Source organism: Prunus dulcis, chromosome 3 (genome assembly GCF_902201215.1).
Source record: "Prunus dulcis chromosome 3, ALMONDv2, whole genome shotgun sequence".
Classification (NCBI taxonomy): domain Eukaryota; kingdom Viridiplantae; phylum Streptophyta; class Magnoliopsida; order Rosales; family Rosaceae; genus Prunus; species Prunus dulcis.
Genome location: NC_047652.1, coordinates 10,021,475 through 10,092,472, shown reverse-complemented (window position 1 = coordinate 10,092,472; position 70,998 = coordinate 10,021,475). Strand labels below are relative to the sequence as shown.

The 70,998-nt window shown below is 37.9% G+C and overlaps 5 protein-coding genes across 10 annotated transcripts; 3 read left to right on the top strand and 2 right to left on the bottom strand.

Annotated features, from left to right (window-relative positions):
* Positions 1 to 2,036: 2,036 nt before the first annotated feature.
* On the top strand, positions 2,037 to 3,406 carry LOC117621717 (protein trichome birefringence-like 1). The gene is made up of 4 exons (XM_034352267.1): positions 2,037 to 2,266; positions 2,368 to 2,542; positions 2,637 to 2,821; positions 2,911 to 3,406. The coding sequence occupies exons 1-4, from the start codon at positions 2,037 to 2,039 to the stop codon at positions 3,404 to 3,406; spliced, it is 1,086 nt and encodes a 361-aa protein (XP_034208158.1).
* Positions 3,407 to 4,054: 648 nt separating this feature from the next.
* LOC117622514 lies at positions 4,055 to 8,942 on the bottom strand. 3 transcript variants are annotated; one of them, XM_034353207.1, is made up of 7 exons: positions 8,727 to 8,886; positions 8,296 to 8,560; positions 6,449 to 6,625; positions 5,340 to 6,072; positions 5,147 to 5,257; positions 4,614 to 4,786; positions 4,055 to 4,542 (listed from the first exon to the last, which is right to left on the bottom strand). In XM_034353207.1, exons 3-7 carry the CDS (start codon positions 6,542 to 6,544, stop codon positions 4,345 to 4,347), a joined length of 1,311 nt encoding a protein of 436 aa, XP_034209098.1. In that variant the 5' UTR covers positions 6,545 to 6,625; positions 8,296 to 8,560; positions 8,727 to 8,886; the 3' UTR covers positions 4,055 to 4,344. The 3 variants fall into 3 exon arrangements, with proteins under 3 accessions (XP_034209098.1, XP_034209099.1, XP_034209100.1); XM_034353208.1 differs by lacking the exon at positions 8,296 to 8,560 and having other exon boundaries at positions 8,727 to 8,942; XM_034353209.1 differs by lacking the exons at positions 5,147 to 5,257; positions 8,296 to 8,560 and having other exon boundaries at positions 8,727 to 8,888.
* Positions 8,943 to 22,794: 13,852 nt separating this feature from the next.
* On the bottom strand, positions 22,795 to 25,322 carry LOC117621716 (zinc finger MYM-type protein 1-like). The gene is made up of 3 exons (XM_034352266.1): positions 24,257 to 25,322; positions 23,036 to 24,169; positions 22,795 to 22,907 (listed from the first exon to the last, which is right to left on the bottom strand). Exons 1-3 carry the CDS (start codon positions 25,320 to 25,322, stop codon positions 22,795 to 22,797), a joined length of 2,313 nt encoding a protein of 770 aa, XP_034208157.1.
* Positions 25,323 to 49,999: 24,677 nt separating this feature from the next.
* LOC117622778 (senescence-specific cysteine protease SAG39-like) lies at positions 50,000 to 51,126 on the top strand. The gene is made up of 2 exons (XM_034353552.1): positions 50,000 to 50,444; positions 50,534 to 51,126. The coding sequence occupies exons 1-2, from the start codon at positions 50,000 to 50,002 to the stop codon at positions 51,124 to 51,126; spliced, it is 1,038 nt and encodes a 345-aa protein (XP_034209443.1).
* A 1,638-nt stretch (positions 51,127 to 52,764) lies between these two features.
* Positions 52,765 to 57,993, top strand: LOC117623587 (anaphase-promoting complex subunit 13). 4 transcript variants are annotated; one of them, XM_034354631.1, is made up of 4 exons: positions 52,765 to 52,894; positions 56,159 to 56,299; positions 56,414 to 56,467; positions 57,666 to 57,961. In XM_034354631.1, exons 2-4 carry the CDS (start codon positions 56,224 to 56,226, stop codon positions 57,725 to 57,727), a joined length of 192 nt encoding a protein of 63 aa, XP_034210522.1. In that variant the 5' UTR covers positions 52,765 to 52,894; positions 56,159 to 56,223; the 3' UTR covers positions 57,728 to 57,961. The 4 variants fall into 4 exon arrangements, with proteins under 4 accessions (XP_034210522.1, XP_034210524.1, XP_034210525.1 ...); XM_034354633.1 differs by lacking the exon at positions 52,765 to 52,894 and adding an exon at positions 52,907 to 53,019 and having other exon boundaries at positions 57,666 to 57,892; XM_034354634.1 differs by lacking the exon at positions 52,765 to 52,894 and adding an exon at positions 53,586 to 53,804 and having other exon boundaries at positions 57,666 to 57,993.
* The last annotated feature ends 13,005 nt before the right edge of the window (positions 57,994 to 70,998 follow it).

Sequence of the window (70,998 nt, the reverse complement as noted above, 5' to 3'; positions counted from 1 at the left end):
TCAGTTGCGAGACGGCTAAAATATGATCGAGATACGGTGGCTGATGGCGGTGAAGACGGTTGTGAGACGGCTAGCTGGAACCAGGTGTTAGTGCAGACGGTTGCTTCCTCTTTCTTTTATTTTTTATTTAATGTGACCAATGAAAGGGATAGGCTAGATAAGGTTTGAGTTTGGGTATTTTTGACGGATGAGGCTTGTTCTATATTTTTTATTTATTTTATAAATAGATAAGATTTTCAAATCTTGTTCAATTTTTGAATTTTTTGGTTGAAATGTTCCAACAAAAAAAAAAAATATATATAGAATATAGAACTCCGAATGTAGAGTCCTCCTGTTATGAGAGTGATGCCTTTAGAGCTCCAAAGATTCCATAAGAGCTCTAAAATGAGGCTCTATCAACCTCTTTTAGAGCCTCAACCATTGGGGACGGCCTAACATGTTTAGTCTTAGATATATTAGTTATTAAATAAAACATTACTTTTAAAAGATTAATTGAGATTTTAAAAGATTTTAAAGAAGTTTAAAAGTCCAGATGTATTCAGTCACGTTTTATAGAAGCCTATAAAAAACTCTATAAAAATTTGGTTGTATTTAAAAACTCATTGATTTTAAAGTAAATAAAGAGTTGTGGATTTCAATTGATTCTAGATTAATTTTAGGCCTTGTAAATCTTTGCTTTCCTAAAAAATATTTTGATAGATATATTATTTTATTCAATTAAAATTTTAATGGATTTTAAAGTAGTTAGTACGGTGGTGGTGGGGATGGTAGAGACATTAATGGTGGTGGGGAGAGTGGTGGTAATGACCATGTCACGTGGCGGCCGCGGCGGTGTTGGTGGTATAGTGGGTTTGGGTGGGGGAAGGTGGCGGCAGTGGGTGTGGTAGTGGTGGTGGGAGTGATGATCGTTGTGGTGGGGGTGGCGACAGTGGGGGTAGTGGTGGTAGGGGTGTGATAGTGGTGGCCGCGGCAACGGTGGTGATAGCCGTGACAATATAATGGCACTAGATGTGGTGAAGTTATATCTTGAAAATTAATCAGTTTGGGTTTTCATGGGTTTTCATTGATTTAGAGATACTAAGTGATTTTTATTGTAGAAATGTTAGTGTTAATTGTTTCGTTCACTTGACACATTGGGTCAACCCCAACTCTATACAACTGTAAATGATTATAAGCAGATAACATCTATTAATTCAATACGAATACAACCCATTAACATGAATAGCCAACTCTAATGTAAATGATAGCTTATGTTTGTTGTTGACAAAAGTGATATTGGGAAAAGGAGATTCAAACACATGACCTAAGGTACAGAGTAACTGCTATTGACCATGGAGCTATAAGCCCATTTCTTATGCTAATATTCTATTATTTCAAACTTATTGCCGAGCTCATGTAAAAAGTTGATTCCATTAGTAGGTGTACCAAACACAGAAAAGAAATCCCGTATCAATTATTCACATGAGCGTCAAAAACAGAAACAAAATACTCCCTTAAATTGATCAAATGGAGAGAATGCATTCATGATCTAGCCTCAAGGGCCTCCATTGACAAATGGCCAATACAAATTCATGAGGAGACATCAACATCATCTAGAAAATATGGTTTTAGAAAATTGGTTTGTTATATCTACTTCACCCCCAACCAAATGTGGAAACGTCATAAAACTAAAGCTTCCACCTAAACCATTAAGTACCTGCTACTGCTTCTGAACGTGCTTTGGTAACCACTCAGTTCCACTGATTAGAACTTACAAAATTTTATCAATTTTGGTGATTATTAGTTTTAACCCAATTGCTTATAAGTTATATTCAAACAACTTCATAAACCATAAACCTCTCTTCAGCTTAATTACTGCTGCAATGGACACCATATCCTGCATTGGTGAAGGATGGAGACTCTGCACAGCTGCAAGCTTTATAAGCTGCATCATTCTGATATTCTTTCTCAACCACAGCCATGACAGGGTAAGCCTATCAACTCTTGGGAACATAGCCATAAAATCAACACTACCGGCCAATGAATCAGACGCGAACATGAAGCTCTTGCAAGTAGCAGACTTGAAGGAACACATGAAACAGATAAATAAAGAAGACAAATGCAATGTATTTGATGGAAAATGGGTTTATGATCCGAAGCAAAGCCCTTTCTACCAAGGAGCCCAGTGTCCATTTCTTAGTGACCAAGTCAGCTGCCAAAGTAATGGAAGGGCAGATTTCATGTATGAGAAATGGAGTTGGGAGGCCAAGGGGTGTAAGATTCCAAGGTGAGCTAATTGATTAATTAACCCAAGTATGTCTTAATAATATTGTTACATTTTGCTTTGTTGCATCAAAATATATGTAAACAAGGTTGTTATGGTTGAAGGTTTAATGGAACAGACATGTTAGAGAGACTTAGAGGAAAGAGAGTGATAGTAGTTGGGGACTCTCTCAACAGAAACCAGTGGGAATCTCTAGCTTGTCTACTTTACTCAGCTCTCCCTCCCTCTCAAGCCCAAGTTGATGTGGAAAGTGGCATCTACAAGATCTTCACAGCAAAGGTTGGTTTCAAAGTGCTTCTATTGTAGAATCTTTCTCCTGGTGAACCCTTTTTAACTGTGAGATTCTTGGTTGGTTGGTTCTATATTACTGCAGGAGTATAACTGTTCTGTTGAGTTCTATTGGAGCCCATTTCTAATGCAGCTAGAAATTAACCAAAAGAACGGTGCTAGAATTCTTAGGCTTGACAGAGTTGCTGACTCAGCCAAGAAGTGGGTCGGGGCAGACGTTATGGTATTCAACACCGGTCACTGGTGGGTGCACAATGGAAAGATCAAAGCGTAAGTCTTCTTTATTAATTTTTTTCTCCACTAAAGAAAATCAATGAATATTTATCATAGAGTTTGTCTAATGGATGTCAGATTTTCAGGTGGGACTTGTTTCAAAATGGGGGAAAAACGGTGGAGAATATGGAGATTGAATCAGCATTTGAGAAGGCTATGAATACCTGGGCACGTTGGATTGATCAAAATGTGGATGTGACCAAAACCAGAGTCTTCTTCCGGAGCATTTCACCAGAGCACAAGGGAAAGCTTTGGTGCTACAACAAAACCCAACCCATCACGGACGATTCCTATGAAACAACATTTCCCAGAAAAATTATAGAAGCCATTGAGAGAACAATGCAGCGCATGAAGACCCCGGTGACATACCTGAACATTACGAAGCTGTCTCAGTATCGAAGAGATGCACACCCAATGATTTACAAGACAAAGCAATGGAAGCAGTTAGCCATGCAACAAAGACGACCAGAGTCCTCTGCTGATTGCAGCCACTGGTGTCTGCCTGGCCTGCCAGATACCTGGAATAGGCTATTGTATGCTTCATTGCTCTTGGACACTTCCGAAGTCATTCTTAGCTCATAAGACCTGCTTGTTTGATCTGTCATGAGTGTTAGTAGACTCTGTATACTTCGTTCCTTCAACAGAGTTATAAGAGAAGGGACTTATAAGACAGGATGAAATGTACAGAAAAGGTACCTACATTAAGTTTAACTGTTAACTTAAGCAGCTGGCAAGCCCTGTAGGTGCCATAAATCAGCATGACCTAGTAGCCTGTCTAAATTAAACTGGCAGGCAAACTAAAATCTCAGACCACGTTTTTACAAAAATCAAGTACACTAAATCATATAAATAATTCGGCTTCCGTATGGATGCAAAAGCTCTGTATGTTCTTTAGAAAAGGCAGAGAAAAAATAAAAGAAAAGAAAAATCACTATCTTCAGCGTTAAGACCTTATCCCTATGATGTGTTTGAATTCAATTAAGTCCTAGGACATTAACGAACAAGCATATCAATAAGTTGCTTGCCATCAGCACAAAAACCAGGAAGAAGATGTTAGCACCACACAGTAACCATAATAACTCTAACTTGAATAAATTGTTCTCCCCTCTAGGCACTTGGTTGAACCATTTACGCAAGTTCAACAGATTCCATTCACAAATTCAACATAGAAAACAAAAAAATAAAATACAACACCAGAAAACCACAAAAGAGACAGCATAGCAGCGCAAACAATAGTTTAACCATGCATAATAGTAGATAATATATTAACAATGCTGACTACAAAGGTACGTCTCAATTGGCTTGGTCCCATTTAAAATATAAATAACATTTCCAAGCACTTTATCTTAGGGAGACTACATAATTGTTAATATACTCCCCGGTAGAGCAGTTGATTGTTGGGAATTTTACCCACTTCGGTACAAATTTTATCCTAAGCTAGGAATTTTGGACAGCACCATAATCAGCAAGGGGAGGCTGCGGTGAGGCGGTTTATTTACATAAGCTTTTTACGAGGGTATCTACAGAATCTCCCATTCAGATTCACAAAAATCACGAGATGGTGATTTCTTCATCTCCTCCATAGTAATAGAATGAAGTACACCGTCTTCACTTTCCAAATTTGATTTTGCATCATCCCCATACCATAATGCAAGCTGCTCATATTCTTGCTTCCTTGCAGACCTCATTCTTGAGGAAAAGGCTTTCTGAAGTTTTTTCTAGAAAAGAAGTCTCAATTAAAGCCAGCGAAAGTAGGGAGAAGAAGGGGTGGGAGGGATGGAGAGTGTACCTTGTAAGGCCTACGCTTGCCTTCCATGTGACGAACAAAATGAACATCCTCACCAGTCACCATCACACAAGTCTCCTCAAGTTTCGCCTTGGCAGATTGTTGAATGGTTTCCATTTCTTGTACAACAACAATATTACTCTCAATTGCATCCAAATTGGAGTCATGTGATCCCCCTGAAAAATTTGCAGTCATCAGTTACTACTTACTACATGTACAAAAGAACATTCAAATGATCATGAACCAGTACACAATCTAGAAAACCCATATAAGTGAAGTATGCAAATTCACATGTACAAAAGAGATTTCAGATTATCATGGACCCACATAAAATCTGGATCCCACATGAACATAAATATATAATGGTCCAGAGTTGAGAAAAATATCTCCATCATTATGTCAGAGTTATTATCTTCACAATAACTTTTCATCAATCAATTGTCAATCTAAAACCGACATCAACCAAATCTTGCCTCAACTCAATAACAAGAACAAGAAGGTTAATGTGCATCAGAATGAGATGTACTCAGTGGTACCAGGATGAGATGCTGAGACCTCCTTTTCAGCATATCTCTCACACTGTACTTGTCCACTTGGAGAGGATCCTACCAGAGAAACCACCCCATTGATGAAACAAATGTCTGAAGCTGCCAAACCCGAAATAAAGAGTGAACAAGCATCAAGGTTGGTGAAAAACAATACACTTTTACAGGGTCCAAAAGTAGTTACCATTTGGTTCTAATGATAAGCCACCAAAGGATGAATCTAATATTTCATTCCATTCTTTTGCATCCGACTTATCCAAAACAATCATATCAGATGAGTGGCAGCCAATTGAAACATCAGCAGTACATTGGCTTGCATTTGCAATCACACGACCTTCCCTAGTGGAGTCACATGCCATACCTTCATCTAAAGAAGGGGTTATAAATGTATCTATATGCTCGCATGAACCTTTATGGGTTTCATGGCAGGATGATGATTGTCCGCCCAAATCCTTTTCAGCAGGAGGAATCGCCTGTGGACATCTGTGCTTCGTTGGATTCTCTTTGACAGCCAAGTTTGTATTGTTAAACATATTCCCATCATGGTCTTGTCTTGAGTACAAGTCCAAGCATGCTTCCTCCGCACAACTCTCTGCAGATTGCGTGCGATAGTCATACATGTGTTGTTCACGGAAGGATGGTTTATGGTCCACACCCTTATTCTTAACAGAAGATATCACCTCTGAATCCCTATTTAAGTGTTCAACATTAGGCTTTATAGGTTCTTCTTTCTTGGTAATCCTTGAACTTTTAGAATTATCAACATCAAAAATATTTTCAACAGGGAAACCACAGGCTGACATCTTCTCTGGATCCATCAAAGAGTCAGGGAGCAAATCTTGCATTACATCTGCATAGAACTTTTTAACACTTGCACCAACAGTCTGTACCTGATTCTCAACAAATTTGACTGTATCCTGTCCCAAGTAAAAGAATGAGCAAGAATATCAGTTAATGGGAAAGGAAACCACTCGAGCAACTCAAGAATAAAATTAAAAAGGCTACTGTCTCAGATGAACACAAAATCACATAAAGCCGTATTTGGCATAGGGCACTGAGACAGATGATCATAGACATAGTTGTAAAATAAATAACCAGTATAAAGAACAATACAAGCAAGAAAAAGATGTCAATAAGTGCTGAAAGGAGGATGAAGACGAAGAAATAACTGTAAACTTATGAATTAACACCTCCAGATCAGCAGTCTATGGCAAACATTCCATTTATATAGATGAGGACCTTATCTTAGGAATCCTGTGTACAGAAAAAGACTAATAACTTCAAAGGGCTTACCTGGTACATATTTTCTTCCACCTCCAAGCACATAGATTCGAATTTCTCATATACACCCCCAACCCAGGTTATACCATTTACATCCATAGTGATCATGAATTAAACTTTATAGAATACGTGTATCTTCTGCTATTTTGTAGTTCCGGTAATCAATTCTTATATCAAAATGGCATTCATCTGCAAGAAATCATATGAAATTTAGAAGAAGCTCACAAGAATACATAAAAATGACTCTTATCTGAAGAGGAAGCAAAGGACCCATAAAATGTTTTTTGAGTAAATTATAAGCTTCTAGCTACGGGAAAATGTATATAGCATTCAAACAGAAATATTATACCAAAATGGCGCTTGATTTTTCTGGTGCTATTGAATTTGTTCTTTCTGCTGTTAAGCACGTGCCATTGACTTAAATATATTTAAAAATTATTGAAAAAAGCCATTTTGAATGTCTTTAACAAAAGTACAAATTTTTGTAACAGATGATACCCAAAGATTCCAACAGTGAGATCTATTATCAATTAACAAAAAGCTATTATTTAATATCCCAAAAGGGGCACCTAACAAAGGCAAACGCCATAACATGGTCTAATTCGTAAAAATAAAAAGAATCACAATACAGATGCACTGCAACACACTTCTTGTTCAACTGTTGAAAATCATGATCTTCCAACATAGAAACAAATTTAATAAATATCTCCTATACCAAGTTCAGGTAATGCTTGCCCTTTACGAAACTCTGTAATGCAAAAAATGATTCCACTTCAAAAGGCAAACTAATTCTGTTGTGCTTTCATATTGCATGGAGGTGCAATCATCAAATAAATGCTAAATTAAGAATTTCATATATCCTCCCTCCCCTTCTCTCCTCTCCCAAAATGCAGCCATTAGTCACTCTGGACACCAGCCGAAGGGAAAGATAAAATTTGCATACTCAAGCATTTGTGTGAATGCATACAGAGAGTTATGGCCTTTGGATATAAATATTTTAATGAATAAATTATTACCAGAGCTGCAAGAAATATCTCTGAAACACTAAATCGCCTATTATGGAACAAATGAGACATTCTGGCTCTGTATGATACCTACGAAAAGACACAAACTTTACCAGGAAAGACCTAACAGGCAAAAAAGCAATACACCAGCATTCTAGCTTATGCTATATGTCTATGGTAGCTTTAAAGATTTCAAGTCTAGTCGATTCCCGGATGCTTTCCATCTCTCAAAATGACACTAAGTTGTTTATAAAAAATCAATTGTAGTAGAGTTACACCCGGTCTCAGCCAAAATCATTAACAGTGTGCTACATGGAAACCAAGTCATAGTTTCTGTTGGTGAACTGAACAAATCAGACAAACAAACCAACTGATTAGAACAGTAACTTTCTCCAATTACCATCTGTACATCACCTCAAACAAGGACTAACATTAGGCATCATATCATAAGGCTTGACGGGTATGGCCTTGATGAAATAGAAGTTAAAAATTTTTGACTGGACAACAGCCCAAAACACAACCGACACGGAAGACTTGCATATACATGGATAGAGTATCGGACAATTAATTTGTCTCCATGGAAAATCCTATCATTATATGACTGGAAGTCTTAGCATCCTATAATTACTTTAGAAGCAAAACCAAAGGCCTAGTATTTGAGAGACATAACAAATAATCAAATAAAATAGAAAACCAAAACCTATTTCAGGAAGCAACAGCATTAACGATCCTTAACTTGAAATGCAAAGCAATCTATCTACAATTAATTGAACCCACCTAGAGTAAAATGTTCAATTAATTTACCAATCCGTTAACAATTAATTGAACCCAGATGGAGTCCTTCAATTAATTTACCTTTCGTCTCTCATAATGCAGAAATTCACCCCAGAGAGAGAGAGAGACAGAGAATCAGAGGATACAGAGCCAGGAAACTAATAAAAGTAGCTCATTTATATGATTTTCCAGCTATCTTCGTACAGGGACCAAAAACAAAAGCGCCACCCTTGAATTTGATTATCAAGATTGGCACCGTGAGAACTATACAGTAGTTTCAGCTATCCCACAACAATCACATCACAGGCCCAGCACCATACGGTGATACAAAAGCTTTTCACAAAACCTAAGTCACAACAAACTAATCATATACATGAAACAAGGAAAACCAAATATGCCATTGAAAAAACAGCTCGCATGATCAGGGCACAGAAACGCTTTTGTAATCATGATCAAGTATACATCAAAATAAATTTGATGGTCAGTATGAAAATTGAAGTTTGAGAACTTACTTCTTGTGAATTGGGAGAGATGAATCAGATGATGTATATACGCAGAGGCCCAAAAGCTTGAGAAGTCATGGATTACGCATAAACCCCAATTCAGTTTTGGCTTTGGCTTATAAAGGTACTAGAAGAAATAATAAACTACGGACCAAGACACGGAACACAAAAGAAATATGAAGGAGAGAGGTCCAAGAAACGTAAGACAGTTAGTTCATTGGCCTTTCTTTCCATTCCAGCCACGTGTTTAAATTTTATTACACAAAGCGAAAATACTTTTTAGGTTTTTTTTTTCCAGGGAAAATACTTTTTGGTTAACCACGTGTTTTTCCACTATCCACATTGAGGGTTATTATCAAAAGACTTATTTATCGTGAAAGTATGGTCAAATTTTACTTTGTTTCTTGGAAGTTAAAGTGATTCATTTTATCCTATCGATCAAAGTTTTTTTTTTGTTTTTTTATTTATCAAACGTTATTGAATATTGACCAAAGTTTGGTGTTTCATATTGCCTCTGCTGTTATATTCATCCAAACTCCATTAATTTTGATGATGTGGTAAAGGTGTTTTAGTCACTTCACAAACATGGCTTTCTACCTACAAATCATAACTATTGATGTGGCAAAGTGGAGCCCACCTTTAGCCCAAACTTGTTGAGTAACGACTTTTTTATTTAAAAATTGTGGAAATAAACTTACAAAATGGGAAATTAAAGTTACAAAGTTAGGAAATAAAGGGGGTTGGCGGGGGGTGGGGGGTGGTGTATTCAATTAGAATTCTAGAGCATTTTAAAAGAATTTTTTTAAGTGCCAAATTTCATGGAACTCTATGGAACTTTTAGATTTCGCATAAACTTAGAAGAGTTTGTATAATTTTATTATAATATTGTATGGCTTTTATTCAAGACTTCCATAATTTCTTTAACATATTTCTTTAGACGATTGCTAACTTTGGCATTCTTACTCAGACAATCAAAAAGCCAAGAAGCATGTTTGTTTTCCGCCGAGCAGTAAGTAGTGATCTCTTTCTTTAGGACATTTGTTTCTAATTGCTCTCTCATTTGGCACTCTGTATAAAAAGTATGGTGCAATAGCTATATGATTTCGGAAGACTTCAAATACATAAATTGATCTTTTTCTGTTTTTTTTCTTCTTATGGTTACTGAAGACTTCAAATACATATACAGTCTTCCCTATTGATTTCTGACCAGATAGTTTCGTCAAACATAGTAATGATGAATGAAATTCTTTTAACAAAAAGCAAAATTCATTATAAAAAAAATTAAATTCACAAGAAATATAGTGACAAATGTATAACAAATTTGAAAGCAAAGTTTAAGGAAAATATTCAACATTCATTCACTATCCTTGATTCTCATTGTTGTCATTATGCCTGACATCTCTCCACATATTCAAAGCTATACCAACTCTCCATTCATTAGCATTTTGTCATTGTTGTTCTTGTGTTTTGAAACATAGTTCAGGATCCCCTTCATTAACCGGTAACAATTAAGATGAAGAAGATTCATTCTCCAATTCAATAGGAAATTTGTCAGATCTACACTATCTTTGAAGAAAGTTGTGTAGTCTTACAGAAGCTAACACTAGCTCTGTTTGTGTCGTATATGGGAATGGAGGAGCGGATTTGAAAATTGTGAATCGTGATTTAAATATCCCAAATATCCTCTCAATGACATTCCTCAAGGACGCATGATGAAGATTGAACAACTCAACTTCATTTGCAGGTTCACGATCTTGACCACCAAACTCTTGGAGATGATATCAAACACCTCGAAATAGAGCCAAAAATTGGTGTCGATTTGGAAATCCACAATCAACTAAGAAAAATTTACCTAATAATAGATTACACATATTTTAGTATCCAATGTACGACCTAATGTAAACTATAAATGAAACAAATTAAAAATTAAAAAAATACCTTGTGGCACTTTAAGTCTATTCCTCCTTGTTAAAGCATCATGTAGTACTTTTGAATCATGAGCTCAGCCCTCCCACCCACTAAGGACATATATGATTTCCAAATCAAAGTTACCAGATGTAATACATTGACATGCTTGAAGAAGAACGAGAAAATGCCATTGTGTCAAGTAGTTGATGTCATACTACAATAAGAGAGCCAAAGTTAGACAATTCTAACCTGGGGACCTTGTGCTTAAAAAAAGCCTTCATTTCAACATAAAGGCAAGGATCGAAGAAGATGAAACCCAGTTGGCAAGGCCTTTACATGATCAACTAATTTGGTGGTAGAGGAAGTTATACGCTTGACACCTTGGAGGGAAAAGAACTTATGAGACAATGGAATACCCATCACCTCTGAAGGTACTACCCGTGAAGCCTCTACTTACCAGTTTGGTCGTCAGCAAGCGACCGAGCCATCTCCACTGCAGTTGAAGAAAAAGCTACTTCCATTTTTTTTTTTGGACATGTTCATCCATTTATTTCCATTCAATAAAGTGATGTAATTACAACAAACATCAATACAAGTTTGAATTTTCATTCAACGAAGTATTTGAGAGAATAGCCAAAAGTGTCCTAAGGGAGACGCAGACTATTGTCCAAGAGGCGTTCTAAGGGAGACACAGGACAACTGCCAAAAGCATCCTAAGAGAAACGTAGGACAATTACCAAAAGCGTCCTAAGAGAGATGCATGCCATCGTTCAAAAGTGTCCTTAGGGAGACGCAAACCATCGTCCAAGAAGCGTTTTAAAGGAGACGCAAGTCAACTGCCAAAAGTGTCCCAAGGGAGACATATGCCACCGTCCAAGAAGCGTCCTAAGGGAAACGCAGGACAATTACCAAAAGTGTCCTAAGGAAATGCATGCCATTGTCCAAAAAGCATCCTAAGGGAGATGCATAAGCCAAAAAGTATCCTAAGGGATACGCAAGTCAACTTCCAAAACCGTCCAAAGGGAGACACGGAATAACATCCAAAAGCATCATAAGGGAAATGCAGGTAAACATTTAAGCATCCTAAGGGAGATGCCCATTCAAGACGCCAGCATGTCACTCAAGTAGTTCACAAGACTCAATGCAAATTGAAGTTAAGGAAATAACTGAAGTTTTTCATAGCAAAAGTGACCAATTGGCTGGAGTTCAACAGAAAAAAGATGGAAAACCAAGACCAATTATTGCAAAAGAAAAGGAAAAAACCATGAAAAAATAAAACAAGCATTCATCTACTACGAGACTCTGGTAGGCGACTCAGAGCTAGCAATCTCATTGATTTCAGTCTGATTAGTTGCGGTCACCTGTTAATTAACTGCTGCCGTATGCTCAACAGCCTCAATTACCTGCTCTATGGCCCTAACTGCCACTTCATCAGCTATGCCCTCCTTGCATCATCCTCTTGCAAACTCATGAGTCGTAGTCTCATCAGCTACGTGTTCTTCGACTATCCTTATGTCCATAATATTTATCTACACATGTTGAGTAGGGGACATCTCGGGGCAGAACAACTCGACATCTTCATCTTCAACGGAATAACAAGGAACGGCTCCACTCTTGAAATCCAAGTACCCTAGCTTGTATGCATCAATGATGGCCTCAAACCTGGATTTTTCAGCAGCTTAACTGTAGCGTTGAACTTGGCAAGCAGCTTGTCATAACTGTAGGTCATGTCAGCATGCTTATGCTCGAGACAGAAGTAGGCCTTTTTTCGCTCATCCAGGGTAGCGCAGAAGAGTTAAGTTCACTATCTTTTTGAGTAAGGGAACTCTTCAGCACGAACATGCTCTTCTTCAAGTCACACATCTCTTGACGGGCATGCTCGGTGGAGAGCATGCCGGTCATATCAACATTCTTCTTCTCCAACTCCTTGAGTTGAGTAGAAAAGGGGGCAACAACAGACAAGTTCTTAATAGCCTCAATAGCAAAAACTACTCATTTTTTAAGCAAAGCGATAATCGCTTCCTTATGCTTCTAAAGAAAGTCTTGAGAACATGCCAAGATGGCTACCTTGATGTATATGATCAATTAGCTCATGGCTCGACAGATGACGCGGGCTCGCCAAGTAAAGGAGCAGCCCTTCCAGTTTGATCCTCATCCCTCGACTGATGTAGATGACTCAAACTCCTCTAAGGAATGTCAGTAGCCCTTTGCTTCTCGACAGATAAACCAGACTTGGGGCAGACATCCTTGCAGGGCAGATCACAGGTTTTGGGCTTTTTAGTTGAAGACTTGAGAAGAATGTACTTAATGTTCTGCATGCCACCAATCTTCTTGATGTCCGCGCTTACGAGGTGCTTGAACTTGGCAGACAACAAAGGTGTAGCTATCACTTGAGTCTTCTAAGCAAACAAGACCTCATTCGAAGAAGACTTGATCACAGTAGAAGGGAGTCTCGACTTCTCTCTTAACGGAGACACATATCTTGCTTATGAGGTTATAGTATCATTTTTGGAAGGCTTGGGAGCAGCTTTCCTTTTTTCAGGGAGTTTGGTCCAGGACACGTCTTGTTAGTCAAGCAGATCCTCCGAATCAAGACAATGCAGCTTCCACATCTCAATGTCTCTAACTAGGGGTAGACCACCTGTTTTTATTCGATATTCACTCAACAACTGAAATGAAATAGAAACAGATCTATAGATCGTGACATACCATGGCAGTAGGTGATGGGAACCTGTGGATCATCGTCTGCCTCACCTTCCTACTTTTTGCGAACCTCCAACATGTTAGTGCTCCACACATGATCAATGGCTCTAAGGCTGTCGAACAGCATCTCATCTCGAAGGAGTAGAGAAACTCCCGCAAGGTTAAGGCCACCGTGAAGAAGCGATTCAGGTTGTCAAAACAGATGACCACCCGGTAGATATTCAGAGTACACTAACTAGGAGCACACCCTGTGATATGGAACACCTTCTTAAAGAACCCAGACACTGGGAATCGAAAGACCAAAAAGAAGTAGAATGGGCGGAACGTGATGATCCTCTCATGAGGATCTTTCAGGTCTGTGCGAGCCACACCATCCACTAAAGGCTTTGCCAACCTGATATGCATGTTATCCGGTATGGTAGAGGCAAAGATGGCGTGTTGCTTCTGGAACTGAGCCTCAGTTGTGATACAATGCAAGTTCACCATGAATAATCTCGTATACACTTTGGAGCCACCTCATAAATACATGGGCACTTGCAAACCAGAAGATTGGCTTCCCTTTTCAAATGACATGATGGCTGAGCAACTGCAAAAAGGGAAAAAATCACAAGTAAAATTCCAAGTCAAAACATAACTCACAAGTAGGAAAACTCTCACTTGTAGCGCAAGACAAAAATGACCAAAAGGAGAGGGCCATGCAACCCAAGTAGCCAACGCATCCCCTTGGCCTGAGCCAAGCTGCTACATGTCCAGCAAGTCACGATGTAGCTAGCTCTAGGAAAAATAAATAAATAAATAAACAACAGTGGTCGCTGTTAACAATAGCTGGCAACCATCATGGCAACAGCCACCTCGCGGCTTTAGCACAACTTGCCCCAGCTAGTCTCGCAGTCAGCAGATACACATACAGGCCAGTTGGCCAGCGTCGAGAAGGGAAAAAAGAAGAAGGAACCACTACGGTAGCCACTGCCGCTTGTGTGATCGCCTCTGTTCACACCCCTGCTATAGCAAGACCCCAACGACAACCAACCAATCCGGCTATCTGGTCTTCTCTGGGAAGAGTATTAAAATAAATAAAAAATTACTCGGCAATTGCCAACGTCCACGGTTGGTCACGTAACGTAGCCCCTTTGCTCGGTCATAATGACAACCAACCCTCATCACGAAGAGAAAAAAAAACAAGCGTGGCCTACCTTGGTGTGCATGGCAACTCCTACCCTCAACAAGCAACACACTCCTCCAAGATCTCTCTCACAAGCTAGAAAGTAAAGGAAGACAAGTTCGCAATTTGAAGAGGAGTGAAGAGAAGCCTTATATTTATAATGATTGGGTATCCCAAGTCCAAGAATAAGTCAAAACCCTACTTCAATTTGGGGCACAACCTAAAAAGGAAGCCCAAAAGCAGTTAGAAAGCTCGATGAATATTTCACATCTCCTCCCTGCCACATACACGCCATGCAAAAGCTGAGGGGCATTTGTGGAAACATATATTTCGGCAGCCAATAAGAATATCTCCCTAAATCAAGGATCTGATTTTCAACAAATCTGTTTGATTAATGCCTATCATTTTTTTTGGGTAAGAATAATCGTAATTAAATAAGGATTATTTTTCAAACCCCAGCCTACAAGGAGTCTATAAATAGATCGCTACATAACACATTTGAGGTAATTCTAAAACCTAGAGAAATCACTCTATCTCTCTCTCTCTCTCTCTCTCTCTCTCTCTCTCTCTCTCTCGCCGCCCCTCTCATCTCTCTTTCCTCACATGGCCACGCGCCACCACACATGGCTAAGGCCGCCCGACTCTCCCCATGAGAGAAAACTCTGACTTTCTCTGTTATTTCGTATATTCCTTAAGATCATCTAACTGGCTTAGGCATTGGAGGGCCTTTGGCCAACACCCCCCGAGTGTGGTCTATTTACTCCAACCTTTTTCATAAAATCAAGGAAGAAGAGAGAAGGAAGCTTGAAGGATGAGGAATCTCTTTTGAATATTCTCCAATGAGAATTTTGCTCAAACAATTGTCATATTGAAATGTGAGCATTTTTGCTTGCCACATCAACCAAAATTTTTTTTAATTGTTGGAAGAGATGCTTAGCTTCACTAATATACCCAAAATAGGGGCTGAAATTATATAAAAACTCACATGGAATGCACTTTATAAACACACATAAAACCTATTTACTACATAAGAAATTAGTGTTGAAGTTCCTATAAATTACGTGACTAGTGTTGAAGTTCCTATAAATTACGTGACTATCACTGATCCACTTAAAAGAAGCCCAACACAAAAAACTTAAAAAGCACCTACAACAAGCCCAGCCCAATTTTATTAAAAAGCCTAAACAATTCATTACAAACAAAATGTCTCGAAAATTGTAGCTTCATTAACACGCCATGTTGATTAATGGGTGTAATATTCCAGTCTAGGGTAATAACACTGTTAGTTTACTATCATGTTGATTAATGATTATAATGTTCCAGTCTATGATAATAACACTGCTAGTTTCCTATGACATCCTATTTCTAATTCACGTCTACCCCTGTAATGTTCCAGTTAACACTGTTAGTTTTCTATGACATCCTATTTCTTATGCATGTCTACCCTTGTAATGTTCCAGTCTAGAGCAATAACACTGCTAGTTTACAGTCATGTTGATTAATGCATCATGTTGCTATTTCTAATGCATGTCTACCAAAGAAAGGATGAACGAAAAACAAACTAGACTAACTCAAAACAAGCTGAGCCCATATTTTAAAAATAAAAACTGAAACAAATTATTTTAAAAAAATTCGTGAAAACCAAGTAGGGGCTCTTCATAGAAGCACATTGTTAATACTATGTCATAGAAGTATATTGTTAATATTATGTCATAGAACTATCTTGCTAATACTACTATGTCATAAAAGTACATTGTTAATACTCTGTCATAAAACTATCTTCTTAATACTCTGTCATAGAAGTACATTGTTAAACAAAAATGAGATCCATAACTGAAATAGTAACAAAAGATAAATTGATCATCAAAGCTTAAAATACATTACAAAAATCAACTAAAATCCAAAGAGAAACATATAATTGAAGCAAAAGATTAAAAATCTCAAGTCTAAATCAAATAATGACGACGACGACGACGACATGGTGAAAGAGGAGTAGAGCTCAAAGATGAGGAGTAGAGCTTGGAGCATCTTATAGAGGTTCATTCAAGGTTTCGAATAATCCAAAAAAAATATATGAATAGAAGCGCGATTTTAGAAAAAGAAATCGAAGGTGAAATATTGAAACTTGTAGATCAAGGATGAAGAATATAGTTGGACCTGAGACTGAGCTTCATTGGAAGCTCTTCTTGCTCCAACACCGAGAAAGCACCAGCGAGAAAGGAGAAAATGAATCTGATTTAGTTTTTTGAAACACATTGCATATTCTTAGTTTCGAGAAAGGAGTGAAGGGTTTCAAGTTGTGGGATATCAACAACAGGAAAAAGTTTGTCAGCCGAGATGTTGTCTTTGATGAGACAACCATGCCTATGAATAAAGTCGAGTGCAGTAGGGAGAGGAAAGACGATGCTGAAATTGAAGCAACAAAGATCCCGTAAATCAGTTCAGACAAAGAAGAAGCTCAGGTGGAGCAAATTGAGCAAGATGTCGAATTTGATGGTTTTGAGGAAGAAGAAGAGCATCAACATCGTTCACCAGTTAGGAATCAGGTGGAGCAAGAAACAGGGCAATTTGAAGGCACTCTAATCTACCAGACATCCCAAAGGGTTCGAACTCCAACCAACAATCCACTTGCATTCCAGAGATGCATAGCACTGGATAAACCTAATCGAAACAAGAAGAAACCTGACAGGTTTGGGGTTGACCAAGACGAAGTTAATTATGCTCTCAACATTAGTCAAGGAGATCCAATTACTTATCGAGAAGCTATAGCAAGTGATGAGCGAGATAGTTGGATAAGTGCTATGACAGAAGAAATAGAGTCTTTTTACAAGAACTCTGTTTGGGAGTTGGTTCCTAAGCCCAAAGACAGAAAGCTAGTTGGATGCAAGTGGGTATTTAGGAAAAAAGAAGGACTATATGAACAAGATGCCGTGAGATTCAAAGCAAGGCTCATGGCTAAAGGGTACTCACAAAAGGAAGGGGTGGATTATGATGAGATCTTTTCACCCGTAGTCAAGCATACTTCTATCAGATTGCTTTTAGCAATGGCAACTCAGCATGACATGGAGATTGAGCAGATGGATGTGAAGACAGTATTTCTTCATGGGGATCTAGAGGAGACAATTTTCATGGCTCAACCAGAAGGGTTTGTTGAATATGGGAAAGAAAACCTAGTATGTCAGCTAAGGAAGTCCCTGTATGGTTTGAAACAGTCTCCAAGATAGTGGTATAAGAGGTTCGATTACTTTATGGTGAAAATCAATTTTAGAAGATGTTTATATGACTGATGCGTATACTATCATGTGTTCCAAGATGGGATGATCATATTGCTATTGCTATATGTGGATGACATGCTAATCGCTTGTCAAGACAAGTCTAGAATTCAAGACTTGAAGAAGATGTTGAGTGAGGAGTTCGACATGAAGGATCTAGGTGCAGCACAGAAGATCCTTAGCATGGAAATTCAGAGAGATAAGACCGCTGGAAGGATCTGGATATCACAAGCCAAGTATATTCAAAAGGTTCTTGAGAAGTTCAACATGCAAGAAGCAAAGGTACTTTCGACTCCTTTGGCATCTCACTTCAAGTTAAGTGGGCAACAGTGTCCTAAGTCCGAGGAAGAGCAGCAAGTAATAGAGAAGGTGCCTTATGCTAATGTCTTTGGCTGCCTTATGTATGCAATGGTATGCACACGTCTCGACATAGCTCAAGCAATTAGTGTCGTTTCCAGATACATGGCAAATCCAAGAAAGCAATATTGGGATGCAGTCAAGTGGATTTTACATTATTTGAAGACTTCTTGGCGACAAAGGATTATGTTTGAGAAGCAAAAAGAAAATGCAGGGGTGTTGGGATATGTGGATGCCAATTATACAGGGGACTTGGACAAGAGAAGGTCAACTTTTGGTTATGTAAACATGCACAAGAGGACCGATCAGTTGGAGGGCACTACTGCAACCAATTACAGCTTTGTCGACCACAAAGGCAGAGTATATTGCATTGGCCGAAGCTGGAAAGAAAGCAATTTGGCTTAGTGGCTTGGTAAGTCAAATGGGAATCACCCAAGATTGTGTGAAGCTGAAGTGTGATAGTTAAAGTGCCATTCACTTGGCAAAGAATCAAGTTTTTTTTCTAGAAGATCAAAGCACAGTGAAGCAAGATATCACAGAATCAGAAATTGGGTAGAGTCTAAGGAGATTTGGATTGAAAAGATTCATACAGATGACAATGCCGCAGATTTCCTTACAAAGATAGTGTCGGCCAACAAGTTCTAGCATTGCTTGAACTTGATCAATCTCGTTGATTGATTAAAGTGGAGCACCTCCTCACTTGAGCTGCAATGAGGCAAGAAGAAGATTGCCAAGGTGAAGACTCTTGAAGATTTCCAAAGCTGCTTCAAGGAGGTTCAAAGATACTCTGGGGTGCAACGATCAAGACTTGGTTTGACTCACCAAGGTGGAGATTGTTAGGATTTTGGCTCGTCAAATATGTCCTAGTTGGTTTAGGATTGTTTAAGGAAAATTAGAGGTATATCGATCCTTATCCTAAAGTGAGTAGAATTTCAGTTTTCCTTATTCAATTTAGTTTTGAATTTCTAGAAATCTATTTGGATTTGGATAAGTGTAATTTCCTAATCCACTTAGAAATAGGAATTCAATCAGCCTTGGGACATGTAAGCCAACTATATATATATATATATATATATATTTATAAATAGGGTGCAGCAAGGCTTACTTTAGAGGGGGAAAAACAGCCAGAGACAGCCGAGAGTTTTGAGATTAGTTCTAGGGTTGCAAAAGTTCTGTAATCTATATTATTAATTAAAGGAGCAGTGATTTCTCTACCTAGAGAAATCACAATTGGACGTAGGCAAAAGTTCTGCCGAACCAGTATAATTCTTGTGTGTTTATAAGTTTTCTAATATTTGCTAGTTTAGTCTATTGTCGTCGGTTACATTAAAGAACAAGATCTAGTGTACAGATTATTTAACACTGCATACACACCACAGCAAAACGGCGTGGCAGAAAGAAAGAATCAGACGATTATGAACATGGTGTGAAGCATGTTGGTAAAAAAAGGCATTCCGAAGACTTTTTGGCAAGAAGCAGTCAATTGAAGTATTCATGTACTCAACCGAAGCCCTACACTTGCTGTAAAAAACATAACACCACAAGAAGCTTGGAGTGAAGTCAGGCCATCAATTGATCACTTCAGAATTTTCAGGTGTATAGCGTATGCGCATGTTCCATATGAAAAGAGAACAAAGCTTGATGATAAAAGTGTGAAGTGTGTCTTTATTGGGGTTAGTGAAGAATCCAAAGCATACAGGTTATATAATCCCATTACCAAGAAAATAATAATCAGTCAAGATGTTCTGTTTGATGAAGAAAACACATGGGATTGGAGCAGCATCGAACAACAAAAAATTTTAATTGATCTTGATGAAGCTAGAGGCGGGGAAATTACACCGCCACTGCAACCTCCTCTTGAAAGTCAGGGGTCTGAATCACAATTGCAACTTCCTGGTCAGTCCCTCGGAGAAGCTTTACCAAGTTCTTCAACAAGAGTTTCAATTCCAAATGAAGTTCAAGCACCTAGCTCAGAACCACATCGACAAAGAAAAAGACCATATTGGATGATAGATTATATGAGTGGAGATGAATTATCTGATGAGGATACAACTGATTATTTCGCTTTATTTGCAGGCTCCGATCCTATATTGTTTGTAGAAGCAGTGAAAGAAGAAAAGTGGAAAAAAGCCATGGATGCAGAGATTCAAGCTATAGAGAAAAATGAGACTTGGGAGCTAACCAATCTTCCTGAAGGGCAAAAAACCATTGGTGTAAAGTGGGTTTATAAGACGAAGCTGAATGAAAAGGGAGAAATTGACAAGTTCAAAGCAAGGCTGGTTGTGAAGGGCTACAATCAAGAACATGGAGTTGATTATCAAGAGGTTTTTGCTCCTGTCGCAAGACAGGATACAATTTAGTTGGTAGTCTCATTAGCGGCACAAACTCATGGCCCATCTTCCAGCTTGATGTGAAATTGGCCTTCCTTAAGGGTGAACTACTTGAGCAAGTCTACATTGAGCAGCCGCCTGGTTATGTGATAAAAGGTAATGAACATAAGGTTTACAGATTAAAGAAGGCTTTATATGGCCTGAAACAGGCACCTCGAGCCTGGTACAGTTGTATAGAAGCATACTTTGAAACGCAGGTTTTAACAAATGTACATATGAGCACACCCTATTCATCAAGTATGGAGCAGAAGGTAAAATCCTGATAGTTTGCTTATATGTTGATGATCTTATTTTTACGAGCAATGATGAGGCTGTGTTTGTTGATTTTAAGAATTCTATGATGGCTGATTTTGACATGACTGATTTGGGAAAAATGAAATATTATCTTGGTATAGAAGTAGTACAAACAGCTACTGGATATTTTATTGGGCAAAAGAAATATGCTCAAGAGGTGTTGGAGACGTTTCACATGGAGAATTGTAATCAAGTTGGGACTCCAACTGAACCAGGATTGAAGCTCTCAAGGGATCTTGATGGAGAGAGAGTTGATAGTACTTACTTCAAACAAATTGTTGGAAGTTTAATGTACTTGACGGCCACTCGAGGTGATATTATTCATGTAGTGTGTCTAATTAGCAGGTATATGGAACGAAGCTGCATCTCAAAGCTGCTAAAAGAGTGTTTCGTTACTTGAAAGGAACAACAGATTTTGGTATTTTCTACAAGAAAAATGGAGGACCTATTTTGACTGGTTTCATTGACAGTGATTATGCTGGGGATTTGGATGATAGGCGGAGTACAACAGGCCATGTGTTTTTGATGAGTTCAGGTGCCATATCATGGGCATCAAAGAAGTAACAGGTTGTAACTTTGTCCACAACTGAAGTAGAGTTCGTATCTGCAGCAACCTCTACATATCAAGCAATTTGGTTGAGAAGGATTCTTGAAGAGCTACAGTTTTATCAACATGGGCCTACTGTGATTCATTGTGATAATAGTTCAACTATTAAACTCTCCAGGAACCCAGTTTTACATGGAAGAAGCAAGCATATAGATGTGAGGTATCATTTTCTTTGTGATCTTGTAGCTGAAGAAACCATTGATGTGGTTTATTGTCGAAGTGAAGACCAAGTTACAGATATCCTGACCAAACCTCTAAAGCTGGAAGCATTTGAGAAGTTGCGTGGATTACATGGAGTTTGTTCAAGTTCCTTTTTAAACTGACTGCATAGATGGCATTCAGTTTAAGGGAGGGTGTTAAGATATTTAGTCGTTTGTTTTTCAATAAATTCCTATTTGTTAGTAAGTCTGTTGCTTTTACCTATTCCTTAGGAATCCCATAATATTAGGAGTTGTTAGTCGTGGGATTAGAGGTTGCTTTATTTTCTAGCTTTCTATTATTTGCTTTTGTATTTAATTAGACTTCAAATCAATGAATTTTTATCGCATTCCTTTTACTCATTCTGTAGCACTCAGCTTTTAGTTTTACAACAGCTCTTCCCCCTAAATAGCAGTTCTCATTCTCAGATTTCTTAACTCTTTTTTATTGTGCATTTTGATGGGTAATGATTGATTGGGCTTAGTTTCATTTTCGTTCCCCAATCTCAATTGCTTGAAAATTTACTAGCCATTGAAATTAGATAACATTTTATCAACTTTGTGATTTGGAAGAGAGACTAATTAACACTGAGATTGAGAGGTGGAAAGATTGACGAAAGGTTAAGACCAGAAAAAGAAAAAAAGAAAAAAAGAGGGTTGTAGCAGCACTTGTAGGCGAGAGAGAAAATATAGAAGGAAAGAGATAAGTGAGAGGAGAGGAAAAAGAGAAGTCAAAATAATGGACAGCTCCTTACTGTTAAATTCAGAGAGACGGGCCAGGGCTCACTACTAACAATACCGATATTGTCCCTAACTTAACCACCTACAAAATTCAGTAGGTGTGTGGTTTTATTACAAAAGGCCTCGGTATTATTAGTAGTGGAACCATTCATTTTATATTGTATTTTATTTAGTCAAGTTTTCAATGTGAGACTTATATTCTTCAACACCTACTTGAAACTGTCAAGGCTTGCATGGGAAAAAAAACATGCAACAGAGAGGGAGGATGTCAGAAAGGAGGCCATAACAAAACACCTCTAATAGTAAAATTACAAATAAAGGTGCATAACAAACCCTATCCCACTTACATAATTGAGAGGGACCAAATAGATGACATTCGACAAACACAAGCAACAGAAATATTGTGAAGAACATGGCATGCGAAATTAAAACTTTTAGATCTTATGCTACCCAAATAAGGACTTAGGAGAGACCAGAAATAAAGAATTGGTGAGTCCCTTATGAAACTGTGAAACAAGAGCACGAAGTTCTGAAATTTTTCTACAAAGAAAATGAAGTGCTAAAAAGCAATAGAAAGATAGTACTTCCATTCATAATTCATAACAAAACCAATAATACAAGTTACAATTGTCCACGACGAAGTTTTCATATTCTGAAAACGTTGCATTATAATTTCGTTATCAATACAAGCAAAAACATCTCTCTCAATGTAAACAATCAAGCTATCATTCAACCATTGATCTCCCATTCTATTGCGAAGTGGATTTTTAATAATATTCATGGCGGAAAATGCCCTCTCCACTGATGCAGTTGCAACCGGTAAAACCAAAGCCAATGTAAGAAGCAAATACACAAAAGGAAATATTTCATGCATTCCTTTCTCCACCATTTTTTCTGCAAGACTACTAATCCCTTCCAATTGAGAAAAATCACTACTCGAACGCATATGATGAACATAAACACCAAGTTGATCTTCAAGCATCAATAAGTCTCTATCCGAAAAATCATAAGGATAAAATTGAGCAAGACGAACTAGCTTTCGTTTGTCAAAAGCCACAAAGTTATTTTTTGGACTCAAGCATGCCAAACAAGTAAGTAACTCAGTACTTACCTCGTTGAAGCGATCATTTAACTCCGCAAGTTGCCCATCAATTACATGAATAAAGATCTCCACACGATAACGATGATAATTTGTCTTCATTGGAGCATTATGCCGTGATCTCCCTGGAATTACATATTCCTCATCCATGGTAGGAACTATAATATCATGTTTGTAACAAAACGAGGATGCTTGCTCAACCAATTCTTCAAACTCATTATCCCTCATCAACTGCAGGTTTTCCTTGCATGTTTTCACTAAATTCATTGCACTCACAATGTCTTGATCTTTCTTTTGCAATGCTAGAGACAAAGTGTTTGTTATTCCCAATATAGCTTTCATTACAAATAAGTGAAACACAAACTCAAAAGATTGTATTTCTCTCCATAACTTATAGGCTTCACCCGAACTATCATTAGGATTATCATCAACAATCATTTGAAGCACATTCACCACAGATGGGAACATAGAAATGATACTAATCAACGTACCATAATGTGAGTTCCATCGTGTATCGCCGGCACGTTTGAGAGTCCTTTCTTGATTTAAGCCCCGCCCCGTTATAAGACAATCATCTTCAAAAGCTCTCACAAGCTCTTCTTGGTATTGTGCTCTAAGTGCATCGCGACGCTTACAAGATGCTCCAACAACATTAACCAAACTATTAGCCGTTGTGAAAAAAGAGTTGACATCAATATTTTTCTTTGCTACCGCAACAAGAGCTAGTTGAAGTTGATGAGCAAAGCAATGAACATAAAATGCACAAGGTTGTTCTCTCAAAATCTTTGTCTTAAGGCCATTGAACTCACCTCTCATATTACTAGCTCCATCATAACCTTGTCCTCGTAGCTTGGAAAAGCTCAAATTCGCGGAAGAAAAGAATTCATCAATGGCTTCCTTTAGTGCACTTGAAGTAGTGTCGGTTACATGTTGAACCCCCACAAACCTTTCAATTATTTGTCCTTTGTCATTCACATAACGCAACACCATCGCCATTTGCTCCTTTATTGAAACATCACGTGCTTCATCCACCATTATTGAAAAATATCTATCTTTTACATCACTCAAGATAAGATCAATGGTTTCTTTAGCACAAGAATTGACAAGATCTTTTTGAATTGAAGGAGCTATTAACTTTAAATTTCCCGGAGCATTTTCCAACACAACGGCCTTAACTTTTTCATCATGATCCGCAAGAAATTGCAAGAGCTCTAAATAATTCCCTTTATTACTTGATTGTGCACTTTCATCATGACCACGAAAAGAAAGCCCTTGCCGCAACAAATACCTAGTGCACTTAAGTGATGCATTCAAGCAAGTGCGATAAGCCGTGCGAGCTTGGCTTGTTTGCTTGATCACAATTGTTTCAATGTGTGTAGTTTGATGCATCAAATTGTAAGCAACTTCTCTAGCTTGGTTGTGAACACTACCAACCGGTCCAACATGAAGGTTAAATCTTTCTTTCGCCTTCTTCCAATTATTGAAGCCTACCCCAGTGAATGCATCACCACCCACTTGATCAAAATTAGATTTGAAGAGATAACAATGAAGACAAAACGCAGCATCTTTAGCAATACTATATTCCAACCAATCATGATCATCAAACCAATGAGCAATGAAGCGTCTATTAATTCCTGATTGATTAGTTTGTGGGAATTTATAACTTCTAGGTTGACAAGGTCCCTTTTGTAGATATGCTCTTCGGATCTCATCCCGAATATTAGGACTATAATCCGCCATTCGAGTTCTTAGTCCAGGGTCTGCTTGAAGATTAGCTAAGATCTCATCTACTTCAATTGGTCTTGCATTTGAACTACCCGGATTAGACAGAGAAGAACTATCCGTAGATAATTTTCTTTTAAAGAATCGTTCCATAAATCTACAAATCAATTAATTCAATCAATCATTAATTTTTATCCAAATTATCATATGAATATGAAAATTTCAATAACCCACTCTCAATATTCAATATACTCCCTAAACCCATATCAATCAATATTCAATATACCAAATTATCATATCAAATAGCAATCAATATTCAATATACTCAATCAATTCATATTATCAATCAAGCATAAACTCAATCAATCTACATTAATATGATTATCACTATGATTCATATCCATAAATTTAATTACATAAAAAAAAAAATATCAATATGATTCATATCCATAAATTTCAAGCATAAACTCAATCAAGCATAAACTCAATCAATCAATATGATTCATATCCATAAATTTCATTACATAAAAAAAAAAAATCAATATCAACAATATATATTATCACTATAATTATTAATATAAAATTTTCCATGCTTACTTGTAGTTGAAAAAATGGGCGGCGGACGGCGGTAGAAGGTGGTGGTGATCGGCACTGGGCCACCGGCGAAGAGTTGATGGAGGTTGTCGAAGGTTGGGAGGTTAGGAGAGGTTAGGGTTTGAGAGGATGGGAAGAGGAGCTGTGGAATTGGGAATGAAAGGTTTGGAGGCAAAGTTGAATGAATCTGTGCTGTGCTGTTATCTTTTTTTCTTTTTTTTTCCTTAAAAAAACCTGGCCCAAAACGACGTCGTTTTGAGGCCAGGTCAATAAAAACAAATTTGACTGAGCCTTGGACCAAACGACGTCATTTGGCAAGGCTCGTTTTAAAATTAAAGGACGCGCAGCGCAGCTGCGCAACAGACATCACAAATCGTTTGGGACTTTCGTCGAGCACTTTGTGTGCATACAAGGGGGCTTCCAGCAGCTATCCAAGGGGGCTTTCATGGAGTCCCTTGCCAAATTTTCAGCCTTCCAAGGGGTTGTCCGACCCCTCTTGTCCCAACGTGCATCCGCCTCTGAACACAACCACTGGCGCGTGTGCACTAGCGGTACTAGCAACAAGGTTACCATGGACTATAAACCAGGTAGCCTTTAAAAAAAGGGAAATAGCTCAAAATGTCACCCATTTTATAATTTTTTGTGAAAATACCACCCTTCCCCCAAAATTGTAAAACTATCACCTATAAATACATTGGGTAAATTGCACTAATGGTCCTCAAACTTGTATGTGTGGTACATTTTGGTCCCTAAATTAAATTATTAGTCCAAATGATACCTAAACTTTCAACTCGATCAAATGGGTATTGCTTTTGTGGGATGAAGATTAAACGGCGGACTTCATGGACAGATCTGAACCCGGGAAGAAGGTTTGAGGCATGCGACCAAAATCGGGTAAGATAGAGTAAGGGTTTTGTTTTGTTTAAGTGAAGAATTGAATGGTGTGCTGGGCTCTGATTGATTGTGTGTAACAAATGATGTGAAGAATAGCCAAACAAGACATCATTTCTTTGAATGGCTGGATAATGAAACATGTCCAAGAGGAAAGGAAGTGCTTCCTGGATTGCTTAGAAGACTCAGAGCTATGGAGGAAGAAATTAGAGCAAGAGATGAGCAACTGAGATTAGTGGAAGTAGAGAAGAAAAAATTGGAAGAGAAAGTGTGTGTTGTTATTGAAGGAAAAAATGAATTGGAATGGAGTAGACAGAGACAATTGAAATTGGGGTTTGCTTTGATCCTTTCATGGTGTTTGTTTGTAATTTTTGTGATGAGTAGAAAGATTTAGCTATGAATGTTAGGTCTGTAATGGCCTTTTAGGTTTGTAATGGGATTATAGGTATGAATGTAATGTGGTGTTTGTTAGCTATGAATGTAATGTGGTGTTTGTTCGCTATGAAATAGTTTGTGGAGTATTTTAGGTAAAACAATTCCATAACCAAAACCACACCAATTCCAGAAATGAATACCAATTACAGAACCAAAACCACACCAATTCCAGAAATGAATACCAAAACCACACCAATTCCAGAAATGAATACCAATTACAGAACCAAAGCCACACCAATTCCAGAAATTAATACCAATTCTATAACCAAAAACCAATCCCATAGCGAAAACCAATTTCATAACCAAATTGCACAGCATAAACCAATTCCATTACCAATATGTAGAGTCAATTCTAATCCACAAGCTGTGATTCCATAAAAGCACATCTGAAATTACAGAACCTAAACCAAAAGGAAGAGTGTAAATCCACAAAATAACATCCCAAAAGCTGTGATCCTATTGTTTGTACTGTAAGCAAAAATGCAGGGCCTTTACATAACCACAATGCATATCTTGAACAAAATCCACATCCCAAATTACACAAAATATATATGATTCCCCCTGCCTTGTGAATGATTATGGTTGTGATAGAACTTCTGTAGGCCTTTTGAATGTTTCTCTTCTAATAGAAGCCCTTTTGAATGTTCCTCCTCTTGCCAAACCTCTTGCCAAACCTCTGACCATAGTTCTTGGCAAACCTCTTCCCACACCTCTTGCCAACTAAAGAAAGAGGACCAATATAAGTTCTGAACTATATTGCAAAAAAATAAGTGAGCATATTTGAAAAATAAACCTCAAACAACATACACTTTGTTGTGAAGAAGTAGCAACTTCAGTTGCAACAGCTGGAGCCTCGTTAAATCTTCCTGTTCCTCTATCCAACCTTTTTCCCATATCTCTTAGCATACTTCTTGGCCAACCTCTTATACCTCTTGCCACCTAAACAAAGAGGACCAATATAAGTTCGCAACTAAATTGCAGATTTGTGAGACAACATATTTGAAGAAAAATACCCCAAAAAACGTATACTTTGTGAAGAAGTAGCAACTTCTTTTGCAACAGCTGGAGCCTTATTGGCTATTCCTCTTCCTCGGCCTCTGCCCCTCACTCTAACTGCCCCTCCCTCAGTGTGGACCTCTTTTTGGGCAAAAGATGCATTTGCCTGCAAGAGCACAAATAATTATTACTTCCAAAACATGTAACAACTCAAAATTTGCATAATAAATAATTACCTGTTGCTTTTCTGAGCTATGTCTGTCACAAGTTGCCCTATTATGGCCACTTTGACCACATCTCCTACATGTGATCTTAATAAAAAGTCTTCTAAGCTTGTCTCTTGGTTGAACATAATTTGGAGGCATTGGATGTGGTGGGGGTGGTGGTGGTACCACAATTTCAGCAGGTTCTTTGGACCTAGTTTTTTTGGGCCTTCCTGGCTGTACCCTAACAGTTGGGGGATGTATTGGAGGATGCCCAGATTTAGCCCATTGATCCATTGAAGGGATGGGATAAATCATTGGTCCATATGACTTCATATAAGTTGCAGGCTTGTAACATTCATCCACATAATCAATGGGGCTTTCATCCCTTTGAAAAATTGCAGAAATTGCATGGCCACATGGTATCCCACATAAATCCCACCTCCGACAAGAACATGTCCTTGCCCTAAGATCCACAACAAATTCTCCACCATACATGTGGGTCACTTGATATGTTTGCAAGCCTGCCAGTCGAGGAATGCATGTGGAGGCATCTAACTTGTTTTTCTCAATTATCTTGAAGATTCTTGGCCCAACTGGATGTTTCCATTTCGGACATGCAGCCCTTCTATTTGCCATCCTAAGCATCACAAGAACTCTTATCCTCTCCAAGCAAGTCAAAATGGACTGATCTCTTGCATCTACTATTGCTGAATTGAAACTTTCACAAAGATTGTTCAACAACAGATCACACTTAAACCGTGTATCAAAGTGAGATCTACTCCAATTCTTTGCAGGTATCTTACTGAGCCATTCCCACGCTTCCTCATCCTCTTGTTTCATATTTTCCATTTCTGCTTCCCACCAAGGCATAGTTGTGGCTCTTGCTGCAGCCCACAATATGTGTTTTAGAGCAACACCAGAGTGTGATGATCTAAAGTTATTATATAAGTGTCTAACACACATCCTGTGCTCTACAGTTGGAAGTAGAGTCTCAATTGCAGGTATGAGTCCCTTTTGCTTGTCGCTAATGAAGACATATGACAAACCATTTGTAATCTTTAGATCTTCAATCAGCAGCCTAAGAAACCAGATCCACGATTGTTTGCTTTCAATCTCAACAACTGCATAAGCAATTGGGAAACTGCCATTGTTGCCATCCACCCCAACTGCTGTCAAAATCTGGCCAGGATAAGGACCTTTTACATGGCACCCATCAAGACCAATAACTGGTCTGCATCCATCTAAAAATCATTGCCTGCAACCAGCCAAGCAAACATACATCCTTAGAAAGATAGCTTGGGCCCCCACTTGTTCAGTTTGAATTACAACTGTACTTCCTTTGTTTGCCTTCTTCAATTCCTCTGCATAATCCCTTAACCTAGCATATTGTTCTTTGTAACTCCCTTCAATCATTAGTTTGGCCCTCTTTTTGGCCCTATATATTTGATGTCTTGTGACATTCATACAATAATCATCCAAAACATCCTCTTGCAATGATTTCACATCCAAGTCTGTGTCTTTCTTCAGTTTCTTAGAATACCTATTGCAAAGCCACTTGGATGAGGCATACTTCAACTTGTCGACCCTCCCACAAGTGTGTTCTAGGCTCATAGTCTTGATTACAAATGTAGATTCACTCTTATCTATCTTTGAAGCATATAAATAAAATGGACATTTCAGTCCTCCCATACATACTACCTGGAGCCTCACTTTGTCATTTTTTTTGAATTTTATCAACTTGCCATGTAGAATTGCATACTCCTCCATAGCTTCTTTCAAAACCTTTTTGTTTGCAAATCGCATTCCCATCCTAAACTCTGGATTCCTTAAATCCACCTTTCTCCTGTACTCCTTCAACTTTGGCAATTTCTTTTTCTTTCTTTTGCCCTTTTCCTCACCATTACCCTGATCCTGATCCTCTTCATCACTTCCTGTGTCCAAATCCGATGTGTTAGCACCATCTGATGAACCCTCTCCTGGAGCATCATAAGTAGGCCCAACTGTCTCATGTCCATGGGGCTGAACAGTAGGCTCAACATTCTCACCTGCATTGGCCTGAACACTAGGCCCAATGTTCTCACCTGCATTGGCCTCACCACTAGGCCCAATGTTCTCACCTGCGTTGGCCTCACCACTAGGCCCAATGTTCTGACCTGCATTGGCCTCACCACTTGCGCCCCCAACTACCACATTCTCAGCTACAAGCACCTCATCTTCTTGTTCACTGAATTCATAATCACTATCCACAAATTGTGCATCATTTTCCTCATTTTCCCCTTCATTTCCAACCTCTCCATTCTCAGTTGCTGCAGCCTTATTTTCCTCTCCATTCTCAGTTGCTGCACCCTCATTTTCCTCTTCATTTCCAACTTCTACATATGCATCTGCATCCCCTGGTTCATTGAATGCGTGCCATGTGACACCCTTCCCATGATTTTCTACATCTGCATCATAGTTATATTCTGCACTATCCAAACTAGGCCATGCAGCAGATGCTTGAGTCCCAAGCCCATTACCATTTGAATTTTCCAAATCTGTATAGTACAACACAAGAACCCTATTACATGGCATGCATCCAACCATTTCAACTACTTTACTATCAGAGGTAATAAGCTCCAATATGTTACCATCCTTTTCTCCAGCCTTTCTATACCTAATCTCCATAGTTTGCTCAATTTTCGAAACATCTATTGTATACCCCAACTCTTTCCCTATCTTCCTTAAATCCAGCAATGATAGAAAGTCATCAACAACATTATCTAAATAACAGACCTTACCACCTTTATAAACCCCATTTTCAAACATACCCCCATGGTGTAGTTCAAGAGTGACTCTGTCACAGATATCTGCAAACAGTACAGATCAAATTTCAGAGTTAGCTGCACACACATCTCCTTTATCTAATGCTACAGGTTTAGGGTTTTAATTTTTTTTAACCGTTTCAGTCAATGCTAATAGTGAATTAAGTGTGAAGTAGACAACAAAGGGACCACACCAAACATAAAAACCTATACTTTGCAGTCAATCCCAGCATAAAGGAAATAAAATGCAACATAAAGAAACTGACCTTGGACCACACACTTGCAAACACAAAACATCGATTTGCAAAACAAGATGAATATAAAATACAGACAGATATTCCCTTACCGTATTTGGGATTCTCTCCACCCCAACGGAACTCAAACTCCATCAGTGATGAGCATCCACAATGATCGAAATCCAGAAATTCCCCCAAAACCCCCAAATAGGAACCCCAACACCCTGGTTCTCTGTTGTTGCCTTCGCACCTCCGTTCGTGCGATTGTTCAAAATCGAATGCGACGTTTGGGCTAATCGGAGAAGAAGACATTCAGGTCGAAAAAGACGCATATACCCTTTCAGATTTAAAAAGACGCTTATACCCATCCTAGACCCCGTCACTGCCGTTGACTTGTTAAAAACTCACGGAAAATGTAACGGTTGGATCAAATGGCCAATTAACATAGAGTTTAGGTATCATTGGGACTAATAATTTAATTTAGGGGCCAAAATGTACCATACATACAAGTTTGAGGACCATTAGTGCAATTTACCCTAAATACATTTTTATTGTCCATTGATTGCACAGATATCACATTTTTTGAAATTTTGTTCTCTCTCACCTCTCTTGTCTCTATCTTTCGCTGTAGCTCAGCTCTCTCTCTCCTCGCTCTGTCTCTCTGTCGCTCAAGTCTCAGTCCATCTTCGCTCAGCTCTCATTCTCACTCTCTCTCAATTTCTCTCTCTCTCTCTCTCTCTCTCTCTCTCTCTCTCTCTCTCTCTCTCTCTCTCTCTCTTTGTGATGCAGTGGTCTTCCTCCCTCAACGGTGTCTGTTCATCCAAGCTTAACTCCACTGTTCACATCCAAAAGGTACTGTTCATCATCATTTTCTTTGGGTTTAAGGGTTTCTTTGAAATTGATTAGGTGTTTGTTAGAAATTGGTTTAAGGGTTTGTCTGAAATTGGTTTAGGGTTTATGGGTTTCTATGAAATTTGTTTAGGGGTTTCTCTGAATTTGGTTTAGGGTTTAAGGATTTCTCTGAAATTGTCTAATTGTGATAATTCCTTGTTTGAAACAGTGAAGGAGTGTGTTCTTTTTGCTTCGTTTGAAACTGCTGTTATTTTGCTGCTATTATTGGTATGGTATTGTTGTTTTATTGATGTTGGATTGCCATTTTAGTGATATTATATTGGCATCGTAGTGCTGTGTTATTGCTAGTTTATTATTGCTTTATTCCCGTTCCATTGTGGTTTTAATAGTTTTGGCGATTTATGCAATTGGATTCTGTGTTTGTTTGTTGTTTTTGTTTCATCCAAAGAAGGGAAATTGTAGGTGTTCATTTATAGTCTCTACATTAGGCACATGAATCTTTATAGTTTGTTTTTGCAGTTGTAGTAGCTTTTGTTGGAATTTTAATATTAAGCAATATTTACTTTCCTATTTCAATGGAAATTAATAGAGTTCATTGGACGATAGTGTCCTTTGTCAATTTGTAGGAAGAGGTATCAAAGCACCTATTTGTTCAATGGATGCATTAGTTGGTTTTTTTGTATGGTTTGCAGTATTGGAGATGTGCCACAACAACGTGATGGGTAAGCTATGTGAATTTAGTGCAGTTTATCGATATTATACATAACTGCAGTTCTAATTTCTAAACTTATTGGCCCGACAATACCTCGTGCGGAATCAAAACGATCAAATTCATTGAGCATCTTAGTGCCGACATTTCGTTGGATACAGTTGACCCTTCGAAGATTGCATATTACCGACTCAAACTTGCAATTGAGGCTTTAAGGGGAGGAGGCATATATATGAGGTAAATATGATAATGTCAATGAATTGAGTTCAGTCTTCACTTATCACTTGGGAATTCACTGTACTCCTTAATTATGTCAAGAAATCCTTTATATTAAGATGCAGACATCGAAGCTGTGCTGGAGGTGCTTTATATGGTCATCCATACATTTTAATAGAGCTATTTGGTTTATATATTTTGTGTAGCAAGGATAAATGTAATATTGTACAGTCGGTGGCAATGGCTAATTGCCTTACATGGCACATACATTGATTCCATTTTTGGGTTTTGTTTTTGAGTTGCAATCATGGTTAGCCTACTTATTATTTAGATTGTGAAGTTCAACTATTTTGTACTGCTTGATATATAAGCATGCTTGCTCTTTATGGAGGTATGACCGTTTACTTGTTTGAAACGACGTGTTCATTTCCACTGACTTCTACTCCCTTTTGTATCCTTTTTTGACATTTGGTCCATGTAGTTTGTTTATTTTTCTGTGCTCAATCCAATCATATACATAACACAAAATTTACATAATGGGTAGAAAACAGAGGAAGTGCATAATTCATTTCTGCATAAAATGCAATAAATTGGTGATATAGTGATGATATAGTGGCAATAAAAGGGTGTTGGAAATTGTTGTTTGTGTTTATTTTGGGTTTCTTGTTTTGTTTCACTTCATTTACTCATCTTGACCCATTACTAGTTAATAATGGGATGATTACGAGATTAATTTGTGTCACTTATTAATACAACAATTACATATATGAAGATTAAGCCGAACAACATATCATATCACCAAACGTAATCATACCACCAAATACAATCATGCTCTTCTTCAACCCATCACCAAGCATTTGCATATTTATTCATACCTTCCTTTTTTTCTAAATAATTTTTTCATACTTATAATTTTTAATAATTATTTCTTACAATGTCTTACGGTGTAATTATGATGCAGCTAAGTGCCTTTTTTTGAAAGGCACGTTGTTCCTTTCTCCTCTTCTTCTTGTTTTCGAATAAAGTAGGCCCTAAACTCTAAACCCAATGACGAGAACTAGTCAATATACATAGAATAGAACCACAATCTTTGGGCAATATACAGACAATCTAGTGGCAATATGAGGGCAATATAATTGCAAAAGGGTAGCAAAAACGATCACTGGGATACATGCAATTAGAGTGGCAATTGGAGTCAGAGGTGGAGATGGGAACGGCACATGCCACGGCTGGTCTCCCGGGTAACTGACATCTTTTAGAGGCCGTACGTCCAACATCTTTAACTATTGCTGGGGACAATTGACAACTGCAGTCTGCAAAAACAAATTTCAAAGGTACATTCAGTCTCACAATTGTATTTATTGAAAACTTGTAAACAAAAATATGGTCAGCTTTACTGGAGAATGTTTGTCTTTGAGTAAGTGCAGAATAATGACCTTTCCCAAACCTCACATTAACTGCCTATGCTTCAGTTATGTATAGGAACTTGTCTATTTTATATTGTGTTCAAGGAGTTAGTGCATGTCTATATATGATTGTTGAAGAAAAATGTGATCCTCCCAACATAATTTCACCACCACTAATTAAATTGAAGGTATTTTTAGCAAACTTTACTCCTCAAAGACACCTGCTCAACTTCACATGCACCATTCCGAGATCATCAAGGCCCTTCGACTTTTGGGGTCAACAGTTGACATTCTTGGGTGTGATGGAATTGCATTTAATCAGTTTGCCCTGCTTATGGACTGGATTTTTGCGCTTGCTAGGCCACATTCCAAGAGTAGTGCCTATATTGAAGCCTTAGGAGAGGCGAATGTTGATGTGATTCACAATCTGATTCGTCAACACGAGGAATGTTTGAACACCAAGCTGGCTCTTGAGACAGAACTTGCAGAGGTTGCCAAAGAGATTGAAGACTTGGATGTCAAGGAAGCTACCATCAGGGAAGCAGAAGAGAGAGTTCGCTAGATGCGGGAAGAACATGAAGTTAGGAAAACTTCCCTTACTATGCAAAAGATGAGCTTAGAGATTTCTTTGGAGCATCAGAATGAACAAGCAACATAGCTGCAACAATCCAGAATTGATGCTAAAGAAGATCTACTTCCTCGGATTGGGAGCACTCGACTGTCCATGAAGGCTCAAGAGTGAGAGATCTGTCGTTTGATCAATGCCCAGTTTTCTTCTTGTAGCGAGCTCTAAGATATGAGCCTATTATTATTATTATTATTATTATTATTATTATTATTTTGTCTAGCATGCTTTTTTCCTTCAATAAGCATTCTTGCAGTATGGTTCATCCACCAAGAATTATTAGGTAGGCCTTTGCTTCAGTATTCTTTGCTCTTGTAATGTGGTTTTTTCCACCAAGAACAATTTTTAGAATAAAGATTTTGTAGGATTTTGCTTTCCTATTTCACAGTTTATACTCATGTGAAGTTGGAGTTCTTGCATAATATACAACAGTTTAACCACGTGCTAACACCATCGATGGACAAAAATGAATTTGTGAAAGTTTACGACTGCACCTAGCTTTTGGGCTAGCTTGCCTACGCACCTTGTGAAGGGATCAAGCCGAACGTAGTTCACCCTCCTTGAATTGAGGTAATAAGGGGAATTTTGGGTTTTGTGACTTAATCTAGCTTTTTAGGGACTAAACAGCCTACGTACCCCTTTTGAGGGATCAAGTCAACCGTAGTTCTTTGCTTGGGCCGTCTTTTCAGGTTTTCAACCCACAAAGCGTGTTATTGTATTTTTTTAATTTTTTAATTTTTAATTTTTCTCTAATTTTTGCCTGGACCGGCCTTTCAGGTTTTCAATCCAACGAGCTTTTTTTATTTTATTTACCCTAACGTTTGCTTGAACCGCCCTTTTGGGTTTTCAGTCCAACGAGTACCTCTTTTTTTTTTCTTTTTTTTTTTGGGGCTTTAATTTTTGTTTTGGCCTCCTTTTCAGGTTTTCAGCCCAACGATCACTTTTTCCTAACCATCAGGCATAAAACTTCTTGATGAATTTCCCGTTCACACAAGGATATATGCACTTGCCTTCGGAGTTTGACAACTCATAGACACCATTGGAGAAAACCTTAGTAGTGACGTAGGGCCCCTCCCACTTGGGTTCAAACTTACCATGCATTTTCCTAGTAATGACAAAGAGTCTTCGGACAGTTAAAACCAAATCTCCAATTGAGAAAGATCTAAACTTAACTTTTCTATTGAATGCCCCTGCAACCTGAGCTTGATATATTTCGAGCCTTTTTTGAGCTGCCAGTCTTTTCTCATCGAGAGCTTCCAGTTCTGCCAGTCTCACATTGCATTTTTGTCGGGGTTTGTTAGCTATAAAGCTACCCTTAACGATGGCAATTGAACTTCTAACGGTAGAACAGCCTCAGAGCCATACACCAAATTATACAGTGTACATCCCGTTGAGTTGCGTATGGTCGTCCTGTAAGCCCATAATGCTTTAGGGAGGCGTTCATGCCAATCTCTTTTGTTTCCTGAGACCATCTTCTTCAGGATATTTCACAATACCTTATTGAAATCTTCAGCTTGACCGTTCAACGACGGATTGTAACTTGCGTAGAACGAGTGTTGAAACTTATACTTCTCGCCCAACTTGGTCATGGACTTGCACTTGATATACAATGCATTGTCAGATATTATCTTCTATGGAACCCCATAACGGTAGATGATGTGGTTCCTTATGAAGTTTGTAACATTGTCTGCTCGTACCTCCTTTAAAGGAATTGCTTCAGCCCATTTAGAGAAGTAATCGGTCATGGCCAAGATGTATTGATGTTGACGTGATGACTTAGGCTTTATCATGCCGAAAAACACCAATGCGAGGCAAACCTTTTCGATAGGGTGTAATTTTGTTCTGCCGCTACGAGTGTTCTACTCAAGTTACCCCAAATGCACACTTCAAGGGGTTCATTTTCAACTGGTGCTTTCGAAGTCTATCAAAAACTCGTTTTAAGTCACTCAAATAGTGTTCTCTTTTTTTGGTTCTGACAACCAATTCATCAACGTAACACTTAATGGTATTGTAAAGCATGTCATTGAAAATGGCTGTCATGGCTCTTTGGTAAGTTGCCCTTGCATTTTTCAACCCAAAAGGCATCATAGTGTAGCAATATATTCCTTTTGGAGTGCGGAAGGCAGTTTTCTCTTAATCCTCTTGAGCCATTTTTATTTGGTTGTAACCAGAGAATCCATCCATGAATGATAAGCTACCAAAACCGGTTGTTGCGTATACCAATAATTCTGTAATTGGGAGTGAAAACCCATCTTTTGGGCATGCATCATTGACGTCTCTATAGTCCACACATATATGCAGTGCCCTAGTTCTTTTGAGGACTGGAACAATATTGGACAATCAAGTGGGATATTGGACTTCTCTGATAAAACCGGCGGCAATGAGCTTGTCAATCTCGATTTATATTTGGATTGTTAGCTATGGCCGAAAATGGCCATGGCACTTGCTTCACCCATCGAGCCCCATTAGGTATCCCAAGTTTGTGAACTGCAACATTTGTGTCTAAACCTGGCATGTGTTGATATGCAAATACATCTCGGTACTCTTACAACACTTGTGTATATTCTTCTAACTCTTGCGGTGTTAACAAAGCATTGACAAAGATAGGTTTTAGGCTGTCAACTGTACCAAGATTAATTTCTTGGAGATCATCAATTGTGGCTTGACCTCCCTCCTCCATTTGTGGTGGAGCTGGTTGGACTATGTCAATGAATCCTTCGATATCTTGAGGATCATCATCTTGGTCCACTGTTTCTTTGAAATAGGTGCAATTGACTTGGACCAGGTCATCCTTTAGTTTCACCCTTTTGACTGTTTCGATCACAGCTTTCTCTTGACTCTTAACTTTCCATTTCCTTTTATTATGGACTTTCCCTTGTTGAGAATTGGAAGGGTTCTCCAAGCGTTGAAAGATTGAGAATCGGGGTAGCTGTCTGCCCCCTAGTCGTTTGAACACAGAGATGCGAAGTGGCCTTATATTCACCTCATCTTCTCTAAACATAGCTTGTTCCATATTAGTGAGTATCTCGAACTCGGAAGCTTCTAGATGTAGCCTTTGGAGAGATACTTTGAGCACACCACTCTCATTTTGAACTGTGAGGCCAGCATTGCTTTTCTTTGCTTTACGACCTGTAAGTTTTATCTTTAATGGAGCAGTTGTTGTTTCTGGCAATGATTTTTATGTGTGAAGAACTATACGTTTACTTGGGCCATCGTTTTTACCAAAATAGTCAAAATGACCAAACTGCCCCCTGGGATAGATTGATTGGTCTTATGAAGAGAACGAATGTAACTTGCCGTCATCAGTGACTCCATTGTTTGTTTCAATGAGCTTGTTTCTTTTTCACTAGGCTCTCTTTTTGAAGTCTTGACAATTATCTTTGGCTTGGGAGCCTTTTCAGTCGCGACTTCTTCAACTTTTGGGGATGTCACACCACGAGGAGTTAGCTTCACTCGAATTACCCTTGGAGGTTTGGGTGTCTCTACCTTTTATGATGTTCTTGCTTCAACAGTTGCTTCTTTCTCCTTATCAACATTTGATGGCTGTGTGAATGAAAGACCAAGTGGACCATAAAACTTCGCATAAGAGTAATTTACCTCTTCGCCTCTGAATGGGTCCATGTCAACTGAAACGCTCTTGACTTCCCCATCCACCAAGTATTTGAAGCAATTGTGAAGTGTAGAAGAGACTACGCCATATGTATGGAGCCATGGACGTCCAAGCAGGACGTTGTATGAAGTGTCAGCATCGATCATATGAAATAGGGCGTCTGAATATAGGTCCCCTATTTCCATTTCTAGTGCGATAAAACCCATGGCTTTTTGCCCAAGTTGATTGAACCCTTGAATAGTCAGCATAGATGGAGACAATTGTCGGGCACTCATCGCTATAGCATGGAGCGTCTTTAAAGGGATAAGATTCACCGCCGAACCACAATCTAACAAGATTTGATTGATGGTCGTGCCTCCAACTTCGCCAGTGACATAAAGAGGTCGATTATGGAATTTGGACCCAAGTAGAAAGTCATCTTCACCAAAGGTAATTGCTGCCGTACACGATGCACAAACCTTCAAGGTTTCACTTGTGTGGACATCCGCTGATTTGAAACATGATTTGTATGAATCTGGGCTCATTAAAGCCATTACAAGTGCTTCCCTAAGCTCTCTCGACATTTGTAAAGCGTCATAAACACTTAAAGGAGCGGGGATGCGCTTAAGATGAGCCAAGATATCATACTTAAGTGCATGTGATTGTGAAGGCTCTTTTGTTTTACTAGTGTCGGGCTTAAAGTCTTTTGCTTTTGAAGAGGACGGTGGAACTTCCCTTGCAACAGCTTTTTCCGACAAGGAGACCTTAATCTCCTTCGCCTTTAACTTCTTGTCGGTTTTAAAGTGATCAGCCTCCTCATTTTCTTGTTGTTTATTGGCAGATGGGATGCTCCGACCAGAGCGGAGGTTAATCTCATTAACCTCTGTGTCAACCTCATATTCTTCCACAGAAACCATATTGCATTGGATAATTTCTTCCTCAACCTCGGATTCGCTCGAGAAGAACTCAACTGGCAAGAATTCAGTGAGTGTAACAGGGACCCTTGCGGGTTGCTCATATTCATCCTCTTGAGGGATATGAACCTTCTTTTGCACCTTCTTCTTCCTTTTATTTTTTAAGGCTGGCATGCCTCGAATCTTGACACCAGGACGAGAAACAGATTTGTGATTGGGTGGGAAATGTTTGGCCATATGTTTGGCTCTTTTAACAAATGTCTTCCACCCCTCAGCAGATTCGTCGGCCGAAGAATCTTCCCATACCTCTAGACTGGGTGCAGTCATAAGCTCATGAAGAGTGGGAATTTGAAGATCACTAGACCACGGTGCATTTGGATAGGCATGTACAATTGTGCCCCCATTGTCAGTATTAATACCTGCAGCTGAATGAGATTTTCCTCCGTCTAGTGGTGTAGTGGTAGGTGTGAGCTTTTCCTCTATCATATTTGCCGCAGCTGAATGATGCTGGGGAGAAGAGACTATCACCAAGCCACCATTGTTGAGGAGCTCTTGAATTTTGTCTTTCAGGATATAACAATCCTTGAGCGTATGACTGATGAGGCGATGATACTGACAATAGGGTCATTTGTCTTGTTAGCCTCAGCAGGACGCTTTGATTCTGGCAAAGCAATACTATTGGAGGCCAAAAGTTGGTCAAAGATTTCTTCTACATCCTCATCGTTGAAAGAATATTTAACCTCTTTGCGCTCTTTGAGAGTGAGCCTTTTGGGTGGTTCTTTGCTTTGGCCTTTGTCATTTCTCTTTTATGTTTTAACAAAAGTGGCCAATGACTCTCCTTTTGCAGACTTCTTGTCATTTTTCTTCTCCCCAAATTGAATTTTTTGGGTCGCGGACTTTTGACGAGCAATTTGTCTTTCAACATTGCTCTCCTTTGACACCAAGGCATCAAATGATTGGGGTTCAGCAGTGGCAACAAAAGTCGCAATATCTGGTATGAGGTTGTTGTAGCACATTTGCACGGCTGATTGCTCGGTAATTTTCTCCGGGCACTGAAGATTGAGGCTCCTCCATCTCATTATGAAGTCATTAGCACTTTCCCCTGGCTTTTGGGTAGTTTGAGCTAGGTCCATGATTGAGACCTTCTTCTTTGAACTAACAAACTGTGCCAAAAATGCTTTTTGCATGTCGTCCCATGTCAGAATAGAACCTGGTGGCAATTGTGTATACCAAGTGAAAGCTGACCCTTTTAGGGATTGGACAAATTGACGCACCAGAAGAGCGTCTGACTGAGATGTCTCGCCACATGCTGAGTAAAAATGTGCCAAATGTTCATGGGGTGAGCTACTTATGCCTTCAAATTTATCAAATATAGGCCTTCGGGAATGGTACGGCGTCATAGTGAGAAGGGAAAGGTTTTCGATACCCTTGAACAGGAGGTGCTATAGACAATTGGAACTCACGAATTCCTTCAGCAATTAACACCTTTATGTCATTTGGGGAAATTGTGCTCGTAGAGCTTTCTGCTTTTTCCTCTTTTGTTTGTTGTTCTTGGGCGGTCGATTCATTTGTTTTGCCCATGTCTTGCTCACCTATGATGTTTTTTCCTTTCAGCCGAGCGGATAATAACGCTATTTCTGCGTCTTTTTCTGCCAACTTCTGCTGCATTTCCCTTCGCAGGTCTTGCATCATTTCTTGGATTAAAGGTAACTGGTCCTCAGTATTAGAAGTACCAGTCATCATGACTTGCATGCTTTCCACTCCCTCATGAAGTTTGGCCTATTGGGATGCTATAAAATCATTCTCTTGAGTTTGAGATACGGGATCATCATAAAAAGTATTCCATTGCAAACAATCATCCAAACGAGTTGAGTTTAGACTGGATAACTCTGGAATAATCATCCCCATCATGTCTTGGGATTTAGAAAGAGTCAATGGACCCACATAGGACCTCGACTGATCTTGAGGTTTCGGGACTGCCCCTTATGGTATGAGAATTTGATCCCTTGAAGCATCAGTTGTCTTCACCCTTTTCACAAGCTTCCTTTGTGGATGAGGTGTGTTCACCACCTTCTTTTTCATGATGATGACTTTGCTTTTACCCTTATGAGAACATGGGTAAACCTCTTGCAATGTGGATTCCACAACATGGGCTCTAGGGCCTGACGGAGGTTCGGCGCCTTAGACCTCAATGTTTTCTTAAGAGTCATCCTTTTGACTTTCTTCGCTAGTTTCGTCAATGGAAGTCATCAAGGCTGAATCTATAGGATATAAGTTGACTGAAATTGATCCAATCATGATTTGGACAAATTGGGTAGCGTTTATCCTCTTGGGAGTCGACACAAGCAGGGTGGTTGAGGTGTTCTTGCCTTCGGTCACCTTTGGGCTTGTCCCAGAAAGCTCGGATAAGATTGCCACAATAGACTCCTTCTTTGCTTCTTTCTTTCTTAAAGCATGCGCAACCCTCTTTCTTGCATTTCAGAGAGCGTTCTTGGACTATGTTTTCTTCAATTGGGTCTTGATGACCGTAGGAGTGACCTGAGGTTTGGCCCTTTGAATGGACTTTGGAACAGCGCACTTGATGAGGCTCTCACCAACAATGAAAGTCTTTTTGAACCCCACTCATTTTGTGCACGCGTTCCTGGTAGTTTCAATCTTGTGGAAGAAAATTGTTACTTGTGGTGCCATCGTATCTGGTTTTGTTAACCTGTGGCAAACACAAATAAAAAAACAAACATTAGTCACTTTATGATTGGAGATGAAAAAGTAAATAGGTCCCACTGGGCATGCCAAAAATTATGTTGAAGAAAAATGTGATCCTTCCAACATAATTTCACCACCACTAATTAAATAATGGGGTTTTATTATTTTAGGTTCGATCCATTCGAGACGTAGTGTCTCTTAATTACAATCCCTTACTTCAAGGGAACACCCTTTGATTCCATCACAAAGGAACAGAACGTGTGTCTTTGGTTTTGCAGCTACCCCTAAGTCGAACATCAGGGTGCCTACGTATCCCCTACGGGAATCAAGCCACTCGTAGTTCAAAGATTCGCAATGAATAAATGATTCATCGCAAAAGGAGGAATTTGAATGAATTTGAGTGAGTAGTGGTTTGAGTGAATTTAGCTGAATAAACCAGGGATTCGATATGGAATTGTGTTTGGGATGGTTGCATCTAGTTTGAATCTCTAGATTGTCAACGTACCCTTTCAAAGGGATCAAACCGACGTAGTTCCAAAATTTGGAAAATTAATAGGTAAGTATGGCTAAATAATTTAGAATTGGTGTCTTTGAGACGAGTTGAAGATTTCATAGGTAGATGACCTATTGGAAAAATTAGAAATTAATGGGTAAGTGTGGCCCAATTATTTAGAATTTGTGTCTTTGAGACAATTTAAGGATTTTCATAGGTAGATGACCTGCTGGAAAATTTTGAAATTAATGGTAAGTGTGGCCCACTAATTGAGAATTTGTGTTTGAGATATTTGAATTTAATCTCTTTCGAATTTTCATGGGTAGATGACCCATGGGAAAAATTGGATGGTTTTGTACCATTTTTCTTTTCGTCAATGTCCTAGAAAATTAATGAGCAATTTTGATTAACCCACTAATCTTCTAAAGTTAACATTTGCACTTGGACCCAAATATGGCTAGAGGATTTTTAAATTATTCCATTAACCATATGATAGGAAATTTGGGCCTCTGTAAATTTAATGGATAATTATTTAGCCACCCATTAGATATATTGGGCTTTTAGAACTAATGGGTATATGACCCAATAATCTGACTATGGGCCCTTTAACATATTTTTTTATCTGTTGGTTCATGATTGGTCACCAGCACAAGGCTCATCTGGTTTATCAAAACCAGTCACGATTGGATTAGAACTTCAAAGATTTACAACATAAAGGAATTGTAAATTTGACCGGCTTGGGAAAGAGTTACACCACCGCCAGGAATGCTCTCTTTATTTAACGAAAACCCAAGCACGTTTTCTTTTGTTCCGCAGACAGACCTAGAGCAGAGCCATATCTATTTTCACGAAAGGTACAAATGCCTTTCTTTGTCAGACCACATCATAGCTTTTATATATATATTATTATTATTATTTTTTACAGTCAAAGTAGACATAAAAAAAACGAGTCCAACACCCAAAGAGGTGCCTCCCCTTTTTCCATCTTTTGCTAACTTTTCCTTTTCTTCGTGGTGGCTATCTTTTTTTGTTTTTTTTGTTTTTGTTTTTTGTCTGTTGCTGCTGTATGCAGCACCAAGCCAAGGCCTTCAATTCCTTGTTGCTTTTTTCCATTGCATGCAGATTCAAACAGAGTGGCTACGCCACTTCCTTCTTTGTTTCTTTTGATTTCCTTGTTGAACTTTTCTTCCTCTCATTTATGGTGGTTGTCCCTTTTTTTAAAAAACCTTTGTTTGTTGTTGTTGTTTGCCTCACCGAGCCCATGGAACCAAAACCAACGTGTCGCCTTCATCTTTTTTTTGGTTTTGTTTTATTTCATCCATATGCCAACAACATCCTCCTCCAAAAGAAAGAACATGGTTGTTTCATCTTCCTTTTTTCGCCAAAAACACAAAGTGGCGAACAGCCACTTTTCTTGCAGATCTCCATTTTTTCTCCTATTCTTTTCTTCATGACTAACTTCCTTTTCTTTTTTCTTTTTTTTTTATGTAGTTTGCTCAGAGAGGAAAGTAAAGGCTTTCTCAAGCAGAGATGGAGAGGAGTGGTCAGAGAGTCCAAGAGGTAATTCACGCTCTCTCTTTTTTGTACATTTTGGAATTAACCCTCAAAACACCATTTCTGTTTCAAAGGATTTCCTTTTGCTCGACAGAGCTTTGTTGAACAAGAATCCTCTCATGGATTTGCTGTTCATGATTTAAGGGTTGCCACCCATTATGGATTTACAATTCAAGAGTTTTATTTGAGGGTTGCCACCCTATATGGATTTATCATCCAACCAAATGATTTGAGGGTTGCCACCCAACAAGAATTAATTGAAAGAATCGGTATACCTGTGAAAAGTATCCTCTTGTGCCTGTGCTCTTGTAATTTTTCTCCTGCAGCAGTTTTCTTCTTCTGTCGTTTCCTTCTCTTTCTTTTTTCTTCCCCTTATTTCTCTACAGCTGCCCTCTTTATAAGCTAGAGACCTCTTTAGTGTAGGATGTTTCATTTGAAAACTGAATAATCAGCTCTCCCAAAAATAGGAGCCACCAACCTCTCTTAAGAGTTTTCATTGGTCTAGACTCCCACCTTTTTTCCAAACTCTTTTCTTATAGATGGTTGTTAAGCCTTATCTCTACCCCCAATTTGCTGCTTGCTAGACATGACAAATAACGGTCCAATCCCATGTTTGAATTTTTTTTTTTTTTTTTTTGGTGATATTTTTTTTATTCCAACAATGACGAAATTGGGTATGTAGTTGGTGCATTAAATTGATTGGATTGAAATGTACACCATTTACTCTTTGACTGTAATTTAGAGCATTACAATAATAGCAATAAAATTGGATTTCAGGCCAAAAATGGATTTTGTAACTAAGCAATTTTTGGAAATTTTAAAAACATAGAAAACGTATTGCCAAATTGGAAAATTGGAAAATTACCTTACTGGGAAATGCCCAATTTTCGAATATACTCAAATCAAAGAAAAATTGAGAATGACAAAATATGAAGAACAACGAAAATATAGAAACGTGATACGGCCGAAAAACAAATACAAACCACTGCATATAAAATTGAAATTTTGGGAAAATACCAAATTTGTATTACCAATTTGATGCACACGATCCAACAGTTCAGCAAATGTGATGGTCCGTGGAACTATTAAGCCTTTTGAGTCACCCCCTTCGTATTTGCACATCTTCTTTGAGGTTACCCATTTTCCATTGTAGCAAACCTGAATAACAATTGTCTCCATTTCTGACCATGACAAAACAACATTTCATTACCACAATACAACCACAATAACCACACAATAAGAAGACAATACCACAGCAATATAAAGGCAAATAACCACAATATAGCAGCAATATAACAGCAACGTAACAACAATACGACTGCAAAATAACATGAATACAACAGCATCCACTACATCAAACGGAAAATCCCAAGTTTCCAGATTCACAAATCCATATCAATCTAAATGCAATTGGTCAAACCCAAATGGATGAGTATGAAGATTCAAAAAACCTAACCGAAAGCAATTAAACCCAAAACCAATTTAACAGAATCCCAAACAGTCAAACAAAACTTATTTCACATAATCCCACAGATATTAAGAAAATAACCATCAACCCTACTTTTTCAAGGTCGTCGATCCAGTAGAGCTTCAAGGGTGCAAGCACCTATTCAGAAGACATACCTAAAATAGGGGGTTAAGGGAAGGGGTCGCGATTCAAAAGAGAGAGCAAGACAAAGCTGCGAGAGAGAGAGAGAGAGAGAGAGAGAGAGAGAGAGAGAGAGAGAGAGAGAGAGAGAGAGCTATGCTACAAAGAGAGCAAAGAGAGAGACATATAGTTGCGCCAGAGAGAGAACAAGAGAGGTGAGATAGACCAAAATTTCTTTAAAAAGTGATATGTGTGCAATCAGTGAACAATAAAAATGTATTTATAGGTGATAGTTTTAAAATTTAAGGGGAGGGGTGGTATTTTCACAAAAAAATGTAAAATTGGTGGCATTTTGAGCTATTTCCCTAAAAAAAAAAAAATAAATATGCTATATGCGTTTTAATATAATTCTCTACATAAAAACTTATTAGTCCACCGAAATGTAGCCTAATAATCCATTATCCATACAATTTTGTAGGTCTATAATCATCTTATATTTAATTTGTTTGCTTAGTTAAGAAACATAATCCCTTAATAAATACTCACGACTTGAACTATCTACCTTTAACCATTTTCTCCCAATGTTTCCTTAGCTTGTTTGTTGTCAATGTTCATGTTAACGGCCATCCTATCACTCTTTACAATTAATTAGCATGGTTGATATGATTTAGTGTATACTTTTATTTTTAGAAACAATATAGAAATTGTAAGTTTTTTTTTTAATTTTTAAAAAAAGAAAAAGATTTTAAGGTAATAACTTTAACTAGCCTACCCGTTGAAAAATTCTTAGTTCCGCCCTTGCGTGGGGTTGAGTTCTCTCAAGTGTCGATAACGCCTAAGTGCTCAATCCCCAAGATATTTGGGAATCTTTAATTATGGCTCAACCCATACTTGGGAAACTTAAACTTGTACATTTGTGTAACGAGATTCCAAATGAGGTCAATAGAAAATGAGTGCTACTAAATGAACCATAAAATTAACTGAGTGCACCCTATTATCAAACTATTTATTGAATTACTAATTTACCCTAATATAAAATAACCAAAAAAGATATATTGAATTGTGAAACAAATATAATTTTAATAAGTACACCCTACTCACCATATCCAACTCTAATCAAACGTAGAGAAGTTTTCGTTTTTGTTTGATGCCGATGACAAACAACGCAATGAGCATTGGCAGTAGTGCAAAGAGGTGTCATTGAATGTTTGTTCGCTTGCCCCTTCCTTTGCCAACCAACAGCCCTCCATTGCTGCCCAACAACTCCTCCATTAGACATGAAGGTTAAAAAAATTATTAAGAGACCAAATCTGAAAGTGGAAGACCATCTAACTATTCATAACAATCATTGAAGATATTAGTTGGATCTAAAGTTCAAATAATAGAAGGCATTTGGGAATTGGTTTTCAAGTTTATGTGAATCAAGTTTGCAGTAGCTATTAGACCCATATGGCGTGTTGTCGAACTAGTTTGAACAAATTCATTATTTGAAGACTAAATCAAAAAACCCCATTAAGATGAGAAAAAAAACAGAAGAAGGAATTTGTAGAACAAATAAAAACCCAAATTTGTTCAAATTGACACATTTTAATGTGAAGAACAAAAGTTTTAGAAAAAATTAAAATATGACGTGGCAAATTAGATGCGATATGCTGGTGTTATTCAAATAGAGTGTACTTAGTTAATTCATGAACAAAAGCTTGAGAGACATATGCTAGTGTTATTCATGATTTTTTTTTATTAAGTACTATATGTATTTTTGGTAGTTAAATAGGGTATATTTAGTTAATTTTACATTTTGATTTAAATGTTAGAATGTACTCAATTAATTTTAAGGTTCGTTTAACATCACTCTAGAAAATCTAGCAGAGTGATTACATTTATTAAGTTCAATTTTGATCAGTACAGTAAAATTATAAAAGCCCACTAGTGAAGTGTGATTGGTCCATAAAAGCCCAGAACCTGTTTCGATCGGTTGGTTTTTTCCCTCCAAAACTCCTCTATCTGATCCATATAGCACAGAAAGCAGTTATAAAGAATCTCAATTCTGTTAGCACAGGGAGCATGGCATTACATTTCAGTTTAGAAGAAAGCTAAAAGAAGACGAAATTAGAAGATAGCCCAGAAAGATTGTTCTAAAAGCGACCATGGAACTGAAAGAAGCTACCCCAATTGATGATCAGAAGGGGAGTGAGATAATGCTTCTTGAAAACCCATTTGCAAGGGCAGAGCTTGATGAGCTGAGAATTGGAGATCAATCTTTGCTCAAGTTTCAGAAGTTGCAGAAATCTAAGGATGCAGTGTTTGTTTCTGTGCCAAGTGACCAAGATGGGTTGATGAAGAATGAAGCAAATGTGCAGAAAGAAAAGGAAGAAGAGGCTCTGAATCTGAAGTTGGAGAAACAGAGAAAGCTGAAAGAATCCAAGAAGGAGAATAACAATTACTTTGGAGGAGCAAAAGTGCAATCTTGGGAACTGCTTGGAGGAACCAAAAGGAAATCAAATATGGTTCTCAAGATAACTGGTGCATGGTGCAGATATGGAGAGAATAATAGACAGAAAGAAGTGGAAGAAGCTCTAGAGTTAAATAAATCAAGAAAGCCGAATTGCTAATTCTCTGGTACTGATTCTGAAGCAGTAGAATCTTCTGATCCTTCGCCTGCAGATGCATTGAAGATTCGTATTAAGAACAAGATTCCCACAGCCACAGACTTGAAGTTGAAGTTGAAGGAAACCAAATCCGAAATCCTGAGTGCACGAGACAAGGATTTGCTGGGTAAGCATCACCGGATTAGAAGTGTCTATTTTCAATGTTAGTAGTTAGATCATTAAAGTCATTCATCTGGACTGACTGCATATGATTGAGAATTGAGATAAAGCTGTATTTTCGTGAACACTTGATGGAAATGGAAATGGTTTCTACAGTGACATTTAATCAAACAGCTTACCTGCAATACTAGATAAACATTTTACATTTAATCAAACAGCTTTCTGCAAGATAAACATGTGAATATTGTGTCTAATACTTTCATATATAGACTATAGAGCAATTGAAAACCACTTTGAACATAAGAAAATATAAGGAAACGACTTTATTGAAGCAAATATAAATTATAAGCTCTTTTCAACGAAAACATCTTGTATGATGTTAGGAGAGTTCTCATACCATAAAGATACTTCAATTAAAGACAAAGCAAAACGAAGTAGTCTATAGACCGTTAAATAGGCCTCCCTGATCCTGACCTACAAAAGCAAGAGAACAGCCTTGTAACTGTGACAGAAGTATTCTACAATCATGCACCACCCAACTAATATCGGACTCAAAAGAAAACATTAGGGAGACTTTGGAAAAAACCAAAGGAGAGAGAAAATTTTTAAAAGAAGCTAAAATGGACAAAATTACCCTTATTTATTTTTTGATTTCCTAAGAAATCCTTTACATTTGTATGTCTTTGGTTTGAAAGTTGAGAGGTTTTTCTGTCTTTTTTGGAAAAGCTTTGGCTTTTTCCAAAAGTGAAAGTTTTTTTATGGGCAAAACCTAAATTTACTAAAACATTAAATCATAAATTCAGCATTTAATCATTAAAATTACGAAAAATGACAAGCATGTTCTGGTACGTGTATTGGTCCGCAAATGGTCCTTAGTTTAGGATCCAACTGGTAAATAGTAGGGCCCATTGTGACCCCAAAAATGTTCTGAACACTATGCACAAAATGACGATGGATTTCTTTTTTCTTAATTTTTTTTCCTGTAGGGCCCATTGTGAACACTACGCACAAAAGGACGATGGTAAATAGTAGGGCCCATGGTGACCAATAACTTATCGTCTCACATCAACGACTTCTACCAAGGTCCATATCAGAACATTTTTGGGGTCACGAAGATTAACGACAGAGCATTTTTTGGGGCACGGAGATGGCAAAGAAACACACTACATAAACTGCGGAGGAGTCTCCCATTTCCATATACCTACTCTTTAATTCCTTTTCTTTATCAAATTCTACTTGCTTCCACTTGCTACCATGGAGTCCATTAACCTGCAGCTGTGCAAATTCTGTACTTGTCTGGCGTTAATCATCATGTTGGGTGCATGGTCTTCTGAAGCCACTTCTCGTAGTCTTCAAGATGCATCCATGCATGGGAGACACGAACAGTGGATGACTCGTTATGGACGTGTATATACCGACAATGAAGAGAAAGAAAAACGTTTCAAGATATTTAAGGAAAATGTTGCATATATAGAATCTTCCAACGCGGATGCAAGCAAACCTTACAAATTAAGAGTCAATCAATTTACTGACCTTACAAATGAAGAATTCATAGCCTCAAGAAATAGATTCAAGGGGCATGAATGTTCCACAAAAACGACTTCCTTCAAGTATGAAAATGTTACGACATCGGTGCCAGCTACGATGGATTGGAGAAAGAAAGGAGCTGTAACACCCATCAAGGATCAAGGCCAATGTGGTAAATTAGAGAAACACTACATGTTCTCCCTTTGGAAATTTTTTTTTTTCTCTTTTTTCTTACTGCTTTTATGTGCAATCAAAATACAGGATGTTGTTGGGCATTTTCAGCAGTGGCAGCGACAGAAGGAATTACTCAACTTACAACTGGTAAACTGGTCTCTTTGTCTGAGCAAGAGCTTGTTGATTGCGACACCAAAAGTGTAGACCAAGGTTGTGAGGGTGGTTTAATGGATGATGCCTTTCAGTTCATCCAACAAAATCATGGGCTTAGCACAGAAGCTAACTACCCCTACAACGGTGTTGATGGTACATGCAACACCAAGAAGGAAGCTAACATTGCAGCCAAGATAACTGGCCACGAAGATGTTCCCGCAAACGACGAAAAGGCCCTTCTTAACGCCGTCGCTCATCAACCTGTTTCTGTTGCCATTGACGCTAGTGGTTCTGACTTCCAATTCTATTCAAGTGGTGTCTTTACAGGAACTTGTGGAACGAGCCTAGACCATGGTGTTACGGCTGTTGGTTATGGAGTCAGTGATGATGGGACTAAGTATTGGTTGGTGAAAAACTCATGGGGCACGGAATGGGGTGAAGAAGGATACATAAGAATGCAAAGAGATGTTGATGCTAAGGAAGGCCTATGTGGCATTGCTATGGAAGCCTCTTACCCCACTGCATAGGTGTAGGTATTGCAGTATGTATGAAACTAATACTTAATGAAGATTGTATCTGTAAGTAAACTGGAAAGCTTAATATAAAGCTGCAAAAACTTCTCTATTTTCGTTTAGTTGTGTTTTAACGTTGCATACCTAATTCAACCAACACTTAGTTATTTGGAAGCATATACATAGCGAAGCACACATTCACTATCAAAAGGAAAATATATAACTTTAAACTAGCTACAACTCCAAATAAGAATAATTTCAAGACACACATATATTATATACTATTCTGTAACTTAGTATATCACAAACCATGTAATTATGTAACTTAGTACATCCATATTTGGGGCAATCTTTATTAGCTTAGGAAACAAGTGTAAGCCTCACTGCATCAATGTTTGAAAGTCGCTCACGTACTCATTGACACCTAATTTATTAAATTGGCAATTTTTATTTTTATTTTTATAATTTGTATAAAATTGTATAAACGGTAAAGGGAACCCCAAAAATTTAGGTGTCCATGATGAATTTTAGTTCCTTTTAAACTTTTTTGTGATATAATTTTTTTAATTGTTCATATTACTAAAATGTTCATGTCACATCAGTATGTTAATAGTTTTATTGATATATAGGCTCATTATAACATTACATTTTAGAGACAAAAGATATCATGCTGTATTTTTAAGTGGGAAAATGATGACATAATAAGAACTAATTAGAATAACAAGTGGTTAGTTGAGAATTTTTCTTCTCCAAATAGACTCTCTAAAGGTTTTTGTATAATATATGTAGTTGTAATGGTGCTTTCTCTAATTTTCTATTTAGGTCATTTAAACTCCCTTATTCAAACACACACATTGAGTTAAAAAACAATTGGCAAAGTTTAGTTGATATCGCAAGAGGAAGGTTAGATTCGAGTGAAAGAACAAGGGGCAAAACAACAACTAAACCAAAATTATAATACTCAACTCCAGAAGTTCTTTTTTCTTTCACTCACACTCTTTTAAAAAAAAAAAATACATAATAAAAAAAGGCAAAAGGTTACTCTTGGTCTCTGTAATTAACCGATTTTATCACTTTGTTCCCCGTAGTTTCAATTTTGTGAATTTTATCATTGTAGTTTTCCATTCGAAGCAATTTAAGGACAAATTTGAATTTGTGTAAAATTTCTTCAAATTCCATTGAGTTTTGACCACGTGCCCCTAGTGTGTAGGGGTAATTTGGTCCAATCAAACCATCAAATGGTAAAACACAAGCTGGAGCTCTTCACATTCACTTTCGACATGATTCTTAAACTTAGGGTTTCTAAAAAAGTTGTATCTTTGGATTGAAAATTGGGGAATTGGGAGCAATTTCAGAGTAATTTTGCTAGAATGGACGAACATACTACTCCACCTGGGTGGCATGTATGTACGTAATGGAATTGGGAGGGATTTAATAGAAAATGAAATCCTTCGTAGTAAATTTAGGTTTTAGTCACAAAAAACTTTTATTTTTGAAAAAAGCCAAAGCTTTTTCAAACATTTCAACTTTCAAATCAAAACGTACAAACATAAAGGATTCCTTAGGAAATCCAAAAATAAATAAAGACAATTTTGTCCATTTTGACTTCTTTTAAAAATTTCTCACTCCTTAGCCCTTTTCCAAAGTCCCCCTCTGTTACAGAACCAAAAATGAAAAACAAAACACACACACTTTTCTGTGATTCTTTGAGCAAAATATTTGGTCACCGAACGAGTGTTTTTCTGAGGCCTCTCTGTTCTTTGTCGTCCCTCTTCAAGTTTGGGTATGCTCTCACTCTCTCCCTCACTCTCTATCTACGCTCTCTCTTCATCTCACCGCTCCCTCTGTGGTTTCATGTTTCGGGTGCAATTTTGGGTTTGTGTTCAACTGCAATTTTTTCGATTACTGGTAAAGGGTTTAATTAGATTTTGGTTTTCTGTTGTTTGCTGGGTTCAGGTTTTTGTTTTGTTTATGGTTTGGGCGGTTTTCTGGTGCTTAAGTTTGGTTTGTAAGTTAAATTTCTGGGTTGACGCGTTAGGTTTCTGGCTACCGCATTTTTCTTAGAGCGTAAATATATTTTTTGGATTGTTGTACTTTTAATTAGTGTTATGTTAATCGTGAATATGTGATGCAAACATATTGATGGTGGATGTTCTTTATGGGTTGCTGGTTCTATGTTGGAGAAATCAAATTTTTGGTTTTCTTTTTTGCTCACTTTGATTTTAATCGGAGTGCATGCTAAAGAAACGAAATGTTGGGTTTTGTTTTACCACTTTAATGTTAAGCAGATCAAACAAAGCCCAAAAGGTTCAGATAACAAAATTGACGGAGCTTGGATGGATATGACAGTAGGGGCAACATGGAACACCAAACTTTGGTCAATAGGGTAAAGTGGGCCGCTTTGGCTTCCAAGAGACAGTAAAATTTGACCATAGTGTCACGATAAATAAGTCTTTTGATAATAACCCTCAATGTTGATGCGAAATTCTATAGTGTAGGTGCCATATATGGACCTCTCTCCTTCATATTTCTTTTGTGTTCCGTGTCTTGGTCAGTAGTTTATTATTTCTTCTAGTACCTTTATAAGCAAAGCCAAAACTGAAATTGGGGTTTATGCGTAATCCATGAATTCTCAAACTTTTTGGCTTCTGGGTATATACATCATCTGATTCATCTCTCACAATTCACAAGAAGTAAGTTCTCAGACTTCAATTTTCATAGTGACCATCAAATTTACATTGCTGTATGATCATGATTACTAAAGAGTTTCTGTGCCCTGATCATGCGAGCTGTTTTTTCAATTGCATATTTGGTTTTCCTTGTTTCATGTATATGATCAGTTTGTCATGACATAGGTTTTGTATCACTGTATGTGCTGGGCCTGTGATGTGAAATTGTTGTGGATAGCTGAAACTACTGGTTTAGTTCTCACGGTTCCAATCTTGATAATCAAATTCAAGAGTGCCACTTTTGTTTTTGGTCTGTGTATGAAGATAGCTGGAAAATCATATAAATGAGCTACTTTTATTAGTTTCCTGGCTCTGTATCCTCTGATTCTCTCTCTCTCTCTCTCTCTCTCTCTGGAGTGAATTTCTGCATTATGAGAGATGAATGGTAAATTAATTGAAGGACTCTATCTGGGTTCAATTAACTGTAAATGGATTGGTAAATTAATTGAACATTTTACTCTAGGTGGGTTCAATTAATTGTAGATAGATTGCTTTGCATTTCAAGTTAAGGATCGTTAATGCTGTTGCTTCATGAAATGGGTTTTGGTTTTATATTTTATTTGATTATTTATTAGGTCTCTCAAATACTAGGCCTTGGTTTTGCTTCAAAAGTAATTATAGGATGCTAAGACTTCCAGTCATATAATGATAGGATTTTCCATAGGAACAAATTAATTGTCCTATACTACATGTAAGTCTTCTGTGTTGGTTGTTTTTTGGGCTGTTGTCCAGTCAATAATTTTTAACTTCTATTTCATCAAGGCAATCATGTTGCATACCCGTCAAACCTTGTGACATGGTGCCTAATGTTATTCCCTGTTTGAGGTGATATACAGATGGTAATTGGAGAAAGTTACTGTTCTAATCAGTTGGTTTGTTTGTCTGATTTCTTCAGTTCACCAACAGAAACTATGACATGGTTTCCATGTAGCACACTGTTAATGATTTTGGCGGAAATTTGGTGTAACTCTGCTAAAATTGATTTTTATAAAAAACTTAGTGTCATTTTGAGAGACGGAAAGCATCCGGGAATCAACTAGACTTGAAATCTTTAAAGCTTCCTTAGACATCTAGCATAAGCTAGAATGCGGGTGTATTGCTTTATTGCCTGTTAGGTCTTTGCTGGTAAAGTTTTTGTCTTTCCGTAGGTATCATACAGAGCGAGAATGTCTCATTTGTTCCATAACAGGCGATTTAGTGTTTCAGAGATGTTTCTTGCAGCTATGGTAATAATTGATTCATTAAATATTTATATCCAAAGGCCATATCTATCTGTATGCATTCACACAAATGCTTGAGTATACAAATTTTATTTTTCCCTTCGGCTATTGTCGAGAGTGAATGCCTGCGTTTTGGTAGTGGAGAGAAGGGGAGGGGGGGTATATGAAATTCTTAATTCAGCATTTATTTGATGATTGCACCTCCATGCAATATGAAAGCACAACAGAATTAGTGTGCTTTTTGAAGTAGAATCTTTTTTAGTTTAAAGATTTTGAACGTAAAGGACAAGCATTGCAGGCACAAAACATATTTAAGTAGCATGAAACAAATAAACTACAGAGAAAAATAACTCTGTAAGTTTCATGCTACTTAAATATGGGCGGTTTTGAGTGGTGTATTTTCTATAATTTTTTTACCTGTCCTACATGAGTAAGCATTAAGCAATGACAACGGGAAATTTAGCCTAATTTTGCTTCATAATACACATATAATTATAAAACAGGAAATATCTAATGATAGAGATTTTCTTCTTTGGAATCTGGATTCTGGGCCAATGGGAATTGGATGTATTTCTTAAATTTATAATACTGATGCTACTTTTGGTGATTGAAGGCTGTTCTAGCCAAGAAGAGTGGCTGTTCTCAAATGAATGCAGAATGTGTTTGAATTTTAATTTTTAAATTCATTTCCGTGCTTGGAAATATTACAACTTCTATTTTAGGCTACTTTACCACCTGAGCTAGGGCACGTGGGTATAATGTTGCTTCTTTTTCTGTATCCTTCACTTATTGCGTCCTTATATTTCGAAAACAATGGCATTCCTAATTTCATATTTTTTAAAGACAAAGAAAAAGAAAACGTTGCAAGGTTAAGCTACCCTGTACTTCATCATGCTATGAAATTGCTGCTTTTAGTTAGATGTCATTAGCTTGAGTTTGTTTGATATATTATCATCGGTCTTGGAGATTGCTCATGTATCATGAACATGTTATGGCAGAGTTATTTTTCTCTGTAGTTTAATATACTGGTTCTGTATCTTTTGTTCTACCCAATGTATGTCTTTTATTAATGTGTTAGTTCATGTTTCTCAATTACAGATACACCGATACTAGTTCGAACTGCACAAAAATTCTGGATTAGATTTTCCTTGGGTATAGAACAAATGGCTGAGTTAAACCCGGGTATACTCATAGATATTGTGGATGAAGAATGGATGAGAAGCACTCTTCCTGATGATGGTATAGTTTTTCCTTCCCCCTTTGATATGCACTTTCATGCATTCATTGAAGGAAAAGTATTTATTTCATTAATTCTTTTCGTTCAATTGTTAAAATTGTCTTTTTTTATTGCAGAACTTCCCCTTCCGCCAGTGCTTGTTGTACGGACTGATGACACCGAGGATTCAAGTATGTCTGTTTATACTTTAAGAAACTTTTGTGACCCCCGCGAGTCCCTTTTTCCCCTGAAAAAAAAAAAAGATTTGATCCCCTTTAAACTTTCACACTGTTGCATTGTCCATTCAATTATCCGCCAAATCTGTTTTGTCTTTGTGTTAGTCTTGAATTCTTTCCCAGCTGTCCCTCTCACTCACGGAAATTGGTTTTGGGTCTCTCTCTCGCTCTCACAAATTAGTTGTGGGTCTTTATGTTTAACTCTTCAGTATACTTTTGTTACCAACTTACCAGCAAGGGGGGGTTCTTTGGTTGATATTGGCCATAGAGTGAAGAAGTGGGTTTCACATTGGGTCACGGAATGGGTTCGAGGATGACATAATGGTGTTTACCTTTTTACAGTTTTAGCAATGGATTGTGTAGGTACGCCATCTATGAATATGTGCTTTTTAATACTTCTTTGGGCAATAGGGATAGATCCAAAGCATGGGGAGCACAAGCAATGGAGCTTCAATCCCACATGTAGGAATACAAGCCTAGTTCTAGCCCAGTAGATTTGAAGAAAAAACCATATGAAATTCAGTTCCTCCATTTCTGCTTTCTGAACCACTTTAGAATTTGATTAATTTGGACATTAAGAGAAGAGCAAGAGAGTGAAGAGAGAGAAAGAGATGGTGGGAAAGGAGAGACACTTGAATAGATCAATTTACTCTCAAAAAGTGGCTCACATGCTTGATACATGACTTTTCTCAACAGGAAATTGAATGGAACTCCAAAAAACTGATCGCAGGACTCCCATTTGCAAAGTTTTGAAATTATTAACTCATCACAATATACATATTCCTTTTTTTTATTTGGGAGAGCCAGGGTGATGGTGGGGGGTTTGGGGCAGAGGAAGAAGTAGCACTGGTGTTCCGGGGGCATTGCATCAGTTTTCCATATTAACTATTAGGGCAGTTATTTCTTTGCTCGTTTGTCTGAAATATTTCGATGAATATCCTACTATACTTTGATATCATTACTTTTGCTGCTGTGGTCCATGTAATTCTTTACGTCTGTCACCCACTTTACCAGTGAAAAGTCAGGTAAACTCTAGGGAACAGGATGGATTTTTGGAGCTCGGCCATTATCTGTGGACTATTATTGCATTTGCTTGGGGGAAATTTTTTTCTTTCCTACTGATTTCTCTTTTCCAATTTTTCTCATTGATCAGATCAGGAGACTCAACGAGTTGCTGCAGATGGTTGGCATGACCTTGCTTTAGGTTCTCAGTGATTTTTATTTTATTTTATTTACTTTTATGGCATAAGAATTTGTGTAAGTACAGCCTTCTTTCGAAACGTAATTGAACCATTGTCCTTTGGATTTCTTGAATATGAGGTTTTGGAGGCCATCTTATTGACGTGAAGCTCATCATGTGCAGCGGTATAATCTTCTGTATATTTTGTAAGCAGATAGCATATTTTATTTTTCCTTCGAAACACTTTTAGGCTTGGACCATATTTTTAACTTTGCCTTGTCTGTGGATGGTTTGATTGTCATCTTTGTCTCTCCGTCTATGTCTCAGATTCGAGGCCCCTGCCCTTCCCCTTCCCTAGCCCAGCAACCACTCACCTCTAGCGTTGAAAGCTCTAAATTTGTGTGGCTGATTTGATATGCGCCGTCTTCAGTTGTAAAGGAACCTCATAGAAACAAACCCATGGTTTCAAATTGTTTATTTGTTCCATGAAAAGCCCATCTTTCTATCGTTAAATATTATTATTTTGTTTTTTGCGTCTAAACCTGAAGAAATTTCATTGAGAAAAGCAGGGCTACAGCAAGTACAACAGGGGGTTAGGAAAATATTTGTTTTCTTTCGAAAAATTTGGGTTCATTTTAGGTCTGCCATGTTGAAATATTTGGAGAGGGAGTGGGGAGGCAGATGAGAAGGTGGATGGGGCAATGGAGGGGGGATTTGGAGCTATTTTTCGAGGAGGCTTTGTTGTGTGTGGGGGGCAGGAGATTTGGGTGGGCATGGCAATGGGTGTGCTGAAGAAATTCGTTGGGGAGAAGGTAGGTGGGGCGATGGTCGTCGGAGAAGATTGGGTGAGGAGATGGAAGGGGTGGAGGGGGATGGTCGTTGGAGAAGAGTGAGTCGAGAAGGGGAGAAAAAGGAGATATAGGTTTTCTTATTTAACTGAAAATGAATTTTTAATTTTTTTTCCAAGTGGAACAATTATTAGTGTAAATAGTGGGACACACATTTTCCAGTCATTTAACAATTTGACCAACAGTTTAGCTAACCGCGAGGTGAAATTGTATGTTTTGGGTGACTAAGGTATCTTTTTGCAAGGTTTTAAAGGTTGGATGCTAATTTGAAACTCTAAAAATTCGGGTAGTTTTATGTTAACCCTACTAGTTTCATACATATGGAAATTCCTACAATCCATACCAGGAATTGACTTTGATTTTATGGTAAAGTCATGTAGTGAGGTAAGAGACAGACATAGCAATGTGTAACATCTTGTCCTGATTTTCCTTTCAAAATTTTGAAATTTTGGTGTAAAATTACCATTTTACTTATAGAGGTTGTGGTCTTTTGGTCAACTTTTGATCAGGAACGATCACACCGTCAAATCGGTCCCATCTTGGGATATGTAGTTCCTCGTATCGCTAGGAGTATGTAAGAACTTACGGATCTAGAATTGCAGGTTCAGATATGCTGGATTGACGAATCTAGGGTTAGGTTAGTTGTTGTTGTCCTTTTGAGGAATGGACGAGGATCCGATTGTTGGATCGTGACCAAACTCTTATGACGTAGTTAGTCGACTGTAGTTGACCTATAGAAACTTCCATATTAGAGATCGGAAGCAGGTCTTGTCAGAATGCCACAAAGTCCATCAGCTGCATCAATATAATTTTACCTTCTTATGTAACCTTCTTCACCCCATTCTATGCCCCATAAATTCTCCACTAACCAATACTTAGCCCTACCATCATTGATTCCATAACCAACGGCCATAACCAAGTTGTTGCTCAAACATAGAGACCAGTTTATGTTGTGAGTTGAGTAATTCCTTTCGTTGATGCTATTGCTGAAAATAGATCTGGCAATATTGTCCACGACTTGCTAAAATGATACGAATTCACACAAAAAAAGATATATCAATATTCGAGTTGGGCTTAAGAGGTCGGGTTGAAAACAGGTGGACCTGTTAAGTTAACGGGTCGTGTCAGTGTCATTTGCGAGTACCTGTTAACCCGTTAAGAACATGGTAATTTTGTAAATTTAAATCTCTCTTCTTTCTTTCTTTTTTTTCTCGCTCTTTCTTCTTTTCCTTCTCTTCCGACTCTTCCATGTCTGATTTTGTATTGCATCATCAAACATAGTTATCTTATGTTTCTATTTGAGAGATGCATGTTAAGGAGGCGTACGAGACACGAGTTGCAGACGAGGAGAAGAAAAAGCTTATGGTTTCTCTTCCACGTGACGATGAACTGAAGTTGAAGGTGTCTTTTTCAAAATGAAATGGGGAGCAAGCTGGTGGGAACAATTCTCCATCTTGTTATGTAAAGGAATTAAAGAATGAAGGCATGATTACTTCGGTTGGTTGAGAATCACCCAAGTTCTCCCCATCGTATTTATTTTGGGCATGAGACACCTTATTTGTACAGTTTGTTTGCATCGTCATTGGAAGATTCTATATAGGCTACATTTTCCTGGAATAACTGGAAACACTTCATCTTCTCCTTAATGTCGTTTTAGGCAACAAGGTCTAACTCAGTGGAAAAAAGGCTTTGACTTGCAGACCAGCGGTCTCAGGTTCAAACCCCCATGATACCTTGACATTGTTGTATGAGAGCAAACTCCCCTCCCCCATTATCGCTTGTATAAATAAATAAAAAATTCTGTTATATTTGTGTCCATAACGGGACATCTATTGCTCGTGTCTCCCATACATAGCGGACTAAAGGGTCTTGACACGCTTAATCAATGCTCAACACATAGCCTCTCACTGTGATAAAATAGCCAAGATAGAGCCTTATATATGCCAAACTCCGTATCATGGAGAAGGTAATTGTTCATTGAACTAAGAAACCCTATTTTGCTTAAAGCTCTTGTGTGACTTTAGCATTGGAGGCTCTTTGACTCACACCACAATGATGTGTGGCTAACCTTGCCTTTTCCTTCTTAGTTTCAGGGCACAATTCTTTTTAGACTACATTCGAGATTGATTCCCCACAAGGTACATATTATGTCTGCTCAACTGAAAGGATAACTAGTCTTGAGTCATTCACATGGAGACACTTGCACAAGTTGTAAACACGTAAATTCTGTGATAATGAGACAAGAACATGCGTACACAATAATTTTTGCATTGATTGAATTTAGGGTTACAATCTCTATGGGTATTCTTTAACAAAGAAAATACTCTGATTTGATCTCCAAGAGTGTGTATGATTCAAGGGTGGCAAACACTTGATCTTGAATCGGAATTTGAGATTTGGTCCATCGCCACTTGATCTCGAGCACGTTATATAAGACCACGAGTAGTGTCACATGGTGATTAATCTTTAACTTTAGTGGTGAAGGAAACAAAATAGATTTGTTGTGCTTGGTAATTCTCTACAAGCCTGACGAATTCATTGGCTAGAGAGCTTCTTAGTTTTTCAAAGTGTGTCTGATTTTTATTTATTTTTATTTTTAGGGTCATTTTTCTTGAATGTGAGCCTAGTATTTATAGACAAAGAATTGGTTCTTGATATGGAATCTCCAATTTGAATCCTTTGATTTGTAGGATGTATTTTGATTTTGTTTAAATTGAGCCAATTAATTTGGTTTAGCTCCTTTTTTTTATTTTTTATTTTTTATTTTTATTTTATCAACGATAAACTTCAACAATACAATCAAACACATCAGCATGACATCTAAAGTACCAATCCCATGAGGGCAACAAACTAACATGTTAAAAATAAAACTAAAGCGGACAAAAACCACACTAAAACTACTAGTCCACATCACCCCAATTAACCATAAGCCCAAACAAAGCCCACATACTCAACATAACCGAACCCTGAAACAACTCGTAAGCCTAAACGAACCTTACCATCACCACCATATGAAGAAGCGCCGTCCCGGCCACACCCACCAACACATCTGTAATAGATCTGGGAAAAACATGGTTTCTACTAATCTACATGCTCATAAAATCTAACAAAGAAACAAAAACAACTACATTGACAAAGAACAATTGAGTGATTTGCAGCAACCTCCGTCGAAGACGATGTTGACCCAAATTTAGAGAACATGAGCAGCATTAGAGAGCGGATTTTGGGAGAAGGATTTGCTTAAGAACGCCTAAAAGGGGTGACGAGGAATTTCAGTCAGAGTATGCTCATAAGAAATCACCACAAATGGCTTCTTATTCAAAACACCCCATGGACTTATTCAATAACCTAAAAGAAAAAGGCAAGGAGAGATAAGGGTCAAAGAAGCTTCTTCCTCCTCCCCCCTCTGTGGAGTTTTTCTTTAGGACTCACAGAAGGAGACAACGATTAGGGTTTTTCACTCGTTTTATGTTTGTTCCTATGATGGTAGGGCAAAGTTCCTGATTGCCTTGAAAACCATTGACTGGTCAACAAGTCAACGTTCTTTAGTGTGCGAGCGTGCCATTGCTAGCAATGAAAATTCCTAGCACACTTCTTAAAAATAAATAACTTGTGCCCCAATTTACCAATTTCTAAACATGCGATTGTGAATTTGGGTGAGGAATATCTCCCAAGTAAGTTCTTTTCTTGCCTCAGACTGGTGGGGACTTTACAATTTTTCATAGTATAAAACTGGTAGTTCTGGCTAGAATAAATGATAAGAAAACGAACTGTTTTTAGGTAGAACTGCCTTTTACAAAACTCAAAAGGAAAAAACCAACTCTAGAAAGACAAAAAAAAGGCTGGACTTCCATTTATGCCTGGGTAGAAACTTCTGATCCGGGTTGGACTGGGTATGCCTGTGCTGGATTGGACTGTCAACAACTTCAACTGCTAAGCTTCAACTGTAAATCGATACCAACGTTTGAGTTTGTCGGAGCTTTAATCTATTTCAACCCCTAGAAGGCTTTTTGAACGGGTAGAATTGCGGTCTCTTCAGTCTGAAAGGGACAGAAGTGGCTAGACTTGAGGATTACTGAGCTGGAACTGTACTGTGGTACCTGTTTTGCTTGATCAGGGCTCTTCATAAATTTGTTGAGGTTTTCATATTTGTAAAATCCTGAACTCTGTTTGATTTGGCTTTTGCTGAACCAAATTTGTAACGAAAGAAATCTCGTTTTGAATAACTTATTTTTCTAAGTCTGAAATGAAACTGGAGGTTTTGATTTATAGCTGGCTTCTTTCTTGTGACTTAATGAGCTTTTGGTTGTTGTAGTTTGTTTTAAGGCTTTTTGAGATCAAGTGATCATTCTGAGTTTTTGTTTTTGATTGATTTTTGGCTGTCCTTTGATCTGTTCACCTCTTCTCATATTTATAGCAAATGCTGGAGTGGGGCTTTCTAATCTTTTAATAATAGGCGGCAAATTTTCCAAAAGCAAGATCTTTTATTTTTAAATGTAAAGAAAAAGGGAAGTCATCTGTTCTGGCAGAGAAGAACCATCAATGATCAGTTTTCATGAAGGTCTTTTCCTTGCTGTTTCTAAAAGAAAAACCAACTCTTCTTTGTTTCCTGTTGCTCTTCGTAAAGAGAAAGAAAACAATCTGCCATGATGGTTAGTTTACTTTTCTTGTGTGAACAACTCCCTCGACTTATCTCTTGAAATTGTAGTTTGCTTATCGCTTGGGAAGACCACCTATTCTGATGCAGAATTATATAGAAAGGGATTATGATCTTTTAGCTGCGGAGTCTCAGAAAAGTCTTTCTGAAATCCTGCCTTCATTAATTCCCAATCAACTTCTCCTGTGACTAGTTGAAATTGTTGACCTCTCAAAGTCAGATAGTCTCGTGGGTTTCTTTGTGATTCAGGGCTGAGTGTGTCACTTCTTGCTTAAAGTGGTGTTTTGGCCCTCTTTTCAACTTGGGTAGAGAGCTAGTAGTTTTGATAAAACTGCTTTGGGTTTCTTCAATTTTGGGTTGTTCTCTATCTTCATTCAATCATGTTAAGCCCAATTTTGAGTTTTAGGGCTGTGGGCTGAGCAATTCGTATGTACTGGGCTTCCTTCCAATTTTTGGGTTCTGGTAAAAAAATCTGACTTGGGTTTGGGATTTTTGACTTTGGGCCTTCGATTCCAATTCTAGTCCAAACTGCATGGGTCCTGAATTTTGTCTTCTTGGGCGCGTAATTTGTTGGCTTAATACTTAGAATGGACCTTTATAAAACTGCAAAATTTGTTGAAAATAATGGACCTTTAGAAAATTGTCAAGGTCTTAATACTTAAGGGATCTTAATTAAGTTGAAATTGGGATACACCAACTATAATGGATGTTTTTGATAAGCTCTCCTTAGCATTCCATACTAAAATAGATGAAGGATCCAAAACCTACAATGACTCTAGTGTTGAAGTTGGCTCACCATAGATGCAAAAGAAGGAAGAGGAAAATGCAGAAAAATGGGCTGCATATGAGTTTTTTCTGGGCTCTAGCACTCGAGAGGAAGTGCAGGTGCTAGAGTGGCAGAGTGTTGATTTTTCGCTCAATCCCAGGTGCTCGAGGGAAAGTGTAGGTGCTCGAGTTAACGTTGCGAATCCAACGCGGATCCTTGGCGGTTTAGGATAGTTTTTCCTATTATTTTGGGGGTTTCTAGCCTAATTTAATAGGGTTTTAGTTTCCTATTCCTATTTAACTTGTAGCAAAAGTCCTATGCATTATAAATTGGACGTTTAGGGCTAGGTTAAAAATAAAGAGGAAAATTCAAGAGAGAGACACAAGAGAATTCAAAGGGGAATTCTAAGGTGTTTTTCAAGTGCATTAAGGGTTTGAACAAAGGGTGAGAGAAAAGAGAGCTGTGTTCTTGTGAGAGCTAAGGGGTTCTTGATTGTAACCAAAGTTGTTCTTACATAGATCACCAAAGTTGTTCACTGGCAATGAGAACTTCACGCTTTGGCAAATGAGGATGAAGCACGTCCTTAAGCAGCAACATCTCAGCTTCATTTTAGTAGGCTTACTAACGGAGTGTTGTGTAATGTGATAAAAGATACTGTGAAGCAAACATAGGAGAAGCTTGAAAGTTGTTTACGTCAAGATCATTGTCCAACAAGCTCTTCTTGAAAGAAGAGCTCCACTCTCTAATGATAGAGGAGGGCGCAAACATGATGGAGCATGTCAATGCCTTTAATAGGTGTATTGCGGACTTGTAAAGAATAGATGGGGTTTATAAGTCGGAAGACAAGGCCGTGATATTGTTGACATCCTTGCCTCGATCTTATAAGCACTTTCGGACAATGCTTATGTTCAAGCTTTCATGCAAGACATATTGATGCATGATAGGATGCTTCAACGTTTTGGAGATAGCCCTCAAGGTGAAGGTTTCGTTGCAAGGACAGGAGGACGAGGTCATTCAAGCAAGTGCGGAAGCAAGTCGAGCAATGGTGGGAATTCTAGATTCGAGGACAATGAAGGGTGCTTCAAGTGTGGTGGGTCTAAGGACCATTGGAAGCGGAATTGTCTGGAATGGAAGGAGACGCAGAAAAAGATGAAGAATGCCAAAAGTTCAGGCGTAGCAAACGTGTCAACTTGTTATGACACCGATGACGAACTTTTGATGGTTACGGATTAAAAAACAAAACAGGTAAGTCATGGCACATTCTTTAGGTAAGAGTTCTACTTTAGTTTGGATTCTAGATTTTGTTTGTTCGTTTCATGTGTGTTCAAATAGAATGAAGTTTGACACATATGAAGAAATGAATGGTAGCAAGATTTCGTTGGGAGACAAAACAAGTTGTGATGTTTTTGGGCGTGGGAATAGTGAATATCAAGATGCATGATGGTGTTGTTAGGAGCCTTAGTAAGGTGAGGCATGTACTAGAACTAAGAAGGAATCTTATTTTTCTTGGCGCTTTAGTGGAGAAGGGTATTCGTACAAGACCAAAGAAAGGAAGCTCTTAGTCACACAAGGTTCAGTTGTGATTATGAGGGGGATTATTCAACCTAACAACGTTTATCAATTTTTTTTTTTTTGGGAGGAGGGGGGGGTGTGTACAATTACAGGTGAAGCAAAAAATTCTACCAAGGAAGTGCTTTGTACCAAAGAGTAAGGGATCTAACTGTTAAGAAGCCGGTGCAACAGAATGAAGCTTCAAGCTTGCCCAAGACTAATTGGGCAAGGAAGGTTAATCAAGGTTGTATGATTAACAGTTTATCATCAAGGGTGCTTGATTTCAAAGGTATAGAAGTGGCAGAGTAGGAGGACGAGGTCCACAAAGGTGAAGTCAAGACAAGGGATGATGGGGAGAATGTTGTTGGGTTGGTGGCAACCAAAAAGATGCTTCTTACCAAGGTGATCATGGAAAGGACTCCAAGGCGGGTAGAGCTTGACACAAGGGTTGAAGAAGATAGGTATCAACAATAAACTCACAAAGAGGTTCTACGTGAGGTGGAGCCTTCATCACAAGCAAGGTCCAAGCCTAAGGAATTTATCAAACCGTCCCCAGGTTCTGGATGGATGGACAAAGAAGGTGCAACTATGTTTCAGAGTGCTTTGGGAGTATGAAGTTAGAAAGTTGGATATGAGTGCTTTGATGAAAAGAAAGGAGTTAGTTCATAAATCCAAGAACAAAGTTGGTGTCTACGTGGGGATTTATAGAATAAGGGTTGGTATGCGGTTTGTGTATCAAGATATGTCAAGAATTCAAGGTTCCAAGAAGGTGATGAGCAAAGAGTTCGGCATGGGGGATCTCTTTTCTACACAAGAGGTTTGGATGGCCCAAGTTTAGCATTGGGTGGAGCACCTTCTCACTTATAAGGTGCGTTGAGGCAAGAGGTTTCTTGCCATGGTGGAGCTCTTGGGAATTACTAGAATGATTTCCAAGACATTGAAGATGTTCTAGGAGTCAACAATTGTTCATAAGTGATTAACGGTTCTCCAAAGTGGAGATTCTTGAAGTTGGCTCACCATAGATGTGGAAGGAGGAAAAGGAAACAACAAAAAAAGGGCCTGGGCCTGCATATGAGTTCTTTCTAGGTTGTCATGCTTGAGCGGAAGTGCAAGCACTCGAGCGGCAGAGCGTCGATTTTTGGCTCAGTCCTAGAGGCTTGAGCAAACGTCATGAATCCAGCGCTGATCCTTGGCGATTTAGGATAGTTTTTCCTATTATTTTGGGGTTTTCTAGTCTAATTTAATAGGGTTTTACTTTCCTATTCCTAGTTAATTTAATAGGGTTTTACTTTCCTATCCCTAGTTAACTTGTAGCAAAAGTCCTATGCATTATAAATAGGACTTTTAGGGCTAGGTTAAAAATAGAGAGGAAAATTCAAAACAGAATTTTTCAAGAGAGAGACACAAGAGAATTCAAAGGGGAATTCTAGGGTGTTTTTCAAGTGCATGAAGGGTTTGAACAAAGGGTAAGAGCAAATGGAACTAGGTTCTTGTGAGAGCTAAGGGGGTTCTTGATTGTAACCAAAGTTGTTCTTACATGCAAGTGAATTTCTCGGGTGGATCACCAAGAGGACCTAGGCATGAGGCCGAACCTCTATAAATCTTTGACTTCTTGTGTGTGTTAACTCTTTGGTGTGTGTGTGTGTGTGTTTTATTCTCAAGGGGTTTGTGTGTGTGTCATCGCATAGTCCATCAACGACAAGGTCTTGGAGTGTTTCCGTACAACATCTTGACCTATGGAACACCCTAGAATTCAACTCTCTACTTCTTTAAGGGGATATTTATACAAATCTGGCACATATTGTATATATATATATATATATATATATACCAAAAACTTGTTGTATAATTTAGACTCAACCTAAATAGATTAAATCCAAACTCAAATAAAACTCTCAAGTGTACGAACCATAAGATAATATAGCAAGCAAATACGAGGTGGTTCCCACAAGGACTATTCTAATCCTATTCTAGTTAATCAACTCAAGTTAAATCCTAACACTAGTTAATTCTGACAAATCTAATTTTTATGAAAGAATATTTAAAAGCCATAAAACAAACAAAACTTAAAAGTTTAGATTTGTAATTTTTAGAATTAAATTCACGGTAAAACAAAGGAGAAGCAAAGAGTCACTAAAAGGAAAAACATCTTCTGCAACCAAAACTTTCAGCGGCTAACATTATTTAGTCGCTTAAAAGGGTAATAGGTGACAAAACTTTAAAAGTGGTCGCCAAACGTTTCATTAGATTTAGGCATGTGTGAAGTGTTCAATGAACAAAATAGCGAAGACTGATTTAGGGAAGGCGACGAAATTGTTTCATGGCGAGGCCATGATTTTGCCACCAAACGCCTTTTTGGTCGCCCCTTTTATTAGTTGGGTGGGCATGAAACTCCAAAATTCTATGCAACAAATGCTTACTACGAATTTAATTTATAAATTCACTTCCAAACACTTTCATGAGATTTGGTGACTAAGTGTTTTCATCGCCCACAAATTCTTGGTATGAATTTAATTTATAAAACTACGTCGTTTTACAATTTTTGTGTTTAGGCAATCAAAGGGCTTCGTTGGTGGATCTTGTGACTATAAATGAAAAACTTCTCCTTTTCCATCATGCTACTTCCCTAGTTCAGTCCTCTCATACCCAGTCTTTGCATATGGCACGCCACTATAGCTCCGATAACAGCAGAGCAATGTCTACCGACATCGGTGAACCGCCCATATATGAACTCTTTCTTACCCTTCAGCGACGAGAATTGACCTTTTAGCGACTAAATATGGTGGCCGCCAAAAAGGCTTTTCCTTGTAGTAAGTTGAAGTTTTTGAAAAATCATGAGAGAAAATACTAAGGATCCGATTTCACCACTAGTAATAGTAATCCTATTCCAGTTCTTAGCTCTTTGTCACCAAATTATCATATATATATATATATAAATATAATGAAATAAATATAAAGTGTGTGTATAAGGATGGGTCCCACCCAGGCATACAACTAGGTCTGCCACTGTGCATGGGTGACATGTCATTCAAACATTGCCAAGTGGGCGGTCAAAATTTAGTCAAAGGATAAGGACAATTTATATGTGCCAGATATGAATTGTCATGAGCCAATTAGGATGATGAATAATAAAGAAGGAAAAAAAATATAAAAGGAAAAAAAAAAGTTACCATTCAAACGAAAAAAATATTTAAAGAGGAAGAAGGGTTGATGGTAGCTTAACTAGTGAGAAGACGCACTATCGTTGTGACAGTTTCGGTGCCGGTGACAATCTTGGTTGTGGTGAGCAAGGGTCCGTCAACCAAGGTTAGATTTCATGAGATCTACTTAATTAATAGATTATGTGATTCAAGTTTTGAATAATTAATTCTCTAATTTAATTTTAGTTCTCATTATCATGTTTAATTAATTAATATGTGTCGTCAAGTCAATGGTGTTTCTCATCATCTAGATCGTTTTGTTCTTCATATCTGGAATGTTTGTACTTTGATTGAAACACCTCCCGATTATTTATGATGTTTTCTTGAGAATCATAGTGCCTTCGATTTCTTTTGAGCAATAATATATCATTTCATTTAAATAAAGAAAATTAATTAAATCTTTTGAAGTAATTAAATTAGAGGATATGATACATGATTTGGAAATTCATGTTATGTGAGATATAATGTGGTGATAATAAAATGGTATAGTTAGACTTGTTAACGGATCAAAAATCAATTTTTTAAAGGTTAATGCTCTACTCCGAGTAAAGATCCGTTCGATCTGAACCCAATCCAAACTCAATCTGAACCCAATCCGAACCCGATAATGGGAGATGAATTAAGATTGTCAATGTGAAAATCCGATTATTACCCAAATCCGATATCACATTAGCTTAACAAATCAAATGTGAATTCGAGTTGATCCGATTCGATTTAATATAAGAGATTATTTATTTATTTTGTGTTTTATATGAATTGAGAATACACTTAAAGTATTAAAAAGAAAGTCGAATGAGGTTTTCAGTGTTATTATTTGTTTTCTGTAAGTCTTAAAATGAATCAATATGATCCTAATCGAATGCTTATCGGATGTGGATCGATTTATCGGTTTATATGCCTATGTATACTATGTTGTGCCTCTAGCATTATTGAACACTAATGTGCATATTTATTTAATAAAAAAACATGAAAATATGATTTGTTCATTTCGCTGTTTGGATTAGTTGTTTTTCCCTCCAATTATAATTCGGCAGCTATACATGCTTTAGGGTATGCTCATTTAGTACTAAAAGTAGTTGTCATTTCAAGATCTCAAAATAACTTTGTTTTCTTCCTTGTTTGCAAAAAGAAAGTGCAGATTAACAGGAATATTACAAGAATTAGGAGCCAATGTTACAATCTAATACGAAGCTTGTTGCCAACCCACGAGTAAAGTTAGAGCCCGAGGAGTTGATGATTGGGAATCCTTTTTTGCTTAAGTTTAAGGAAGAGCTTGCAAAACTGTCTGTAAAAGATGAAAAAAGTGATGAGATAGTCCTTTTGGACAATCCACTTGCAAAAGCGGAACTTCTCGAATTGCGAGTTGACGACAAGTCTTTATTACAAATTAAGAAAGAGCCTAAAGAAGAAGAAGAGCCAAAGTCAAAGAAGCAAAGAACGAATTGAGTTTTGGGGAAGGTTATTCTACCATTTTGTTCATGGGCAGTCCAAGTATGTTTTGTCTTGTTTTCTTCTGAAGATTCAACAGTTATTCTGTAAATAGAGAGAAGAATTGGTGCTAGGTTGGACCAATTTCACCCTAAGAGATTTACATGCAATGACGAGTTGAGTTAGATAATTTAGTGAAAATATCCATCCAGAATGGATTGAAAATTGAAAACTGAAAACTAAAATGGTTATCAAAGGGGCCCTCAATTGTTCATTCCATCTCTTGAATCCTTGTGAGTTATGAGTATGATTTAATACACAAAGATTTACTCCAAACAAGCCATCATTCTTGATTGAATGTGTTAGTTTCATGATTGATGTTTAAAACTACGTTTTAAAGATTCCATCTCTAAGTTTTGATCATAACCACACTGGTTTCAGTTGCCTAGCTCAATTATTCATTGTTCTTGAGAAACATGACCTTGTGAGTCAACACACTGGTTTCAGTTGCCTAGCTCAAGTATTCATTGTTCTTGAGAAAGATGACCTTGTGAGCCAAAACTCTTCAAATATGATTCCATGGTTGCGATCAGAGCTGAGTGCCATTGCAAGACCTTGGATATGTGTCTTAATGCAATCCGAGCTGAGTCCCGTCAAGATCAAAGAGATGCCTTCGCTACTGTGAAGTAAGGATAATACTTTAACTATAAGAGTGGCAGTGTGTTTGCTACCTAATGAAAGTAGATGAAGCACCCCCTAATTTCTTGTACCTCATATTAATAGTGGAACAAGCGCAGAGAAACAATGTTATTTCATGAATTAAGAGTAAGAATAAGTCTTCAAGTCTTGATCAAGA

Excerpts from the sequence above, each read along its gene's own strand:
- LOC117621717 (XM_034352267.1), top strand. The coding sequence starts at position 2,037 with ATGAAGCTCTTGCAAGTAGCAGACTTGAAGGAACACATGAAACAGATA. Across the intron at positions 2,267-2,367 it reads AAGGGGTGTAAGATTCCAAG|GTTTAATGGAACAGACATGT; the intron begins GTGAGCTAATTG and ends TTATGGTTGAAG. Across the intron at positions 2,822-2,910 it reads CACAATGGAAAGATCAAAGC|GTGGGACTTGTTTCAAAATG; the intron begins GTAAGTCTTCTT and ends TCAGATTTTCAG.
- LOC117622514 (XM_034353208.1), bottom strand. The coding sequence starts at position 6,544 with ATGATCACTATGGATGTAAATGGTATAACCTGGGTTGGGGGTGTATAT. Across the intron at positions 6,073-6,448 it reads TGGAAGAAAATATGTACCAG|GATACAGTCAAATTTGTTGA; the intron begins GTAAGCCCTTTG and ends TACTTGGGACAG. Across the intron at positions 4,543-4,613 it reads GCAAGCGTAGGCCTTACAAG|AAAAAACTTCAGAAAGCCTT; the intron begins GTACACTCTCCA and ends CTTCTTTTCTAG.
- LOC117621716 (XM_034352266.1), bottom strand. The coding sequence starts at position 25,322 with ATGGAACGATTCTTTAAAAGAAAATTATCTACGGATAGTTCTTCTCTG. Across the intron at positions 24,170-24,256 it reads TGGAGCTAGTAATATGAGAG|CTCTTGTTGCGGTAGCAAAG; the intron begins GTGAGTTCAATG and ends AACTTCAACTAG. Across the intron at positions 22,908-23,035 it reads TGAGAGAGATGTTTTTGCTT|CACTTCATTTTCTTTGTAGA; the intron begins GTATTGATAACG and ends ATTGCTTTTTAG.
- LOC117622778 (XM_034353552.1), top strand. The coding sequence starts at position 50,000 with ATGGAGTCCATTAACCTGCAGCTGTGCAAATTCTGTACTTGTCTGGCG. Across the intron at positions 50,445-50,533 it reads CAAGGATCAAGGCCAATGTG|GATGTTGTTGGGCATTTTCA; the intron begins GTAAATTAGAGA and ends ATCAAAATACAG.
- LOC117623587 (XM_034354634.1), top strand. The coding sequence starts at position 56,224 with ATGGCTGAGTTAAACCCGGGTATACTCATAGATATTGTGGATGAAGAA. Across the intron at positions 56,300-56,413 it reads AAGCACTCTTCCTGATGATG|AACTTCCCCTTCCGCCAGTG; the intron begins GTATAGTTTTTC and ends TTTTTATTGCAG. Across the intron at positions 56,468-57,665 it reads TGATGACACCGAGGATTCAA|ATCAGGAGACTCAACGAGTT; the intron begins GTATGTCTGTTT and ends CTCATTGATCAG.